Source organism: Lactuca saligna, chromosome 3, assembly GCF_052625555.1.
Source record: "Lactuca saligna cultivar CGN05327 chromosome 3, ASM5262555v1, whole genome shotgun sequence".
NCBI lineage: Eukaryota > Viridiplantae > Streptophyta > Magnoliopsida > Asterales > Asteraceae > Lactuca > Lactuca saligna.
The window spans coordinates 148,333,509-148,405,597 of NC_136419.1; the positions used below are offsets into that span (position 1 = coordinate 148,333,509).

The 72,089-nt window shown below is 36.8% G+C and overlaps 2 protein-coding genes and 4 long non-coding RNA genes across 8 annotated transcripts; 2 read left to right on the forward strand and 4 right to left on the reverse strand.

Moving 5' to 3' along the window:
• The first annotated feature begins 8,528 nt into the window (after nucleotides 1-8,528).
• LOC145037364 (ARM repeat superfamily protein) lies at nucleotides 8,529-14,920 on the forward strand. Its single transcript, XM_078986012.1, has 24 exons — nucleotides 8,529-8,970; nucleotides 9,497-9,595; nucleotides 9,705-9,926; nucleotides 10,008-10,127; nucleotides 10,213-10,296; nucleotides 10,377-10,436; nucleotides 10,523-10,648; nucleotides 10,752-10,813; nucleotides 10,933-10,989; nucleotides 11,109-11,232; nucleotides 11,367-11,498; nucleotides 11,585-11,665; nucleotides 11,730-11,843; nucleotides 11,947-12,026; nucleotides 12,131-12,266; nucleotides 12,345-12,494; nucleotides 12,563-12,648; nucleotides 12,899-13,086; nucleotides 13,163-13,255; nucleotides 13,319-13,506; nucleotides 13,636-13,747; nucleotides 13,959-14,104; nucleotides 14,255-14,371; nucleotides 14,456-14,920. The coding sequence occupies exons 1-24, from the start codon at nucleotides 8,755-8,757 to the stop codon at nucleotides 14,669-14,671; spliced, it is 3,009 nt and encodes a 1,002-aa protein (XP_078842138.1). The 5' UTR covers nucleotides 8,529-8,754; the 3' UTR covers nucleotides 14,672-14,920.
• Nucleotides 14,921-18,295: 3,375 nt separating this feature from the next.
• Nucleotides 18,296-21,368, reverse strand: LOC145033988 (peroxidase 11-like). Its single transcript, XM_078982437.1, has 4 exons — nucleotides 21,080-21,368; nucleotides 20,794-20,985; nucleotides 20,531-20,696; nucleotides 18,296-18,822 (listed from the first exon to the last, which is right to left on the reverse strand). Exons 1-4 carry the CDS (start codon nucleotides 21,320-21,322, stop codon nucleotides 18,398-18,400), a joined length of 1,026 nt encoding a protein of 341 aa, XP_078838563.1. The 5' UTR covers nucleotides 21,323-21,368; the 3' UTR covers nucleotides 18,296-18,397.
• A 1,664-nt stretch (nucleotides 21,369-23,032) lies between these two features.
• On the reverse strand, nucleotides 23,033-24,823 carry LOC145033989 (uncharacterized). Of its 2 annotated transcripts, none has more exons than XR_013677814.1 (2): nucleotides 24,469-24,823; nucleotides 23,033-23,311 (listed from the first exon to the last, which is right to left on the reverse strand). It is a non-coding gene; the product is annotated as an uncharacterized LOC145033989 (long non-coding RNA). The 2 variants fall into 2 exon arrangements; XR_013677815.1 differs by lacking the exon at nucleotides 24,469-24,823 and adding an exon at nucleotides 23,523-24,166.
• Nucleotides 24,824-38,889: 14,066 nt separating this feature from the next.
• On the reverse strand, nucleotides 38,890-40,534 carry LOC145037365 (uncharacterized). 2 transcript variants are annotated; one of them, XR_013678789.1, is made up of 4 exons: nucleotides 39,868-40,534; nucleotides 39,601-39,787; nucleotides 39,285-39,339; nucleotides 38,890-39,087 (listed from the first exon to the last, which is right to left on the reverse strand). It is a non-coding gene; the product is annotated as an uncharacterized LOC145037365 (long non-coding RNA). The 2 variants fall into 2 exon arrangements; XR_013678788.1 differs by having other exon boundaries at nucleotides 39,601-40,531.
• LOC145037366 (uncharacterized) lies at nucleotides 39,821-45,531 on the forward strand. Its single transcript, XR_013678790.1, has 5 exons — nucleotides 39,821-39,933; nucleotides 40,103-43,738; nucleotides 43,869-44,553; nucleotides 44,628-44,931; nucleotides 45,044-45,531. It is a non-coding gene; the product is annotated as an uncharacterized LOC145037366 (long non-coding RNA).
• A 5,820-nt stretch (nucleotides 45,532-51,351) lies between these two features.
• LOC145033990 (uncharacterized) lies at nucleotides 51,352-52,749 on the reverse strand. Its single transcript, XR_013677816.1, has 2 exons — nucleotides 52,149-52,749; nucleotides 51,352-51,669 (listed from the first exon to the last, which is right to left on the reverse strand). It is a non-coding gene; the product is annotated as an uncharacterized LOC145033990 (long non-coding RNA).
• Between the last annotated feature and the right edge of the window lie 19,340 nt (nucleotides 52,750-72,089).

Sequence of the window (72,089 nt, forward strand, 5' to 3'; positions counted from 1 at the left end):
TTCACTGTCCATAAAAGTCTACAACACATCTTCAATCAGAAGGACTTAAACATGAGGCAACGGCGATGGGTAGTGTTGCTCAGTGACTATGAGTGCGAAATCTGCGACCATCCCGACAAGGCCAATGTGGTAGCAAATGCCCTTAGTTGAAAGGAAAGCTCAAGCAACAAGGCGAAGACATTGACAAAGACCATCCATTCCCACTTATCCACACAGATCCGAGAAGCCCAGTTGAAAGCCCTAGAACCAGACAACGTGTTGAATGAAGCCTTGAGGGGAATGGATAAGAAACTTGAGATCATAAATGACGGAGTCTATTGTTTCATGGATCGAATCTGGACTCCAAAGTTCAGAGGTTTCAGAGAAGTTGTTATGAACGAAGCTCACAAGACCAAATACTCTGTTCACCCAGGTTCGGACAAGCTATACCTGGATCTCAAGAAACAATATTGGTGGCCAAACATAAAAGCCAAAATCGCAACCTTCGTGGGCAAGTGTCTGACTTGCACCAAGGTAAAAGTCGAGTATCAAAAGCCCTCGGGTCTGCTCCAGCAGCCTGAGATACCTGAGTGGAAATGGGAAATGATTACCATGGATTTCATCACCAAATTACCCAGATCTCCGAGTAGGTACGATACCATTTGGGTAATTGTCGATCGTCTGACAAAATCTGATCACTTCCTTCCGATCAAAGAATCATTCAAGATGGAAAGACTTACACGAACCTACATCCAAGAGATAGTCCGACTGCACGGTGTGCCTGTGTCCATTATCTACGATCGAGATAGCAAGTTTACCTCAAGGTTTTGGTAGTCCCTTCAAAAAGATCTTGGAACTAAGTTGGACATGAGTACAACTTACCATCCTCAGACTTACGGACAGAGTGAGAGAACTATCCAGACCCTAGAAGACATGCTGAGAGCATGTGTCATTGATTTTGGAAATTCATTGGACACCCATTTACCCTTGATCGAGTTCTCGTATAACAACAACTATCACGCCAGTATCAACGCTACCCCGTTCGAAGCCCTCTACGGTCGTAAGTGCAAATCCCCTCTGTGCTTGGCCGAGGTAGGGGACACGCAGCTAGCCAAGAGTCGAGTCCCCGACAGTGCTCTCACTGGTCCTGAAATCATCCACGAAACCACCGAGAAGATCATCCAAATCCGAGAGCGACTGAAAGCTTCACGAGACTGATAGAAGAGTTACGTTGATAAACGACGAAAACCCTTGGAATTCCAGGTTGGAGATCGTGTCCTATTGAAGGTCTTGCCCTGGAAAGGCATGATACACTTTGGAAAGCGTGGAAAACTTAACCTGAGGTACATAGGACCTTTCGAGATCCTCGCTAGGATCGGTCCCGTAGCCTACAAACTCTGACTACCTCAAGAACTTAGCAACATCCATCCAGTCTTCCACGTCTCAAATCTACAAAAGTGTCTATCCGATGAAACCCTCGTGATCCCTCTTAACGAGATAGAGATCAACGAAAACCTAAACTTTGTGGAAAAACCCATCGAAATCATTGATTGAAAGATCAAACGTACAAAACAAAGTCGCATCCCGATAGTGAAGATTCGCTGGAATGCCAAGCGGGGACCCGAATTCACTTGGGAGCGCGAAGACTGGATGAAACAAAAATATCTGCATCTCTTTTTAATTCCATGATTTGTATCTTAATTTCAAATTTCGGGATGAAATTTTCTCTAACGGGGGGGATAATGTGACAACCCGTAATTTATTCCGTCATTGCAACCCATTCCCGTTAATAAAACTGTTCGTATTCCAATTTTTCCGTTAACTTTTGGTTTAAATTAATTAAATTGGGACTTTTTATTTTGACGTCATAAGTGTCGAAACGCAATAAAAACACATGAAAACACCCCAAATTATTTTTTGGAAATTTTTTAGTTATGACTAAGTTGTAATTACGACAATTTAATCGGGTAAAATTTTAAACCCCGTTTAACGTCGGTATCAGGTAGATTTCCACCGGGTCTCAAGCCCAACCCTTATAGAAAGGTTGAGTGGTCATCTTTTGAAGACTTTTTACCCACCTCATAAACTTTCTCTCTCTACTCTCTCTCTCTCTAAAACTCGAATTTGAGCCAAAAACACCCCTTTCAAACTTCAATTTGGTAAGTAATCTATCCTAGCATGTTTCTAAGCTTGGTTATCATGCAAATCGATGTTTAAACTACCCAAAACCATCAAAAACTTGTGTTTACGGTTTGGGAACACCTCCCAAAACCGTAAACTCCCTTAAAGGGGTTTTGAAGCCCCAAAACCCTTCCAAATCCCTTCTAATGCTTAGATATGGCTTAAGGACTTGCATATACGAGATTTGAACACCAAAATCATGTTATTTGGGTAGTAAACATGATTTTACGGCTCAAGAACATTCTTGGACTGTAAACACATCTTCAAGGACCATAAACACCTTTTAAAGTGTTAAGTTGCCCCTTAAACACCTCCAAAGGCTTCCATGAGTGCCTAGAACCTTGTACTCCTTCGTATGATGCACCAAAACATACAAAAATGTGTCACACTTGAGTTTATGGTTTGGGAATGTCTCCCAAAACTGTAAACACCTTCAACGGGGTGTTTAAGTGCCCTTAACACCTTGTATGACTTAGAATTGGGTCTAGAACCTTGTATGCTTAACCAACAACCACCAAAAGACATAATTCATGGAAAAACATGAGTTTACGGCTGTAAACTCATGTGTTTATGGTAGTAAACTCCCCAAGTGCCATTCAAGAACCATAAAATCCTTTTCCAAGGTCAATTCAATACCTGATCACTTCCTAAGCCATGAAATCAACCCTAGAACCTTCCTTTGTGCATTGTAAGGCCTTTAAACATCCAAAAGCACACCACCCATGAGTTTATGGCTGTAAACTCACGGGGACATGGTCTTTGGACCGTAAACACCTCTACGGGCTTACTCTTGAAGAGTAAACTCCTTATCTAGGCCCTACACATCCTTACGTGCTACCCAGGTCACTCCTAACACTTGAAATAAAGTGTTTTTGCGTCTCGGAGTGTATTGTCTTACATATTTGGTAGTTCAAAGTCTAATTAGATACAATTATGTATCTCTTCGTATTACATAGGAACCTCACATGTATTCAAGCCCCGAACTGACACTTAGCATCCAATCGACACGTTTCTCGTCTGGTGAGTTCATACCCCTAAACTTTTCCATGTTTTCAATGTTTTCGGGGGGGGGGGGGATATAAGCAAAAGTACAAGAATATCTTGTACTCAACCTAATATTTCTTTTGAAATGTTTCATACTTCGTATACTTTTAACAACCGAAACCGTATTAACCAATTGTTTGATTTGCAGAGTTAGTTTTCCAACTGATTACAAATCTTATTATATTGTGTTAAATTATATATTTCACAAATGATTTTCCACTTCATTATTGTTAAAAGTCAATAAACTTAGAAATTTAGATACGTCCTCGGTAACACTCCACAGAGATACGCGAGTGGAGGACCCCATTTGTAACCAGAATCACAAACAGGAAATTCCGCATTATTACTTGTAAATTTGTTAATCTCAATAATTGGAGACACATCCTCTGAAACACTCCATAGAGATACGCGAGTGGAGGACCGCCCCCATAACTAGAATCTTCTGGACGGACAGCGTGACTTGAGTGTATAGATCTATATGGGGCTGACTACCCCGTACCTTGCTGCTAGCTACAGTGGGACCGGCAGGTCTACGGGTGATGAAAGTCTTAAAATGATACTAGACTTCTTATTGCCATATCTAGTCTATCGTATGGTTATGGAACTCGCAATTTAGATAACAGAGATTTACTTGTTAGTAATAATGGATCTAGTAAACTAATAACCTTAAGAATTAGTTTACTTCTCACACAATAGTTTTATATACATGTTAAAACTAACATACATTTCAAGGATAACCAGGTTTTTAGGAAACTTCACACAAACACTTTAAGTATGGTAGATACTTGTACATTACATTCAGAACTGATAACCAACTAAAAACTTTTAAGGAAAATAAGGGATTTTCCTGGGATAACTGAACTGTTCATAACCAAACTGTATAACAAGCGGATAACTAAACTTTACTTATAAGAAAATATGATATTTTCTTGGATAACACTTTTTTAGAAAACCAATGGAAACTTGTTCATTTTCAGAAAACAAACCGCTTATGAACTCACCAACTTTATGTTGATTTTCAAACTGCTTTTATTCTCAGGTCCACATTAGACAGGTACCCCGCGATCTTTTGGAGAAGACAGAGCATTTTAGCAGTCACGTCTCTACTTTTGTTCAAACTAATGTATAGATAAAACATGTATGTCTTTACTTTCAAACAAATGTAAATACTTCTATGTAATGTAATGTTTTGTGTTTACTATGCTTACTTTGTACATTAGTTGTGATACTTTACATGACGTCCTCCGCCCCGGAACGTTTTCGCCATCGGTTTCAGGGTGTGACAGTATACCAATCTAAGTGTTATTCGATTCGGGGACTACCTGGTCGTTCGTCTCTCTCGCACTTAGCAAGAGGTTCCCTGAGTCTTCAGGCATGTTTGATTGCCCTCTACAGGTAGAGATTGCTTACGACCGATCAGTAAGAGCAGCAAAGGCTTTTAGGAATTGTGTTTTTAGACTATATGAGGAGTGTTACCTAGTAGACTTGTTTCCTATTCCGTTGCGTGGGAACAAGGTTATTATAGGCATGGATTGGTTAAGCCCCAATGGGGCAGTGATCGACTGTGCGCAACAGTTGTTATAGGTTAGGACCCCAAGTGGAGAGAGCTGGTGATTAAGGGCAAGATGCCACAGCTTGGACCTACTTTATGTTCAGCAGCGAGGGCTAGACGTTACCCTTAGTAGGTGAAAGTTTCGGATTTTAGAAGTTGGAAGTGTGTTGTGCGAAAACGGGTGATATGGCACAATCTTGGCCCTTGCTTTCTCCCTAAGTCTTTCCACTAGATAGTGACATGTGGCACCAAGTTCAACCATTTTCACCCTATAAATAGAACCACTCCCAGCTTCATTTTCTTCAGACATTTCCCATTCTTTCTTCTCTTTAATCTCTTTATGGAACCTCTCTCTAGCCCCGAAACCCCCGAAAAGCCTAGGGAACCTCCCTAGCACGTGGCGGAAGCCCCGCAGTGCTCGACAGCTCCAAGAAGAAGAGTTTTTCGGCTCAGGAATGCTGCTCCAAGCAATGCCTGGTTTTCTATAAAATATGTTGTAAGTGAACTACGCCTATGCTATTTTTAATATAGTTTTTATTTAATTATAGTAACGTTATTAGGAACTTATAATAAGTACTTGGGCTATTATTATGGGTTATATAAGTATGGTTTAACGCTTATATAATAGTAATAATATCTAGACTATTAATTAGTCTCGAGAAATAATAGACTAAACTCTAGTGGTAATAATACTAGGTTTCGTCGAAGGAAATTATTTTTAGACAAGGGATTCATTATACCGAGTAGTTCTCCTTGGGGACCCCCGATCCTGTTTGTGAAGAAGAAGGATTGGTCGCATCGGATGTGTATAGATTACCAGGAGCTGAACAAGGTAACGGTGAAGAACCGTTACCCACTCCCGAGGATTGATGATCTCTTCGACCAGCTACAGGGGGCGTCATGGTTATCGATGATAGATTTACGCTTAGGCTACCATCAGACGAGGGTTAGATACGAGGACGTATAGAAGACTGCTTTTCGGACTCGCTATAACCACTATGAGTTTGTGTTGATGCCCTTCATGCTCACTAATGCTCCTGTCGCGTTCATGAATCTCATGAATTGCATATGCAGACCAATGCTAGATCGGTCTATGATAGTTTTCATTGATGACATCTTGGTTTATTCCAAGATGCGGTAGCAGCACGAGGCGCACTTGCGAGAGGTGTCGGATACCCTGAGGAGGGAGATTGTAACGCCCGTAGATTCGGACTAGTCAATTTAGAGATAATAGGGGTCGAAAACGACTTTTTGACAAAAGATTACTTAGAATAAATAATCTTAACGAAGTTTTATAATATGTCTCAAGGGTTCCGTACATATAAAGAACGCCGAAATCTGAGTTATAACGAAGAAGTTATGGTCCGTCGAAGTTTTACGGCAAAACCGGCACGGCACCTGGAGACGTAAATAGTGAATTTTTGATAAAGGACTTTTTAGCGTTATCGATCCAAATAAAAGTTGTAGTATATGTTAAACCGAGAACATACAAAAAAAGAATGCCGAAATCTGACTTCGTATGAGGAAGTTATGAATTTTCTAAGATTTGATATAGTAGTGCACGACCCGAAACTCGAATTTTAGTTCGAGCGGTTTATGGCCTATGCGACCTAAATGAGAATTCAAGATCTCATTAATAGGAACTCAACGGCAAAAATACAGATGAAAACAGAGTCCGTATGTAGAAGTTATGAATTTTACGCAGACATTTAATAGTATAATTTCCTCGTACTGTTAAATTTAATATCGGTCGAGAATTAGCCGACGAAGTCAAAATGAAAGTAGTAGATCTTATTTTTACCTATGCGTGGGTATAAATAACGTCAAAAAAAGAGGTCGTATGTGAAAGTTATGGATTTTAGAAGTCGGAAGTGTGCTGTGCGAAAACGGGTGATGTGGCACAATCTTGGCCCTTGCTTTCTCCCCAAGTCTTTCCACTAGATGGTGACATGTGGCACCAAGTTCAACCATTCTCACCCTATAAATAGAACCTCTCCCAGCTTCATTTTCTTCACACATTTCCCATTCTTTCTTCTCTTTAATCTCTCTCTAGAACCTCTCTCTAGCCCCGAAACCCCCCCCCCCCCCCCCCCGGAAAATCCTAGGGAACCCCCCTAGCACGTGGCGGAAGCCCCGCAGTGCTCGACGACTCCGAGAAGAAGAGCTTTTCGGCTCAGGAATGTTGCTCCAAGCAAAGCCCGGTTTTCTATAAAATTTGTTGTAAGTGAGCTACGCCTACGCTATTTTTAATATAGTTTTTATTTACTTATAGTAACGTTATTAGAAACTTATAATAAGTACTTGGGCTATTATTATGGGTTATATAAGTATTGTTTAACGCTTATATAATAGTAATAATAGCTAGACTATTAATTAGTCTCGACAAATAATAGACTAAACTCTAGTGGTAATAATACTAGGTTTCGTTGAAGGAAATTATTTTTAAGAAGCGAAGCGCTGTCTCAGTTCGGAATCACCACCTTTTCAAGTGAGTGCATAGTCCCTTTCATAAACATGATTTTAATACAAGTATCGATTGAATTATTAAATGTATGTTTATGTGCGAATTATTTGATGTTGCCTGAGATACTTGTTAAAGAACATACCTGATTACATATGCTGATTTAGGATAAAGAGTAAACCTAAATTAATTATGAGGAATATTGGGTTGTGTTTTCTTACGAGAACGAATGAATTATACTCAGAGAATAAAACCTTAGTATATGTCATTGATCCAGGAGCATGGATTAGACATAGCCATTGTCCCTAGTCCGAGAGTATGGATTAGGCATAATCATTCATCATTAATCTGAGAGTATGGATTAGTCATTCGTCCCTAGTTCGAGAGTATGGATTAGGTAAAGTCGTTCATTTCTGATCCGGGAGTATGGATTAGGTAAAATGGCTAATCTTAGGTCCGAGAGTATGGATAGTCTCGTTGTGAGGATTGACGGGGTGGGATAAGAGTTGTTTATATATATATGGTGAAATTGTATATTTTGTGAGTTTTAAACTATATATATGCTATAACATTGTGGGATTGAAATCCCTATGTACTCACCAGGTTTCCCAATATGACCCACTCAGTTTATTTATATAACAAGTGTTGATATGAAGTCACATTACACTGAGAGATTAAGGAAATACAAATCACTAGTGATAATGAATGTAACTTCTGTTTATGCTTATGTTTCTGTATTGACGATGACATCTCAAATGTTTTAAAATGAATAAAAATACTTTTCTTCGGAAGTGCTTTGATAACATATTTATCATGTTTTACTTGGAACAAATTCCGCAACATTTTTATTAAAAGAGGTACTCTGATTTTTATAAAGCATAAACAAAATTGGTCTTTTCTGGCCGTGAAAATGGGGATGTCACAGAGAGCTTGTACGCCAAGTTCTCCAAGTGCGAGTTCTGGTTACGCGAGGTGCAGTTTCTTGAGCACCTTGTCAATGGTATTTTGGTTGACCTGGCCGAAGTAGAGGTTGTGATGAGATGGGAGGTTCCGAAGTCTCAATCTGAGATTCGGAGTTTCTTGGGGTTGGCAGGCTACTATCGGAGATTCGTTCAGGACTTCTCCAAAATAACTATACCCCTCACCCGGTTGATGAAGAAAGTCGTAGTCTTTCGCGGGGGGCCTGAGCAGCAGGCAGCGTTCGAGACTTTGAGATAGAAACTAATTGTTGGCTCTTTAAGAGAAAAGTGTTTATTAGTGGACCTAAATAGTACGTTGGTATAAGTTACAGGTTAAAAACGTAAATTTCCATATCGTCTTCCTGCAAGTTAGGGTAACGACTACTCATGGATGAGAGATAGAGTTCAGCGACAAAAATCAGCACACAACAGTGAATCCCGTATAACACTTGTTTTGCTCCAGAAACCCAACTGCGATTATTATCAAAATAAGAAATGATTTCGACGGAGGACGGCAGGTGTCTATAAGAAAACCTGGTCACTTCAGGGCATCGCCTCCGGTGACGATGAGATTTTGAATGGAGTTACAAAACCAGGTGGCGCATGCGGTTCACGTCCTGAATCACGATGCTCAATCTTGCAATCGCGTCTCTGCTAATCAGTGGCTAGTTCAGTTCCAGCAGACAGATGCTGCTTGGGAGATCGCCACCTCAATTCTGACCTCTGACCATCCTAAGCCATACGTTTCCGACTTCGAAGTTGAGTTCTTCGCTGCTCAAGTTCTTAAGCGAAAGGTTAGGCTCTATTGGATATTTATTGAACAAATTACGTCCACTTGTGAACTGTGAAGTAAAGATTATTTTCTCATATTCACGACCACTATCTCCACCTTCAACGAAAATAGGGTTACCGGATTTTTATTAGGAACAATTAACTGCAATTACCTTGATTTAGGTTTGTCATTGGCCTGTAAATTGAAATGTGGTTACGACCTTCTAGAATGGAACATAATAGTTCTCCAAATCCTTATTTACTAACCTATCAAACGTTCTTTCGCACACTACTGCTATACTCAGTATCAAATAAGTCGATTTCCATCAAGTTGTAACATCCACGCATGATAACTTCTTGCATTCAGTATTTTCCTACATAGCATACTCCATGAACTTTTTACCTCACTGCTTCCTAACCTTTTCCAATATTTATCTTTTAGTCTTGTGAAATGTCCTCTTCCAAATTTCCATTCATATAGAAGATCTCTTATTCTACAAAAAAAATGCACGATATAATGAATCTTCCATGTATCCTGTCATTTTTTAGATCCAAAATGAAGGACATTGTCTACAACTGGAAGCAAAGGAGTCTCTTGTTAATGCTCTCCTTCTGGCTGCTAAAAGATTTAGTTTGGGCCCTCCCCAGGTAACATTCCTCTCATTCTTCATGCAATTTTTGTAGCATTTTGTGTAATAAAATGTAATTTTCTAACTTATTTTCTGTTTGTGTGTGTGTGTGTGTTATGTTGGTGTAGCTCTTAACACAAATTTGCCTGGCTCTATCCACTCTCATTCTTCATGCTGTAGAATACCACAAACCAATCGAGAAGCTATTTTATAGTCTTCAGAATCTTCAAGGTCAGAATGATGGCAATATTGCTGTTTTAGAAATGCTCACAGTCTTACCTGAAGTTGTTGAAGATGAATGTGCTACTTATAAGACCAAGTCTGGTCATAGAGTTGACTATGGTCCAGAGGTACTAGACCTTTGACCTTTCAATCATTTCCTTTTGCTCTAATTTTACTACTGTCTGTAGTAAGTAACATATATTTAGCAGCTACTCTCACATACATCATCAGTGCTTGAGTTTCTACTTCAGCAGTCAAAGGAAAGCTTTGATGGTGTGATTCAGTTACATGACAGAAGCAGAAAGATACTGCGTTGTTTGTTAAGTTGGGTAGGACAAATATATGGCATTTAAAGGCTTCTTTGTCTTATAAATCTTTACATATTTTATAAAAAACTATATTTTTTTTTTTCAGATTCGAGCAGGATGCTTCTCAGAAATCTTACCAGTCTCATTACTAGCCCATCCCCTTCTTAATTTTGTTTTCAACTCCGTGCAGGTGAAAACCCATTCCCATGTCCTTTTTGGTCATTTTATAAATGACATTTGGACTTACATTTCCCCCCTGATTGTTTGTAGGTTTTGTCCTCGTTTGATTTGGCAATTGAAGTTCTCATTGAGCTTGTTAGTCGACATGAGGTATGCATGGCATGTTTTTTTTTTTTTTTTTTTTTTTTTACTTGGTCAATGATGTTATATTTGACTTTCTTTTCTCCTTCCTACAGGGATTGCCACAAGTTCTTATATTGAAGGTAGGGTTTCTTAAAGATGTTCTCCTTCGAGCTTTTAGTAGTGGAGATGAGAAAGTAATTAGTGGTCTTGCATGCTTGATGTCAGAGATTGGTCAGGCTGTAAGTAATTTACTCATGTTATTGCTTTTTTTTTTTTATTATGTTTTTATAATAAAACCAACAAATATCGTATAGCAAAAACTTATAGTTTATTGATATCTAGGCTCCAAGCTTGATTATAGAAGCCAATTCCGAAGCACTTGTCCTGGTGGATGCACTTTTGAGGTAAGAACAGAAATTAATACTTTTTTTTTTTTTTTTTTTTTTTTTTTCTTTTTGCAGTTTTTCTTAAGCAACATAATATTAATTCCATGTTACATTTAAATCCATGTGGTTGCTGGCAGTTGTGTATCGTTTCCAAGTCAAGATTGGGAGATTGCAGACTCAACTTTGCAGTTTTGGTAACTTTTTTTCCCCCCAATTTAGTCAACATCAAGAAAGTTGTTAATTCTTCAGTTACACAAGAAATGAAAATAATTATTGTTTCAAATTGAGTTTGTTTGTTCTTTCTGGTTTTTAGGTGTAGTCTTGCTAGCAATATTGTCAGAATGGAAGATGAGCTCACAGAAAATGGTAAACATGTCAAAGGTGTTTTTTGTCCAGTATTTTTAGCATTGCTTGATGCACTTCTGAGTCGTTCTCAGGTATTTCCTTTTTAATTTTGTCATGACTATCATTATATCTATATGACATGTTCAGATGCATGCTAAATATTTTAGTTTCAGTTATGCATGCATTTCTTCATTAATAACATTAAAGTAGACATCAACTGTGGTAGGTGGATGACGCAACATATGGTGATACTGCAACAAGGGAGTTGCCAGATGGGCTTGCTCAGTTTAGATTAAATTTAGTTGAGCTTTTGGTGGACATTTGCCAGCTTTTGAAGTCTGCTGTGTTTTTGCAAAAGGTTCTTGTCTTAATGACTTAATCTCTTCCCAATAATTATGAATTATATTCTCATCTTTAAAATGATAAATAATTTTTGGGAATCAGATTTTTTTTGGTGGTTGGTTGTCTTCAAACGTGCAAATTCCATGGAAGGAGGTGGAAACCAGAATGTCTGCTCTTAATGTGGTCAGTTTCTTTTACTATTTTATTTTCCAAAATTGTATTATAAAATATGAATTTTCTTTTCCAGGTTGCTGATGTAGTACTACAAGAAGGTCAAACATTTGATCTCTCCATGGTTTTGCACTTGGTGACAATTTTATGTGACAGGGAATCATACGAACCAAAAGGCTTTATGTGCATTGTATGTCTTTTTTTTTTTTTTTTTTTTTTTTTTTTTTTTGTTCATAATGCAGAATTCAAGTATATAATTTAATCTATCTTTTCATGTGTACATTACATTTTAGGTACATAGATCACTTGTAGATGTTATTGGTTCCTATTCAAAGTGGATGTCTTCTTATGTAACTAATGCCAGGCCATTACTGTAAGGATTCTCTTCTTTAAAATTTCATAAAATAGAGTTCAAATACATTGGCTTTCAATTTCATTTAATATATGATATATCTACCTCTGATCTTCTGTTTTCAGTTTATTTTTTGCAGCTGGTATGTCAGAACCTTTATGCTCACATGCTTGTGCAACTGCCTTTAGAAAATTCTGTGAAGATGCTACTGCAGTTATGCACAAACCTTCAAGTTTAGAAATGTTAATGTGGATTGGAGAGGTTAGTTAGTTGCCTTATTTGTCACAGGCACGGCTATATTGAATGATGAGGGCGTTTACGTCTTTTACCTTATTTCAGGGATTGGAAAAGAGACACTTACCTTTAGAAGATGAGGAAGATGTTATTGGTGCTGTTACTTTAATACTTGCTCACCTTCCCAACACGGAATTAAGGAACAATTTGTTGCTTAAGTTGCTTTCTCCTAGCTTCGAATCTATTGGAAAACTTGTAAGAATTTTATCTTTACTAAAAAAGAATTAAAAACTTTTCTGAATCCATGACTTGATTTGGTTCAGATTGATGTGGATCATGTCCTCACTTTGAGGCAACTACCAGCTGCTTATACTCATCTTGTCAACTCTTCAGTGAGGGGGTTTTACAGGTTTTTCTCTTGAAATGGTTACCTTTTTTTTTAATCAGTTAGAGTTAAAACTATACATTGTATTTGCTATAATTGAAAAGATTCATTCCATTCCTATAGACCAAGTGACAAAACCAAACATGATAATGGAATGTAATGACTCATTCCATTACCTGTTTCATTCTTTTCATTTATGATTCCATTCCATCCAACGAAACAAGTTCCTGAATTTATCCAGTCTTTTGATTTAAGTTTTAACAAATGGTTTCAGGATAGGAACGGTGTTTGGTCATGTTGTAACACCTCTCTCTACATCTCCTGACATCGACAATTCCATAATTGCCCTTCTCGAGACCTTTTGGCCTATGCTTGAAAAATTCTTTCAGTCGGAGCACATTGAGAACACAAGCCTATCCATGGCAGCATGCAGGGCTCTCTCACAGGCAATCAAATCCGCAGGTAATCAAGATTCAATATTTTAGTTTTAAAATTTAAACAATCCAAAATAATCCCATTTCGTTTGTTTACATTACAGGTCATCACTTTGTGACACTGTTGCCCAAAATCTTGGATTACCTATCAACAAATTTTGCAGCATTTCAAACTCATGACTGCTACATTAAAACAGGTAAGTTAGATTTTTCCTTTGGGTTTCTTATTATTTATTTATTAGTTGTTACTGTGTCTACAGCTTGTATTGTGATTGAAGAATTCGGTAACAAGGAGGAATATGGAGGTTTATTTATGAGTACGCTTGAAAGATTTACACATGCATCATCTGTAATGGCGATAAATTCTTCTTATGTGTGTGATCAAGAGCCTGATCTTGTGGAGGCTTATTGTAGTTTCACATCAATCTTTCTTTGCAGCTGTCCAAAGGTTAAATTCACTATCTCTTTAGGTTTAGGATCTGTTTGTTAAACTGACTCTCTCTCTCTCTCTCTCTGTGTGTGCAAAAGACGTGAATGCCCTTATCATTATGGGGTTTTGATGCATTACAATTTACAGGAAGTAGTAGCTTCTTCTGGTCCTCTTCTTGAAGTTTCACTTCAGAAAGCAGCCATATGCTGTACAGCTATGCATCGTGGAGCAGCACTTGCAGCAATGTCGTATATGTCTTGTGAGCATCATTCACCTACAACTACTTTTAACAAAATTTATCCGAAAAAGACTAGATTACAACAATCTCTTAATTTAGCAGTTTTAATCTAAGTATTGCAGTTTTTAGTATGTATAGGTTTGGGGGTATTTGTTTGTGTTGTTATTTGAAGGTGATGGATGGATGGATGTGAAATGTTGAAATTTGAACTAGTCCTTGTTGTGTTTTGTAGGTTTTCTTGAGTTTGGGGTGACTTCATTGCTGGAATCAGTGACATCCAACTCTGCATCCATGGTGGTTCAAGTAATATCTCATAGCGGGGAAGGGATTGTATCAAATGTTGTGTATGCCTTACTTGGCGTTTCCGCAATGTCAAGGGTAAACAATAATAATAATAATAATAATCCATTAATTTAATTAAACACAGGAAGGATCCGATTAAATGCAAGAAATAGCAACAAACTATCTCATTGATTTGTTTATTTTGTAAATTGAAAAATATTTCTTTTTGGTTTTTCGTCCTTGTAGGTTCACAAATCTGCAACTATCTTGCAACAGTTGGCGGCCGTATGCAGTTTTAGTGAAAAAACAAAATGGAATTCTCTTCTCTCTTGGGATTCTTTACGTGGATGGCTACATTCTGCGGTCAGATTGCGTCTTTTCCCTGATACTGATAACTGATACTGATACTGATACTGATATTGATACTGATACGGATGTTTGTTGTAGGTGCGGAGTCTACCGGGTGAGTATTTAAGGCATGGGGAAGCGGAATCTTTGGCACCTGTATGGCTAAAGGCTCTGGGTGATGCAGCATTTGATTATGTGGAAAGCAGAACCAGTGATGGAGAGAAGAATCATAAACATATGAGGGGAAAGGGTGGAAGGATTCTCAAGTCTTTATTTCGTGAATTTGTTGATAGTCATCGAAACATTGGAACATGATATTTTTGCTGCAACTACTGGCACTGCAATTCGATCTTGCATTTGCATTTGGACATTCTCATATTCTTGTATCAGTGATTTACAATCAAATAATCTGTAACTTTGTATCCAAATTTTGTATTTCTAATTCATATATTTTTGCTTTGGCGTCTGTCTACCTTGTTGACAAGGTGATGAACTAAACAATGTAATGATTGGCATGTATAATTTTCTTGCTTAAACTTCAATAAATTTCATGTAATATCCTTATGGTTTGGGGTAATTTGTATGTTTGGTCTCAACTTATTTTTTTAACTCGGAAGGTCCTTACAGTTTGTTTTTGTTGCGCACTTGGTTCCTGTCTTATCTAAGAAAACCAAGATTGTTTTGCGTTTTGGGGTAATTTGTATGCTAACTTTATTTTAGTATTTTGGTGTGTTTTTAGATTATGCGTTTTGACTTGTTTTAATGTGTAAGGTGCTATTGGTACGTTGAAGTGTTCTCCTTTGTGTTATGAACTATGATCTTATTTTGAGTTTCCTATTTTTCCAAGCGTTTTAGTCTATCAGCCACCAAACCCAAGTTTACTTGTGTATCGGTCTTACCATAATTAAATATATGTGACTAGTCTACGTTTAGTTGTGGTTCAACCCATGTACAATAACTTAGCTAAGGTATTTTGACCTAAAACATTGCGTTGTATTCTCATCGAGGGTTCGAGTTTGAAGAAAAATTATCCCCCACACGACGCTTCATCAAATGTCGTAAATGTTTAGACAATTATCATCCAGCGAGATTCTTCCAACCACCGGTGGGGGTGTCAACCCGTATAGATCTAAACATAACTTTCTCGCTCACTTAAGATTTAACGATTACAAGGTTTTAGCTAAGTATTTTGCAAAATATGATAAATGTATCTCATTAACCATTGCTTAAAAACCTTAATCGTTGTAGTCTTAACCTTGTAAGTTCAAGTTTCTAGACTAATTGTTATGTTGTATAATTATATTAATATATAATTATAGCGTTTAATTATCCTTAAAAATTAAACGGTTAGAGTAACGCCATAATATTATAATTATCCATTTTAAACGATTACCAAACTCTTTTTGAGTAAAAATTCAAGTCTATTCGTTCCAGATTAGGGTATAATTTTCTCTCAGGGTACTACTCGTGACCCAACGAAATATACCCTTCGCCAATGCTATTGTGCTAGTGAAAGTACTTATCATGGGTGATTTGATTATTTGAAAGTGTCTTGGACATAATACGGGAAGTTTAGACCAGTTAAACTTATTTTTGCAATGAATTGTGTATGTCATGCCCTATAACAAAAGACTGGATTTTGCTCAACTCTTCTTCGATCAATTCGTTGAATGCACTACGTTCCATATCCTCGTTGGCTTGCATTAATTATGGATTGTACTAGATGGAGTTACAATGTCAACCATGGAGTCTCTATACCCCTTCCAGTTCTCTTATCTAAGGTGCTGTTTGATTTTCTGAAGCAAAAATTCATGAAGTCTGCGGACCACCTCTGCAACCCTCTGCAGTAGAAGAGGTGGACCAAACGACTGCAGATTATAATAAGAAACGTGTTTGTTTTTTTAACATCTGCATACTGCTGCAGATATTAAAAAGTTAAAATAAACTAATTTTAGAAACCAAAAGTAACTTTTTAATACGTAAAATTTAATAATGTATAACATTTCGGTAAAAATTAATGATATTTCAGTAAAAAAAAATGATATTTCAACAAAAAATAAAGATATTTTAGTAAAAAATAATGATATTTCATCAAGAAATTATCATTATTGAATATAAAAAAATGAAAAATAAATTCAATAAGAATAAACGAAAAAAAAATGTGAAATAAAATTTTAATAACATATAATCAAAATTTCAGCAATAAAAAAAGAAGAAGAAGATGTTGGAAGAGGTTAGAAGAGGCAGTACAAGTGCTGCGCCAAATAGAGCTTGCGCAGAGGTTTTTGGCTCAGAAGACTTCTAAAAAACAAACAACTGCAATATGAAAAGTGCTGCCCGTGTGCTGCACCGCGCAGCAGTAAGAGGTTTGAAGAGGTTTTTTTCAAAAAACAAACAACACCTAAGAAAACAACGCTGCATTCTTGATATCATCCCAAATCAATACAAGAACTCAGGGATTGAAGATTTTGTTAACTACATCAGAAGCTACCCCTTCGCTATGCATTTGGAGATTTTCTTGAGCCATTATACCCTAAGCATGTATGTGAGTTCTATTATTCTTGCACTATTGACTCCAATGCTCAAACCATTACCGAAACAATTGGAGACGAACATTCTAGGGTTGTTATCAATGCAACATCTTTTAGACTTGCCCTACGTCTTCCCCAATCAGAAAATGACTCTGAGACTCCTTCTGAGGAAAAATGTAAGCCTATCTGATCCATATTAGGGTATAATTTTCTCTCCTCAGGGTACAAATCATGACACAACAAAATATACCCTTCGTCAATGCTATTATGCCAGGTGGAAGTACTTGTCATGGGTGATTAGAGAGTGACTTGGACATAAAATGGGAAGTTTAGACCAGTTAAACTTATTTGAGCAATGAATTATGTATGTCATAACCTGCAACAAAAGACTGGATCTTGCTTGTAATTTTGAAGTTTACATTCCTATGTAGTAACATAGGCTTGTCCTAAATAACCAACTTTAACTACTTTCTGAATAATAAATTTGGAGTTCAGATTCTTGTCTCATTTTTTTTACTTTTACCAAAGGTTAATTATGTCCCTTTTCAGCTAATTGATTGCTAATAAATTAAATAGCTCAATTTGTTTCATTCTTTGATGTTTCTAACTCACTACCAATGGTACAAACTCAATTTCTACATATTTCCTGTTAGGAGGATATTAAGCTCGAGCAATAAATTATTTTCAATACTTTCAATGCTTTACACATTCGATACATTAGTTTCAAAAGACCTATTTCAAAGTAAAACATCTATATTTCAAAACATTTCAAACATGTTATCAAAACATTCATTCTTCCAAAACATTATTAGCTTTCAAAACGTTTTGCTTTCAAGACATTCTTTGAAAACATTCATTTCAAAAGTATTTAACACCTTCATTTCGATAATGTTTCATAAATTAAAACACTAGTATTTCATTATCATAATATCATTTAGCTATGTACCGCCAAAGTGGGAAAATGTCAACACATGCTCACCTTAGTCACACCTTGGTTAGCTAGTCTTCTTGTAGTTTGTTTCCTTAGAACAACACTATTCAAACACTACCTATACAAAATATTGAAATAAGTCATATGAATGACCAAAATACCCCTTATAGGTTCTATTACTAAATTTTATTGCTTCAAACCATTCTTGATTTCTTATCATTATTTCCATTACTAAAGTCGATAGAATAAAGACAAAATTTTGATTTTGAACTTGCATTCACCATTATGGATTGCTTTTAATTTATCCTCCCCTTCACTATTTGATCTTAGATTCTATCTGCCTAGGATCAGTAGGATGCATAGGTTACACACATTACACATATAAGCTAGATTCCAATAAGTTCAAAACAAATAAATCTAATATACCTAAACATTTTTGGGTGGATGTCAAATATATACGAAGAAGAGAGCTTTGCATTTATGGGTTTAACTCATACTCTTCTTTTATTATTCACACTCTTCACTTGGTACACATTCTTATTAATACAAATCACAAGATACAAGAAGACACAACCAGTTTTATTCATTGATGAACCTACAATTCTTTCTGACCTCACCATCGATATAAGTTTCGTGATTTGTAATGTTTCCCATCTTCACCATTGACTCTGAAAATTGTTCAAAAAATGCAATTGGATCTAATGCATATTTCATCACAAGTTTCCTTGTCTCCACACCAAGAACACTCGAGTACAGTTCTTGATCCGAGTTAAGAAGGCCTTCTCCTCTCAATAGTAAATGGTAATATGAGTTGTCGAAGAGATTAGGTGAAACGTAGTCCAATGCAGTTACATGATTGTCCCCTCCTCCAACTTCTGGGCATGTTGACTTTAAGTTCTTCAGGTTTGACTCAGCGATCGGGTTCATTAGGGATGTTATTTGATAGTCTCCATAGATTCTCCCTCGATAATTTGTACACCTAGCCATGCCAATTGTGTGAACACCTGCCATATTAATTACATGGTAACTAACATACATGAGCGCCATTTTCAGTCATAATAAACTCTTTATAAAATTTCATCCATTTGTATAGGACGATACGTCGATAAGGTTATAGTATTCTCTTATATTGGTTTATGTTGGTCGTGTGACATATTACCATTTTAATTTACGGACCAAAAGCCCAGGAAACTACATAATAGGTTTTTTGATGTGTTCTATAATATATGTATGCACAGGCTTATTTTTTGTGGCCCAAAAAGAATAGCTTCTTTTGCTTGTATATTTCTTAAGGTAATTATGTTTTTCTTTTAACTAAAACGCATTAAAAAATTGGCTTAAAAATTACAAATAACATATATACAAGTGGATTATTAAATGAATTATAATTTTTGTAATTATATATATTTAAAAAATTGAAAAGGTTAATTGACTAGCTACTTCACTCGGTTTGATATGTTCTGAAATTTTATCACTTTTAATTAATTGATCTAAAAATTGATAATTTGTATTTATATTATGCTTTATTGTTAACAATCCTATAAATAGAAAGAAAAATTAAAGTTTTAAAAAAGAAACAACTTGAAAAGGTAAAACTTGTAAATTAAAATTTGAGAAAATTATAAAATTAGCTTAATCATTTAATTACTTTGTGGAAAAAAACTCAAATTACAAAAATACCCATTTAGTTCATCTATGATTTCACTTGTCCATCTATAAACGTACAAGTCGCTAAAACATATATGTGCTTTAGGTACTTGTACATTCATAGATAGATTCAATTCATCTGTGATTTTGCATCCATTTATGATTTCCCATTTTCCAAGGGTATAAAAATATAATTTTTTTTTCTTTCATTTTTCAAACTTCTTTTTTGGAGAACTTTCTCTGAAAGCACTATAGACGATTTTATTTTTCAAAGTTTTTGTTGGAGAATTTGTTTTATTAGAGATGTTTTAAACAAATATTCCAAAGAAATAAGAACTAAATTGATAGTTTTTTTGCAAAACTTTATATATAATAAGGTAGTTTCGTAGTTAAACTATATCAATTTTGTAGTCGAAATTTAAAAAAAAAATTAAAACGAAAAAACACAAAATCGTAAGTCGGATGAGAGGAAGTCACATATGAACTTAGTTCATCTGCAATTTTAGTCAGAAATGAGGGTATTTATACGGAAAAAAAAACAAAAAAAAAACACCTGCGAACGTAATGTCGCTAAGCACGACTGTGTTTTAGAGACTTGTACATTCGCAAATGAAATGCTAAAATCGCAGACGGACTTAATCCATGTGCGATTTTAATGACTATATTTGTAATTTAAGTTTTTTTTTTTTTTTTTTTTTTTCATAAAGTAATTAAGGAATTTGGCTATATCTTCAATTTTCTCTTAAAATTTACTCGCTCATAATAACTTATAATTTCTTTATATAAAAACCTTAAATCACATTTTCGGTAACTATATATTTCTTTATATAATAACTTATAATTAAGGAATTTGGGTCTGCAATTTTCTTTTAAAATTTACTCGCTGCATAATAACTTATAATTTCTTTATATAAAAACCTTAAATCACATTTTCTGTAACTATATATTTGTATATGTGAATTATCAACCTACATGGAAGAGAATTAGAAAAAAGTGTCGATCCAACCCAACCCCACCCGACCCACCCATTTAATTACTTACGTATATCAATTGAGGTTTGCTTACCAGAAAGCGCTACCATATCAGTGACAGATAGACCTTGGTATATGAACTTAGCGATGATCGATAGCAGCCCAATGTTGGCACCTGGTATATTTGTTTCAACCTCAGCAAAGCTAGCTGTTTTCGAGTCTTTCCTCCCAACTGGGACATCCCAATAAGGTCCACCAACCTGAACTCGCAAGCCAAAAGCATTTAAAACAAACAAAAATCACAAACTACTTATATATCAGAAATTCATTAAATTCTTGATGTTGGTGTTCATGTACCAGTACAGTAGCATCTCTTGCAGCGATAGCAAGAGCATCAGCACAAGAAACAGTCTCAGGACACTCGGATTCAAGCTTTTCTTTGATCCTATCTATGATGTCAAAGCCTTTCAGCGATTTTAAATTCGTGGGAGCGTTCTTCTCTCCTTGAAACGTGACTGTGTCTTCTAGCAACACTGACCCATCACATCCCTGCATACAGCGCCAATAAAACAAGAAATATCTAAATGCAAACCTCATATATTAATCAAAAGAAGATTAAAACATATTTTAGTAGTTGATGAACCTGTACAAAACAGTCGTGGAAATGTAAACGTAAGATGAAGGCAGCGTTTCGGGGTTCGGTTAAGACAGCACATTCCATTTCTTTCCTGATTATGGCTTCTGCGTTTGGGCAAGTCGTCTTGTAGTACTCCATGGATAAGGGAGGATCAGTTGCATGTAATATGGTGAAATGACAGAAACTCATAAGTAAAAGATGATTGAGGATGGATCGAAAGGACATGCATGTTGATGGTCTGGTTTTCATGGTGCTTAATTAATGTGCGTGACAGAGATGGTATGGAGTTGAGACTGAGGCTATATAATTATATATCATAGTAATTTACGTGCGAATGCTGAGAACTATGGAAGGTCTGTGTGAATTTGTGTTGTTAGTCAATAGAGGATGCAACCACTATTGGTTTGATTGGTGGGTACTCTAAGACCAAATTCACAAGGATCCTTATATATATATATATATATATATATATATATATATATATATATATATATATATATATATATATATATATATATATATATATATATATATATATATATATATATATATATAGGTTCATTTGAGACCACTTATATTTTGTGAGACCGTGAGATGCATTTTTTTATTTTTTTTTAATTTTTTTTTAATTTTTTTTTAGTTAATTCATGTTCCGAAAATAATATTTAAAAAAAGAATTTTTTGATTTTTCCATTTATTTTGCATTTTAAAATTATTTTTAGAATATGTACAGTGTAATATTTTATTTAGAATATTTCACGTATTTTTCAAAAAAAATAGAATTTTTTTTATTTATTTTTATTTTTTTTAGTTAATTTAAGTTCCGAAAATAATATTTAAAAAAAGAATTTTTAGATTTTTCCATTTATTTTGCATTTTAAAATTATTTTTTAGAATATGTCAGTGTAATATTCTATTTAGAATATTTCACGTATTTTTCAAAAAAAAAAAACAGAATTTTTTTTATTTTTATTTTTTTTAGTTAATTCAAGTTCCGAAAATAATATTTAAAAAAAGAATTTTTGGATTTTTCCATTTATTTTGCATTTTAAAATTATTTTTAGATTTGGTCTCACGGTCTCACAAAATTAGAATGGTCTCAAATGAACCTGAACCTATATATATATATATATATATATATATATATATATATATATATATATATATATATATATATATATATACACACACACACACACACTAGGTTACAACCTGTGAGAATCACGGATAAAAATTAATAAATTTTATTAAACGGGATAACTTAAAACAACTTTAAAGCCTTACCAATAATAATACATTTGCAAACATTAATTTATTTCGAAAGTTAGATGACTGTAATTATAAAAATGTTAATTTTAATTGTATTGATACTACTTTAGATAGATTTGTTTCTTTTTACTTCCACTTATATATATTTTTTACTTTGTGTTCTAAGTAGTTGTATTTTATCTTAATTTTTATCATTTATTTTTAAAAATATAAGCTAAAATATTTAATCCATGTTGTAAATAAAAGAATTTCAATATAAATGACCAAACATGTCTACTGTTTCATATTTCAAAGTTCAAATTTAAAGTAAAATATTTTCTAATTGATTTTGGTTACTTTTATAATATTTTCTTTCCACAAATGTTAAAAAGTTTAAAAGATATGTCTAATGACAAGAATGTGTTGTTTAAGGAAAAATAAAAGCATTTGTAAATATACAATTTTGACTGTAAAAATAATAATTTTCTTCAAAAATATACAAAAAAAATGTTTTCAAAAACCTCAAATAAGAACAAAAATTGCAACAGAAAACCTTATGGGATTAAAATTGCAAAAATAGGCCTACCAAAGGGCCAAAAATGTAATTTTCTCTAGATTTTATAATAAAAGATATTCAACTTATTTATTTGAGTAAAGCACATGAGCATTACTAATACACTCATAATGGGATCGATATATTCTGCCAAAAGCTGAAACAACATTGTCATAACTCATGTTATTACATTATTTACATATAATGCACCCATCCATCTTATCACAACATCCATTACAGCTTGTGCAGAAATAACAACCTACTTTAATTGATTTGTTTATTACTTATAGCATCCTACATTTATTTGTCTTTACTATAGCATTCAACTTTGAAAGTATGTTGCTATAATCAGTTATCTCTACCACTAACAAAAGGTTTAAATGTATCTCCCCCAAACTTCACACATACACCAACAGTCCAACACCATTAATCTTTGCCTGAAAAGTACCAAATATATTTAGAAATTAGAAATAGATAAAAAAAAAACCCCTGCTAAATTTTAATTACGCATACACAAAGGACACGTGTGATTGTATCACGGCATGCCTCTAATACCAATGGTACAAAAAGTATCATAACATTTGTAATAAATAAAATATAATTTTAAAAAAATAATACTAAAGTAATAAAAGAATGAAAAATACTTACTTTATAGATGTCTCCATAATACTCTACCTTATCATAAAAAAAACATTAATAATAGAGTCATAATCAGCTTCAGTTGCATTTGTGCAACTCCCGCAGGGGAAAAACAACCAAGGTCATAATGTTATATCCTATTCAATTATGTCTAACTTAAAAAATCCATGTTTACCAATCATTACTTTAACCTGAAACATAAATTTAACACAGTTTGAAGGTATAATACAAAAAAGCACTACAAAATCCATTTCATTGATAAAATAATGACAATCTGCCATCATCCACAAGAAAAAAAAAGATAACTAACCACAAACTAAGTAATAATGGTATGTGCATTGGTTGGGGGTTCCAGAAAATTGGAAATCATTCAAGAAGAATGTGGACACTATAATAAACAAATAAGCAAAAAATACAATGTAATAGGACAAAATTAAAGTATGCTTTCTCATTTCAAACGTTAAGTGTAAAAGGTTGGAATTTCAAGACTTTTTTTCTTATTTATTACGGTATTAAACATTTTACTTTTATAAGTTGTTTGTCTTTGTGAAGAACATATGATATAATACTATCGTTTAAAAAGAGGGAATTTGAGTAACTTCAAATCTACAACTTATAACCGAATGAAAAAAGTTTTTATTTAAAACACTACAAAAGTGATAAAAATTGTAGACACCTTTCCAAACTTATTGGTTTGTGGATTATCAACACAAATCAAATCTCAACTCTCACATAATAGGTTTAGTACAAAGAAATGTCAAAAAAATTTATTGAAAGGAAGAAGAGAAGAATATCATAGATGGATCAGGAAATACCTTACACTACCTGATCCTAAAACTACCGATTTAAGAAGATTAGGAAGGAAGAAAGGGTAAATTGATAGAGCATATATATAACTGGAGAAACAGAGACATATACATATGAATCAAAGAAAACGAAAGATACATATACTAACTTCAAATATTGAAATCGAAAATGCTTGATAAAAAGAAACACAAGTTGTCGATAATACACATTTAGAACTCATAGGCATATATGCATATATCATATTATAAATAAGAGATGACTGGTTGCTGATTTTTCATCATAATGGAATAAATTCCTTCCATGTAGCAAAAAATTTCAAATAGTTTGTTCAACAATGACTTTTAGAGATGGGTGGTCGAATTACAATCGAATAACCTCAAAACAGATATATAAAATGGAAGTAATTTCCTTTTTCGATTCTTTGAAAACTTAGGATGGTGGCGGTGGTGGTTTAGGGTTTCACGAGATAGAAGACGGAGATGAAGGAAGAGAATACAAACTTTGAGAAGTGAATGGAAAGAAATTTATGGGATTCGTATTCACGATCTTTCTAAACATAAATTCAAAAAGTCAAATGGATTTTTAAAAATTGATTTAAGATAAAGGGTATGCAATAGAGGAATACGAAATGTAAAATAAGTGAGGGTGTTAAAGTAATTTAACAATCAATGAAAAATGAATTGTGTGAATGACATGTCATCAAAACGTTTCTTTTATTAAGATAGAATATATATATATATATATATATATATATATATATATATATATATATATACTAGTCGTATGCCCGCGCAAAGCGGCAGCGACGAATAGTTTTTTTAACAATTAATTCATTTGAAAATGTTATATTCAATGAACACAAGACATATAAATGTTGTTATCAACATTTTGTGGATATTTCTTTTCGCCATTCATCATTGGACACATATTGTTGTATAAGGAATGAACATAAATAGTTTCTTTTGAAAACATGTCACCATTTTACAATAAAATATATGATTTTTGGAGTGATATCATATATAATTCATATATACTATGTTTATTTAAACATTTGTTGGATTTAGGTAAAAAACAATTTTTTCTCTTGAAATATCTAAAATGTTCATCAAATTTGATATATGTTTTTCAAATTCTGGATTTTTTTTTTCCAAAATTCGGAATGTTGATCCAAAATCAGGATTGTTGATCCATTATTATGGAATATATGGTCCGAAATGTTTATTTATTTTTTTATTTTTTTATTGTTAGAAGATGTCTCATCTTTCTTGACCCATTTTTAATTAAGTGGTAACTTTGCAAAAAACATTTTTTTTATGTTATTTTCTTAGAATCTATATTCAACTGTGGTTAGCTTAGTTAACTTTCCTTAGAAAAATGTAGCCAAAAAATATGCAATGGTGCATTTGTTGTTTTTAAAAAATAATGGTTGTTTTGACTTTTTGATTTGGCCCAAAAAATTTAAGCCAAAACATTAATAAACCACTAATTCCAAAAAAATAATAAAAAAAAAATGAAACACATATTACATGGAGATCACCGAAGGTTTTTCTTTAACTACTTGTGGGTTGAAATATTCAATTTTGAGTTAACTATCTTTTTCAATCATGTTTTATTAAAAATGATCAATTTCAGTTAACCTTGTTTTTTGTACATTGCTATTTCTTTACTATTATTTATTTCTTAATAAAAAAAATCATTTTCATTAAGAACAATAAAGTACGCAAAATGCAACCAAACACTTTTTAGTTTATAACCCCTTAGACTAAGTGGGGAAGTAGCTTTTACCGCACATAATATTAAAAAGGCATAATAGATATTCATTCACTTTGTCCTGCCCTTATACCATGGGTTCGAACAACCATTTATTTAATAATTTACAAAGGTTAATAAGATAAGAGGAAGAAAGGAAGACATGAAAGATATGGTATGATAATCACGCTTATATTTTTTTAGAGCATCGGGTGCAGACAACAAAGTGCAACACCAAGTTGTGTCACCTCACATGCCACATAAGTAAATGGTGTTATAACACCAAGTAGAGAAATGGGCAACAAGATGCAACACCAAAGGAAAAAACAAAACAAAAAAGAAAAAAAAAGTTGGTGTTCCCCCGTAAAAAATTCCCGTTTCAATTCGTCACAACGCCAACGAGGTTCGCCATGACGATATGCAACGAGTTGGGGGACGGTGTTGTGACAACCTGAAATTTATTCCGTCACTGTAACCCATTTCCGCTAATAAAATAATAATTATTATTATTTTCGTTAACATTTGGGTTAGGCAAATAAATTAATGTTTTTATTTTTTTTCATAAGTGTTGAAACGAAATAAAAACACGTGTAACACCCTCAAAATTATTTGGGAAAAATTTTAGTTTACGACTAAGCCGAGTTACGACCATCTAATCGGGTAAAATTTTAAACTCCGTTTAACGTCAGTATGGGGTGGATCCCCACCTGGCCGCCAACTCAAGCTCTATATAAGGGTTGAGTGGCTTTCAATTGAACATTTTCTCATTCCTAGAAGATTTCTCTCTCTACTCTCTCTCTACAAATGGGTTTTGGCCAAGAAACACCTCATTTAAGCTCCAAAACCGTAAGTAATCCTTCCTAGCTTGTTGTTTAGCTTTGTATCCATGCAAATTCGGGACTTAGTCACCCAAATACCTCAATAACTAGAGTTTACGGTTGGGGAACACCTCCAAAAACCATGAACTCCTATAAGGGGGTTTTTGAAGCCCCAAAATCCCTCCAAAACCCTTCTAATGCTCATCTTTGACTTAGAAACTTGCATGCATGAAATTAGAAACCCAAAATCGTGCCTTTAGGGGAGTAAACATGAGTTTACGGTCCATGAACATTCATGAACCGTAAACACCAAAACCGTAAACATCTTAAAGGTGTTTTAGTGTCCCTAACTCCTTCCATAGCATGTTTAATGGACTAGAAAATTGTACGAATGAGCCTAGGACCACAAAATACAAAGGAAATATTGTGCCCAAGGGTTTACGGCCGTAATCCCTAGTGTTTACGACCGTAAACTCCCAAGGAGTGGTCTAAGGACCGCAAACTCCAAGGGGGTACCCTTTTGAACCCTAATCATTTCCCAAGACCTTTTTTTTTTTTTTTTTTTTTTACCTTAGAGCCTTCCTAGTGATGCAAGAGACCTTTAAACACACAAATTCACTATTCCCATGAGTTTACGACCGTAAACTCATGGGGAGGTGGTCTCTTAACCGCAAACTCATGTTAGGATATTCACTTGAAGTGTAAACTACATAGTGAGGCCATACACTCTTTAGAAGCAACCCTTAACACTCCTTGCACTTGTAGCAAAGTGTTTTCATGCACTAATGGGCCTTTACTTACTAAATTGGTGATAAAATAACTTATAAGACACCATCATATTCCACTATATGTTACATAGGATCCGTGGGCATGTTCAAGTCCTCACTTGACACCTAGCATCCTACCCGGCATTCCATCCACTCTTCTCGCTGCAGGTGAGTTCATACCCCTTAGTTAATCTTTCAAATGTTTATAAATGTTTTATTGGGGGGGGGGGGGGGTGTGGAATACATGTTGAGAACAACAAGTTATAGTATCAATCACATATGATTTATAACTTGCAACCAAAAAGGATTTTCTATACTCTTAGCTACTTGTCAGCAAAATTGTTTTAAATAATTATCAAACACATTTTCTATGTTAAATTGTTATTAAACTATTTTCAAACTGTTTTTTTAACTTCTTTTCTTTTAAACTATATCTACACCAATATATTTATATAAGTAAGACTTGAAGGACTTAGGACTGATAGCTCGACTTACTTCCTGTTCTTGTTTGATTGTGGTCTTACGGTATACTGTTATCTGTCCGATTATCGTTGAATTCTTAGTTATATATCATATATATTTGTGTTAGATATGAAAATCTTCACTTAATTCAATACCTTTGTAAATCAAAGGCATGCAATCCCACACTTTATTTAACTATAATAGGTATAGTTAAGACTACTACTCATTACCCTTATCACTATGATGCTCACTATAATTACTACTATTACGAGTTAATACATGTTAAAGAGAACACTCTATACACCATACTAAAAAGTTCATTATACTATAATACAAGAGAAAACACTAATCCAGAATGTGACACACTATTCCTCTATACGACACTCTCCTGTGCGAACACTATCTAATCAGAGCTTCCCGGAAGAAAGCAAACACTATATGTATAGATCTATACAGGACGAACACTATTACATCCCGACTGCTAACTACAGTCCGAGCCGACTAGGCCCAGGGGTGACAAAACATCGCTACACTACGTATGACCGGGAAGGTCATCAGACACTCTATTATCACTCAGTTTGGTTACATAAAAGATCACATTCATACCCAAATTAACACACTAAGAATTAAAGGCTAAACTAACTTCCTGAAGTGAATATATATATATATATATATATATTACTAACTGAAGTTTGCAAAACTATTATATCCAACCGACAATAAAACTGCTGAAATAAGATATTATCTTTCCTCGTCTACTTTACATGAATGAAATCTGTAACCTTATTTTCATAATTGAGAGTCTCAATGGGAAAACTTTTACACACTCAAAGGATCAAACTTACAAATATTCAAATCTGGAAAATATAGGATTTTATAGGGATTTTACTATTTTCAAACATTAATCACAACTTTTATATTACATGATTGTAAGCACTTTTATACAAGCAACAACACTAAATTCTTATGAACTCACCAGCTTTATGCTGATACTCGTTTTCAAAATAACTTGTATTCTCAGGTAAAAAATAGACAGGTAATGATGCAACTTTTGAGAAGATGGAGCATATACAAGACCCATCTTTTATTTTTGTTTATACTTTTGGTGTCTATCAAACTGTACATAACACGCTTGTATTTACAATTACTATATTAATGCAATGGTTGTTGTCGCTTGTTTTAACTATTATGAAATTGTTATGATACTGTACATGACGTCCTCCACCCCAGAACGTATTCTACCGTTCTCGGTTTTGGGGTGTGACAGATTGGTATCAGAACATTGTTTATAATGAATCAAGTATATCAACCCATAAAAGATATACGAACTATAAACACTTCGGGACTGAAACACTCTGACCAAGAATACATACTTTTAAATACTAAAATATTTAACTAAGTATATATATATACACATCCATTAATACAAAGGATCAGTATCATACTAGAAAAAGAACAAAGGTATTAAGATTTTTGGACAGCAAAATCAGGCTTAGAGACATATAGTCACATATGGGTGGATGTAGCCTGATCAGCTACACTTTCCTAGGAGTGACTAGCATGTGCCTAAGAGTGATTGTGATGTTGCAACAAGTATAAAAACTTACCAAGACTACCACAAGAACGTTAGAACAAGAATACTATAGGAGTATTCTGCATTCTATTAACTACATATGTGATAACTAAAAGGGTCGTTACTAGTAGGGCAATAGTTGCTAAGTGGATACACCACGGTTACATGTGACTAAGGCGCTATAGACTTAGAATTTGTGACCTTTGCTTCATTTCCTGTTCTTGTTTGATTGTGGATTTAGAGTTAGGGTCACTTATTCGAAGGTCTATCTTGCTTCGGTTACATGTAATTGGTATGCACTATGCATGTATTGGGTCAACTAATAACGATCATCTTATAAGTATCCTAGATTGGTACGTCTATTATCCTTTCTTTACCCATTCTCGCGTAGATAGCATGGCTGGTTTCCACCTTCCCGGCGATCCGTACTATCCAAACCAAGGCAATGGGGGATGGCTCGATGAGGAGCCAAATAAGGATCACCCGATACCTTTGGATGATCACCGTGCTGAAGGCTTTTCGGAAAGCTTCGACTCCGAACCAGAAGTCAATAACCTGCCCCCAATAGCTCCAAACCCTAATCCCTGTCCAACATTTCAAGGTCCCACCCCCATGTGGGCAATAACCTTGAACTGATGGAGCAATGATCAGGGTCAGCCTTTACCTTTCAATGGAGACCGAAGCTTCTACAACATAAGCGAAGGAGGATCAGCGGACCGAGTGTTACCCATCATGGTCCGTAGAATTGACAGGAACACCGAACAAGGTCAAGCGGCCATTGGCAGAGTCGTGGAAATTGATGCCAACTCCAACCTTAACACTTTCCGTATCCGCCAACTGGAGGAAGCCATGGATAGGACTAGGAGGACCAATGAGGCTCTGCAGCAACAACTAGCTGCATCCCGAGCCGAAGTTAGGGAACTCCGAGTACGTCAGAGGGTTCAGGAAAGACATCTTCAGGAAGTTGTACGCCAACTGGCTGATCTTAGGATTCGCCCAATGGGTACCCATCGCCAGTAGAAGATATCTACTTATCTTTCCCTTTTGTTTAAGGAATAGCCTTTTCTCTTTCTATGCTCGGTAGAGCACTTGTCTGTAAACGTTCTTAAATTTGAAAGTATTCTAATTAGACCTCTAGGCTGCCAACATTTTCCCTTATGGTTTGATGTAAGACCTACTGTTAGGTCGTTTTTCCCGAATTCATTTTACATCATTAATACTAGTAATATCGGCAGTTACCCACCTTGTAAGAAAGTTTGTAGTTTGTTTTTTCCTACTTTGTTGCTATGATTCTATCTGATAATTGAACTATGTCAGCTTGGTCTGTGAAACTCTCGCAACTTATTTACAATCGATTCTTACTATTATCTTTATCTTTATAAATTTCCAGTAAAAGATGCCCCCCCGCAAGCGTCCAAACATAGGCAGACCTGCAACTCAAACTCCACCTCCACCACCTCCTCATCCACAGTTCGATCCTGTGATGTTTCAAATAGCTGTAACTGCAGCTGTAACAGCATCTATGGCTCAAATGAATTCCGGTGATGCTAGTGGAGCTGGAATGGGCATCAACTCCAGACATGGTGAAATCCACCCACGTGCACAGGGGTGTACTTATAAGGATTTCATGAACTGCAAAGCGACATTTTTCAATGGGACCGAAGGGATCCTTGCTTTGTCCCAATGGATCGAAAGGACTGAAGCTGTCTTCGAAATATGCTCATGCCCCGAAGAAAGCAAAATAAAGTTTGCTGCTGCCACTTTCACTAAGAGGGCCTTGATATGGTGGAATGGCCATGTCAAATCACTCTCCTTGGTAACAGCCAACGCCATGGTAGCTTATACTAGATAAGAGAGTACTGCCCTAGGGGCGAAGTTCAAAAACTCGAAGAAGAACTTTGGAACCTCAAGATGAATGGGACCGACATAGTAGCTTATACTGCCAGATTCTGCGACCTAGTAGTTATGTGTCCTAACATGATCCTTAATGAAAGCAAGAAGATAGAACGATACATCTGGGGTTTAGTGCCCCCGTATCGAGGGAACGTTTTAGCATCACGCCCTACGACCTTTGACATCGCCAAGGAATTGGCCCAAAGGTTGATTGATCATGAAACTCCCTCCACCCCATCAACAACCACGACGATTGCCACCGCACCAACCAAATAAACCGACAACAAGAGGAAGCGTTGGGACAAGAAGACAGGCAAGAAAACTCAATCCTCTTCCAAAAACCAACAGATGGTGGCCGTCCATTCTGCCACCACTCCTGCTACCCCTGTGCCAGCCAAATCCTATGCTGGAAACCTACCCAAGTGCCCCTTCCATCATAATGGCCCCTGCTGTGAATTGCACTATACTAACTGCGACCGGAAGGGCCATACCGTCCGGTTTTGCAGATCCCAACCCAAACCTATCTCTCAAGTCCCCAGCTCAGGAGTGAGCCAGGCCTGCTATGGCTGCGGTGAGGTAGCTCATTTCAAGAAAAACTGTCCGAAAACCAGGAATACGGGAGGAACGGGAAGACTACTTGCTATTGGCCACAATGAAGCAGTAACGGACCCAACAGTAGTCACGGGTACGTTCCTTCTCGACAACTCTTATGCTTGTGTCTTATTCGATAGTGGAGAAGAAAGAAGCTTCATAAACCAAAACTTTAAACACTTACTTAAGCAATCCCCACAACCACTAAAAGAAACATTCATCGTAGAAATGGCTAATGGAAAGATAGAGAGTTCTAACGAAATATACATAGGTTGCACCCTCACGCTAGATGATCATTCATTCCCAATCGACCTCATACCAGTATCGATTAAGAGTTTCGATGTCATTGTGGGCATGGACTGGTTGAGTCTCCATCGTGCTGATATCTTGTGGTTCGACAAAGCAATCCGTCTAAACCTATCGAATAATGAAACCCTGTTAATCTACGAAGACAAACACAGTATGAGCCTTCGCATCATCTCGAGTATTCAAGCCCAGATGTACTTGCATAAGGAATATCGTGCATTCCTTGCACACGTTGTTGACACGAGCCAGAAAATGAAAGATCTAAGAGACATTCCCGTCGTATGCGATTTCCCCGACGTCTTCCCAGAGGAGCTACCAGGTTTACCTCCCAAACGTCAGGTTGAGTTCAGAATCGACCTAATTCCAGGAGCTACCCCTGTAGCTAAATCGCCCTATCGTCTAGCGCCTGCTGAGATGCAAGAGCTGTCCGGTCAACTTAACGAGCTGCTCAGTAAGGGCTTTATAAGACCAAGCTTCTCACCGTGGGGAGCACCAGTCTTGTTCGTAAAGAAGAAGGAGGGATCGTTCCGTATGTGCATCGATTACGGAGAACTCAACAAACTGACGGTCAAAAATCGCTACCCTCTTCCCGTATAGAAGACCTATTCGACCAACTGCAATGGGCGGGTTACTTTTCCAAGATTGACCTTAGGTCCAGGTATCACCAGTTATGAGTGCTTGAGGAGGATGTACCAAAGACAGCCTTCCGAACTCGTTACGGACGCTACGAGTTCGTAGTAATGCCGTTCGAACTGACCAACGCACCTTCAGTATTCATGGATTTAATTAATAGGGTGTGCCGTCCTTACTTGGATCAGTTCGTCATCGTCTTCATTGATGACATACTCATCTACTCTCGAAGTAAGGAGGAGCATAGCGATCACGTACGACAAGTCCTAGAAACCCTACGATCAGAGAAGCTATATGAGAAGTTCTCGAAGTGTGAATTCTGGATCTGAAGAGTCGAATTCTTAGGACACGTGGTTAGCGAAGAGGGAATCCATGTGGACCCATCCAAGATCAAAGCTATTGAAAACTGGTCAACACCAAAGATGCCTACATTCTAGGCCTCGTTGGCTACTACCGCAGATTCATTCAGAACTTCTCTCGGATTGCGAAACCCCTTTCCACATTGACCCAGAAAGGCGTGACATTTGACTGGGGAGAGAAGAAGGAGAAGGCATTCCAAAATCTGAAATGAGCCCTATGCACCGCACCGATATTATCCCTTCCCGAAGGGACAAAAGATTTCATGGTATACTGCAATGCATCAAATCAGGGGCTTGGTTGTGTTATGATGCAACGAGGTAAGGTCATCGCCTATGCCTCAAGACAACTGAAGACACACGAGGTCAACTACACCACACACGACCTCGAATTAGGAGCGGTTGTGTTCGCCCTAAAGATCTGGAGACACTACCTGTACGGTATGAGGAGCACGATAGACACCGACCACAAAAGTCTACAACACATATTCAACCAGAAGGAGCTCAATATGAGACAACGACAGTGGGTCGAGCTACTCAATGATTACGAATGCGAAATTCATTATCATCTGGGTAAAGCCAATGTAGTAGCAGACACCCTAAGCCGGAAAGAACATTATGGTCGAAGAGTCAAGTCATTAACAATGACTATCCATTTTTATCTCTCCGCACAGATTAAGGAAACTTAGCTCGAAGCGTTGAAGCTTGAAAATGTGGCGGGAGAATCCCCGCGAAGAATGGATAAGAACTTGGAAGTCAAGGGTGACGGAGCCTTATATCTCATGGACTGAATCTGGACACCGCGACACGGTGGCTTCAGAGACTTGGTCATGAAGGAAGCATACAACAACCGATATTCCATTCACCCATGTCCAGATAAGATGTATCCGGACCTCAAGAAGTCATATTGGTGGCCTAACATGATAGCAGAGATTGCTACCTTCGTGAGCAAATGCCTTACTTGCGCTAAGGTCAAAGTCGAATACTAGAAGCCATCAGGTCTACTATAGCAACCGGAGATACCTGAATGGAAGTGGGAGCGGATCACTATGGATTTCATAACTAGGCTACCCAAGACAATGAGTGGGCTTGATACCATATGGGTCATCATTGACAGATTGACCAAGTCTGCACACTTTCTGTCCATCAAGGAGACATACAAGATGGAGAAACACACAAGAATATACATTAAGGAGATCGTACAGCTGCATGGTGTCCCTATATCTATCATATCCGATAGAGATAGTAGGTTTATTTCAAGATTTTGGCAATCACTACAAAACGCATTAGGGACGAGGCTGGACATGAGTACATCCTACCATCTGCAGACCGATGGACAAAGTGAGAGGACTATCCAAACCCTGGAAGATATGTTGCGAGCCTGTGTGATCGACTTTGGTAAGGCATGGGATACCCACTTACCCCTTGTTGAGTTTTCCTACAACAACAGCTATCACACGAGCATCAAAGCAGCTCCATTCGAAGCCCTCTACGGCCGAAAGTGCAGATCCCCTCTATGCTGTGCTGAGGTGGGTGACACTCAGTTAGCTAAAGGATGAGTTCCTGACAGCGCTCTCACGGGTCCAAAAATCATTCGAGAAACAACCGAGAAGATTGTACAGATTCGCAAACGATTAAAAGCCGCTTGGGATCGTCAGAAAAGCTACGTAGACAAACGAAGAAAACCTTTGGAATTCTAGGTAGTAGACCAAGTCCTTTTGAAAGTCTCACACTGGAAGGGCACGATATGCTTTGGAAAGCGTGGAAAGCTGAATCCAAGGTACATAGGGTCTTTCGAGATTCTCACTAGAATCGGCCTCGTAGCTTATAAACTTAACCTACCACATGAACTCAGTAACATACACCCTACCTTCCACATATCGAACTTGAAGAAGTGCCTATCAGATGAGACTCTAGTAATTGCGCTAGATGAGATCGAGATCAACGAGAGCCTCAACTTCGTGGAGGAACCTATGGAGATCATGGACCGAGAGGTCAAACGAACGAAACAAAGTCACATCCCAATTGTGAACTGGAACGTCAAGCGAGGACCGGAGTTCACTTGGGAGCACGAGGATCAAATGAAACTCAAATATCCTCATGTCTTTGCTTAGTTATATTTTAATAACATAGCTACTTGAATTCTAAATTTTCGGACGAATTTTCCTCTAACGGGGGGATGATGTGACAACCTGAAATTTATTCCGTCACTGTAACCCATTTCCGCTAATAAAATACATTTTATTATTATTTTCGTTAACATTTGGGTTAGGCAAATAAATTAATGTTTTTATTTTATTTCATAAGTGTTGAAACGAAATAAAAACACGTGTAACACCGTCACAATTATTTGGGAAAATTTTTAGTTTACGACTAAGCCGAGTTACGACCATCTAATCGGGTAAAATTTTAAACTCCGTTTAACGTCGGTATGGGGTGGATCCCCACATGGCCGCCAACTCAAGCCCTATATAAGGGTTGAGTGGCTTTCAATTGAACCTTTTCTCATTCCTAGAAGCTTTCTCTCTCTACTCTCTCTCTCTACAAGTGGGTTTTGGCAAAGAAACACCTCATTCAAGCTCCAAAACCGTAAGTAATCCTTCCTAGTTTGTTGTTTAGCTTTTTATCCATGAAAATTCGGGATTTAGTCACCCAAATACCTCAAACACTAAAGTTTACGGTTGGGGAAAACCTCCCAAAACCGTGAACTCCAATAAGGGGGTTTTTGAAGCCCTAAAATCCCTCCAAAACCCTTCTAATGCTCATCTTTGACTTAGAAACTTGCATGCATGAAATTAGAAACCCAAAATCGTGCCTTTAGAGGAGTAAACATGAGTTTATGGTCCATGAACATTCATGAACCGTAAACACAAAAACCGTAAACACCATAAAGGGTGTTTTGTTGTCCCTAACTCCTTCCTTAGCATGTTTAATGGACTAGAAAATTGTACGAATGAGCCTAGGACCACAAAATACAAAGAAAATGTTGTGCCCAAGGTTTTTGGCCATAAACCCTAGTGTTTATGACCGTAAACTCCCAAGGAGTGGTCTAAGGACCGCAAACTCCAAGGGGGTACTCTTTTGAACCATAATCACTTCCTAAGACCTTTGTTTTGACCTTAGAGCCTTCCTAGTGATGCAAGAGACCTTTAAACACACAAATTCACTATGCCCATGAGTTTACGACTGTGAACTCATGGGGAGGTGGTCTCTTAACCACAAACTCATGTTAGGATAGTCACTTGAAGTGTAAACTCCATAGTGAGGCCATACACTCTTTAGAAGCAACCCCTAGCACTCCTTGCACTTGTAGCAAAGTGTTTTAATGCACTAAAGGGCCTTTACTTACTAAATTGGTGATAAAAATAACTTATTAGACACCATCATATTCTACTATATGTTACATAGGATCCGTGGGCGTGTTCAAGTCTTCACTTGACACTTAGCATCCTACCCAACATTCCATCCACTCCACTCGCTACATGTGAGTTCATACCCCTTAATTAACCTTTCAAATGTTTTTAAGTGTTTTATTGGGGGGGGGGGGGGGGGTGGGGTACAAGTTGAATACAACAAGTTATAGTATCAATCACATATGATTTATAACTTGCAACCAAAAAGGATTTTCTATACTCTTAGCTACTTGTCAACAAAACTGTTTTAAATAATTATCAAACACATTTTCTATGTTAAATTTTTATTAAAATATTTTCAAACCGTTTTTTTAACTTGTTTTCTTTTAAACTATATCTACACCAATACATTTATATAAGTAAGACTTGAAGGACTTAGGACTGATAGCTCGACATACTTCCTGTTCTTGTTTGATTGTGGTCTTAGGATATACTGTTATCTGTCCGATTGTCGTTGAATTCTTAGTTATATATCATATATATTTGTGTTAGATATGAAAGTCTTCACTTAATTCAATACATTTGAAAATCAAAGGCATGCAATCCCACACTCTATTTAACTATAATAGGTATAGTTAAGACTACTAGTCATTACCCTTATCACTATGATGCTCACTATAATTACTACTATTACGAGTTAATACATGTTAAAGAGAACACTCTATAAACTATACTAAAAAGTTCATTATACTATAATACAAAAGAAAACACTAATCCAAAATGTGACACACTATTCCTCTATACGACACTCTACTGTGCGAACACTCTGTAACCAGAGCTTCCCGGAAGGAAAGCAAACACTACTTGTATAGATCTATACAGGACGAACACTATTACATCCTGATTGCTAACTACAGTCTGAGCCGACTAGGCCCAAGGGTGACAAAACATCGCTACACTACGTATAACCGGGAAGGTCATCGAACACTCTATTATCACTAAGTTTGGTTACATGAGAGATCACATTCATACCCAAATTAACACACTAAGAATTAAAGGCTAAAATAACTTCCCGAAGTGAATATATATATATATATATATATATATATATATATATATATATATATATATATATATATATATATATATATGTATATATATTACTAATTGAAGTTTGCAAAACTACTATATCCAGCCGACAGTAAAACTGGCTAAATAAGATATTATCTTTCCTCATCTACTTTACATGAATGGAATCTATAGCCTTATTTTCGTAATTGAGAGTCTCAATGGGAAAACTTTTATACACTCAAAGGATCAAACTTACAAATATTTAGATCTGGAAATTATAGGATTTTCTAAGGATTTTACTATTTTCAAACATTAATCACAGCTTCTATATTACATGATTGTAAACACTTTTATACAAGCAACGACACTAAATTCTTATGAACTCACCAGCTTTATGCTGATACTCGTTTTCAAAATAACTTGTATTCTCAGGTCAAAAATAGACAAGTACTGATGCAGTTTTTGAGAAGATGGAGCATATACAAGACCCATCTTTGATTTTTGTTATACTTTTGGTGTCTATCAAACTATACAGAACACGCTTGTATTTACAATTACTATATTAATGCAATGGTTGTTGTCACTTGTTTTTACTATTATGCAATTGTTATGATACTGTACATGACGTGCTCCACCCCAGAACGTATTCCGCCGTTCTCGGTTTTAGGGTGTGACAGTTGTTCCCCTGGTTATGACGGCGTTGTGGGCATCCATGTCAGCATCTTCCTTTCTCGTTATGACCCATAGCGTGTGGTCTTATACATGGAATTTGGACTATTACCTATTGGTTTCCATGTCATCATCTAAGGGAGTTGCTGCCATGACAGTCCTAATACTTTCCCATAATTAAACTTGCACTCTTCAATTCCCACTCCCTATTCCCATTTTTATCCTATTATTTCCCAATTTAATGATACAATGTTCTGCCCTCACATGTCTCATCCATGGTTTCTAAAGTTCTACCTAGTAACAATGCTCATAAAGAAGTGACATAAGAAAATGGAAAGAATCAACTTACATAGCAAATCAGGTCAACACCTTGGTTATAGTTTCTCATCCAATCCCGTACAATAAAAAGAAATCAAATAAAGAATGGAATAAAGAGATGATAGTGTCAGAAAGAAAGATAAGATGTTCAAAACATGCTCAAAATCGCTAAATCATTATGCCTCAAAGCAAGCTTCAAAACCTGTAACAACTAAATTAAAATGAGAATCAAAAGATGTTAAAAAATCATAAACTGATGTATGGATTAAACAATAAAGGTTGAAGAGATAAATAAAAATGAATTACCAAAAAATACAAACGAATTAGTGCAACTTTTTTCAATAGAATCATTTTATCTACGTTGTAGATTTTTTTGTCAAAATGAGTTGTAATTAGCAAAAAGTCTACCTTATGGGTGACCATCCCTTCAGATATGAGATCCTTCAATTTGTTACTTTATCTTCTGAAAGCAAATCAACATTGTAGATTTTTTGTCAAATTTCTCACTTCTTAGTCAAACGAATTCTAAAGTAGATTTTTATAGGGTGTAATCATTTGACTACTGTCAGTCAAGCCTTTATACATAATATTAAGAGCATCCTAAAGTTCTATATGTTAAATTGAAAAAAAAAACATCATAGATTAAACTTCTGATTAAAGAAATGAAATATAGAAGTTAGTTGTTGCTTTAAAAAAAAGGATAAACAGTTGTGCAGAAACTTACAACATCTAACTTTGTTTGACTTGTTTGGGCCTGCAAATGAAACAATGAACATGCAAATGAAAACAATCAGAGAAACACAATACGAGCATGTAAAAGTGAAGAAACAAACTGTGAAAGGGAGGGGGAGGGGGTCGAATTTGATGTGTGGTTGAGAATGTTGCGTGTGCACATAAAACCATCACAAATCCTACAAATAAAGTCCAACGAACAAGAAATTAAAAAAAACCCTTTAATCACACAGAATAACAAAATAGTTGTAAACTTAACAGGATATGGAATTCGATGTGTTGTTGAGAGGACCGATCTGCAATTCATGTACAAGAAAAGAATAAGGTGAGGCTTTCCATTAAAGTTATTATCGCACGTGTATACAGAATAGGACCGAGCAACACTAAATTTTAATATTTCACTGGTTAAAGTCATAGATCTTAGATAATCCTTGAAAGTTAAGAATCATCTCAGGTGAGGAACATTGATACTGAAAAATAAGTATATAACACAGGGATTAAACATGCCAAAGACCAGTAGAGATACAAAATTGATGGAGATATACGGGTAGGGTTTTGGAAGAAAAGGAAAATGGAGGGACTCGGTAGAGTGCTGAAGAATTGAAGAGCCCGAACTCATGGAAGCAAACCCAAAGTCATAGTTTTCTTCACAAATTAAGAGAAAAGTGGTGTTGGTTCTAGAGAGAGAAAAAGCAATATCAATGGCCAGAATGGAGAGATGTTTACTGAAAGGAAGATCTAGCACTGATGGAAGAGGTGCGGTGATTTTTACAGTAAGGAGAACAAATGGACACACTTGCGACAAGAAGGTGTTGGTTTTGACAGGCTCTTCACAGGTTCCTGCAGAAGAGAAGTAACAGGGGACAAAAGAAAGTTTTTCAGAGGGGTAGTTTAGGCAAAGGTTTTGTAATGTATTATTTCAACTGGAAGAGATGATTATAACGTACACAATGCCTAGGTATTTAAACCAATGGAAATGCAGAAAAATAGGGAATACTAACTACTAGCTAGAGACCAGGTAAGACATTCTAACGTGGCCTTGATTTATTCTTCCTAAACAAAAAAAACGTGCTTAACAACTTCTGAATTACTTCAACATTCTCCCCTTAATTCTGAATTGGCTTCATTCCAATTAGTTCTCGCATTTCTTCATGTTTTACTCTTGACATTGACTTTGTGAGGATATCTGCCTTCTGCCTCGTGCCACACACATGACTTACTACAATCTCCCCTGTTTCAACACACTCTCTAATAAAGTGGTACCTCACATTAATGTGCTTACTACGCCCATGGAAGACTGGGTTTTTCATCAGGTCAAGGGCTGATCTATTGTCAACAAGTAATGTTACTGGTGGCACCTTTTGCCCGGTTATTTCTGTGAGCAACCGACGAAGCCAAATTCCTTGACAAGCTGCCATAGTGGCAGCCATGAATTCAGCTTCACATGATGACAGGGCTACGCTTCTTTGCTTCTGTGAGGTCCAAGTTACCAGATTCCCATTCATGTAGAATGCTATCCCCCCTGTGCTCTTCCCATCTTCGAAATCCTTACCAAAGTCACTATCAGAATACCCTGTGAGGTTGACTTTATAATCTCCTTTTGCATATGACAGGCCATAGTTTAGAGTACCCTTTATGTATCTGAGTATCCCCTTCACTGCTTGAAGATGTTTCACAGTTGGTTTCTCCATATAACGACTGACAGCACCAACTGCGTATGAGAGATCAGGGCGTGTGTGTGTAAGGTACCTGAGTGATCCAACGATACTCCTGTATTCAGTGGGGTCCACGGGTTCTCCATCTTCATCTTTTGTCAGCCTTAGTTTGTGTTCCATTGGGCTTCTTGTGGCATTGCAATTCATCATACGTGTCTTGTTTAGGATGTTCTTGGCATACGATTCTTGTTTTAGAGTTATTCCAGTATCTTGTTGGCTGACTTCGATTCCCAAATAGTAAGTTAGCAGACCAAGATCACTCATTTCGAACTTGGCTTTCATCTCCATCTTGAAATCGCTTACATCCTTTGGACAATTACCAGTGACCAACAGGTCATCGACATAGACACCTACTATTAGGATTCTTCCTTCTTTCTTTCTTGTGTACACAGAATATTCGTGATGACATCTCGCGAATCCCAAACTCTTTAGGTATTTGTCAAGACACGTGTTCCAGGCCCTGGGTGCCTGCTTCAATCCATACAGGGCCTTGGATAGTTTGTAGACCTTCCCAGCTGCGTTTTGCTTCTCGAATCCTTCGGGTTGTGAGACGTATACTTCCTCTTCCAGTCTTCCATTCAGAAAGGCTGTTTTTACATCAAGATGGTGCACCCTCCATCCACTTGACCCTGCAAGAGCTAGAATTACCCGAACGGTTTCAATCCTTGCCACCGGAGCGAAAACTTCCTCATAGTCGATCCCTTGTTTTTGCACGTACCCTTTCGCCACAACTCTTGCTTTATATTTTGAGATTCCTCCATCTGGACCCCTCTTTACCTTGTAAACCCATTTTAACCCAATTGCTTTCCGGCCTTTTGGGAGTTCAACTAGGGTCCAGGTCTTATTCTTCTCGATTGATGACATTTCTTCCTTCATCGCATTGATCCATTCGATTTTGTTTTTCGCTTCCTGGTACGTACTGGGCTCATCTTCATTCTGAATCATCATAAGCTCTTCCATGGGAATATGAATTTAATCTGTATTATCATACAGATCTGTGAGGAGACGATATCGTCGTGGTGCACCGCCACCTGTGGAGCTAGAGGCGGTGGTGGGAGATGCGGTCGTTGAATCGAGTGTGATTGGTGAAATGGGTGAGCTTTGCGTATCCGACTGGCTTATGGGAGTTGGGCTATGTGGGCTTCCTTGGGAACCCAATGGGGAACTTGTGGGCTCATCGTCATTAGCCCAATTACTATCAATATTTGACCCGTGATCATATTGTAGAGAATATGGATCTAGGTCGGCTTCTCCTCCTTGAACATCATCCAAATCAAAGCCTTCTACCGTGAAACTCATTCCGGGAATTGCTATTATTTTGGTTGTCTTCTCACAATCCCAGGCTTGATCTTCCTCAAATACCACATCTCTACTTACATACAACATTCCTGTGTTAGGATCCAGCAATCTATGAGCTTTCGTTCCTCTTTCGGTTCCGAGATACACGACTTTTTTGCTTCTATCATCTAGCTTCTTTAGGTGGCTCTTAGCGATTTTCATGTGGGCAGTGCACCCAAATACCTTCAAATGGCCAACATGTGGCTTTCTTCCAGTCCATACTTCATATGGTGTAGAATCCTTTATGTCTTTTGTGCTTACCCTGTTGAGTATGTAGACAGCATGACTCACAGCTTCTCCCCACAACGCATCTGGCACCCCCCATTGCTTTTAAGTTGCTCCTGACCATCTCCAGTACCGACCGATTTCTCCTTTCTACCACCCCGTTCTGTTATGGAGAATAGGGTGATGTGTAGTGTCGATCGAGCCCGGTCTCGTTACAATACATAGTAAATTCATTTGAGAGGAACTCCCCTCCTCTATCTGTTCTAAGTATCTTCATCTTCTCACCCGTCTCTATTTCGACTTTGGTTCTGAAATTCTTGAAGGTCTGCAATGCTTCATCTTTTGTTTTTAACAGGTACACCCACATTACTCTACTAAAATCGTCTACAAGCAACATGAAATACTTGTTCCCGGCTGGTGTTGGTGGTGAAATGGGCCCACACAGATCGCCATGAATGAGCTCTAATCTTTTCTTTGCCCTGAAACTTGTACTTGCTGGAAATGGGAGTCGAGTTTGCTTCCCACTGAGACACCCTTCACACGGTCTTGCTGGGATTACCACCTTGGGAATTCCTTCGATCAAACTCTTTTCGGACATCACTTTTAGTGAGGCAAAGTTCACATGACCTAACCTCATGTGCCATAGCCACGTTGGATCTCTAGTTTCAGCAACCAAGCAATTTTGAGTTACTTCTTCAAGTTCTATTTTGTAGAGGTGATTTTGGGACTTCTTGACCTTCATAAGCAATCTACCAGTTCTGTCATGTATCCACAAAAATGGCTCCTTTATCTTGATCTCGTCTCCACTCTCTGATAGTTGACCAAGGCTGATGATGTTACTGCACAAGTCAGGTATGTAGTACACTTCTTGGAGTTTTCTATGCTCTCCATTCTTACACTGAAAAGTTATTGATCCTTTGCCCTCGATTCTGACTTTGGATTCATTACCGAACTTGACATACCCTTGTATTTTCTTATTCAGATCACAGAACTTCTCTACATCACCGGTCATGTGATTGCTTGCACCTGTGTCGAGATACCATAGCCTTGACCGATTTGAGTCCTCACCTTTAGTTTTCAGCTTTGGGTTTACCTTCTCTTCATTTAGGAATACTTCACCAACTTCTTGTTTGTTTTCCAGGGACACTAATAACAAGGCTGGCTCGTTATCTTCTTGGATCAGATTGTTCTCAACGTTTCGTTCTTTCCGTGGGTTTGTACATTCAGCCGCATAGTGACCGTATTCCTGACAATTGTAGCATTGAATGCCACTCTTGTCTTGACTACCATTGTTACCTTCTCGTTGACGGTGTGAGCCACCTCTTCCACGGCCTCCACGACCACCATTACTCCTCCCTCTACCTCTTCCTCGTCCACGTGAGTTCCCAAAACCTCCTCTTTGCGATTTGGATTTGGAATCACTTCCTCCTTTTTTCTTGTTTCTTTCGGACCACTCTTGATGAGTCAAGAGAAGTTTTCTATCATCACCCTCACTGTGACCTTTTAGCCGTTCTTCATGAGCCTTCAATCTCCCTATCACTTCTTCAACTGACATCGCGTCAAGGTCACCAAACTGCTCCAGAGTGGACGCAAGTTGGATGAATTTTGGAGGAACAGCCCTAAGCAACTTCTTCACTACACAGGCCTCTTCGATCTTCTCACCTAAGGTACGTATGGTGCTGACTATGTTGGTTACTTTCCCAGTAAACTCATCAACATTTTCTGATTCCTTCATTGTTAGGGCTTCAAACTCTGCCTTTAAAGTTTGGATTCTCGCTGTCTTCACACGATCTGCCCCAATAAACATGATCTTCAATGCTTCCCATGCCTCCTTTGCTGTTTTCTTTTCAGCCAACACCATCAGCAGATCTTCGGGAATACCCTGATAAATGGCCGCCAATGCCATGTTATCTTTCTTTGCTTCAACTAGGGTATTCGCTGTTCTGGGCTCCACCGCGTCCCAGACGCCTTGTGCTAACATGAAGACCCTCATCTTGATTGCCCACGCACCATAATTGGTCCTGGACAGCATCGGATAGTGCAGAGTAACATTTCCTTCCTTTTCACCGTTTCCGTTATTTCCTGTCATCTCTTCACGAGATTGTATTTTCATAAAACACCCAGATTCGCTCTGATACCACTTGTTGGTTTTGACAGGCTCTTCACAGGTTCCTGCAGAAGAGAAGTAACAGGGGACAAAAGAAAGTTTTTCAGAGGGGTAGTTTAGGCAAAGGTTTTGTAATGTATTATTTCAACTGGAAGAGATTATTACAACGTACACAATGCCTAGGTATTTAAACCAATGGAAATGCAGAAAAATAGGGAATACTAACTACTAGCTAGAGACCAGGTAAGACATTCTAACGTGGCCTTGATTTATTCTTCCTAAACAAAAAAAACGTGCTTAACAACTTCTGAATTACTTCAACAGAAGGAACGAAGGGTTGGTATTTGGTAACATGCAGAGATTTTAGAATGTATGACTTCAAATTTTGAAAATTGAAAGTGAGATTCAAAGATATATGCCGAGTCAAAGGGAGAAAAAGATAAACCATACATTTAATAAACTTGATTTCAAACGATTAGTTGATTAGGTTAAAATTTTAATATTCTTTTATTGTTGGATAGTTGTACTATTAGCTTAATGGTTTGGACATCTTAAAAAAATAATATTATTATATTCAGTCTATTTATAGAAATAGTAAAATTTCTTTTATAAGATAGTAAAGATATATATATATATATATATATATATATATATATATATATATATATATATATATATATATAGAGAGAGAGAGAGAGAGAGAGAGAGAGAGAGAGGTTCATTTTTTAAAACTAATTATTATGTTATTGTATACATAAATGTGGGCCAATCAAAATTAAATAATTAAATAAATAAATAAGGGTAGTATAGTAATTTGCTTAGTAACTACCAAAAATAATCCCTATAATCATGGATCCACTTAAATGATTAGGGCTTTTATACCCTTGTTCCTGTTGATCGGGCAAATATGGACGAAAGCAATCGTTTGGGGCTGTTGTCGAATAGTGGAAGCCGAGGTTGTGTTTTCGGTATTGGTAATTGATGAGACAAGAACTTCGAAGTTCTTTGATTAATAGGAACATAAGAGAAAGGAGAGTGAGGGCAAAGGAGGTCGCCGGTACTTGGCCGATTGCGAATGGGAGACGGAGGCTGTGAAGTTCGACGGGAAGAAGAAGCAAATTGTAGCTCTGATTTATAACATGTTTTTATTCTTCTTATTTTGACTGTTCGTCTGTTGAATCCTTCAAGTCTGTGATTTGAAAGTTCATCTGGATGTATGCACTCTGTCTTCATCCTTTTCCAGAATCAAAATCCCATGTTCTTTCTCCAACCAATCGCCATTGTGATTCAGATACCAGTTCTATACTCTTGACATACATTCTTTAGGCTTGCTTTCCGGATTGGCAAGTGTTTCTTAGGATATTGATTCTGTTGACCTTTAAAATGGTCTAAAGGAATGACTTACGTCTTTAGATCTCATAAAGTTGGCTTTGATAAGCAAACTACGAATTTGTACTGCACTAACATCCTGTGGACAATGATCAAGAATATAAAGTGCTATGAACCCATGTCCATTAACGATGTTTCCAACTACTCTAACACTTGGTTTTTGAAGCAGGTAATTAAGAGTATGCACATATAATCATAAATGCATATATATATATATCATATAAAAACCTTTGTTTTTACTGTATATTGTTTGTAGAAGCCCTGGAAAATTGAAAGAACCACAATCCCAAATCTTCAAGCTCTTACTCATTTCGGGACTACCACAATCACAGCTAGAAATATTCATGAAGTGGAAGCATCATATAGCTTAACGGTATTCTAGGAAGCATTTTTTTTATGATTTGTCTAACTTAATACTAATAATTGTATGTTTTTACTCTTTCATTCTTTGCAGTTTGATTGTTCGATATGTATCATCCGGATGGAGGTATAATAAGCCATTTGATTTGTTATATGAAACGAAATATTGGTAAAGTAAATGATTTTTGTTTTATGCAGGAACAATTTTTCATTTTGAAGCCAAAACAATTTTTCATTTTGATTTTATACAGGTAGCAAGAACAACTGTGTTTTTTCAAATTCAACCTTGGTTATGAATTGATTCATATTTCAATTTATGTTTTTTTTTTTCCTGATTTAACACTTCATTTATGTGGAGAGTGCAAGATATTAACATGGTTGAATTCTGAAAAGGTATCAAATATGTTTATGTAGATGATTCATGGATGATATTGGTGAGATGGAATGACAAATTCCAATTCTGTTAAAATGGAATGATGAATTCCAATTTTGTTGGAATCAAAGAAGTTGATGCTTGAAGAACGGACCACATTATTCTTTTAGAATGTATTAGTCTTTGTTAGATTTTGATTTTTTCTTCCCCGTTTTGATTGTTTTTTTTAATTTTATTCTTTAACAATAAATGTAATTCCTAACAATTGTTACCCGTATTCTATAAGAAATAATGTATTTTTTGTTTTTACTCTTCAATTGATTCTTCAAGATTCTATTATTCTACAAGAAGTTGTTATTCTTCAAGAAGTTTTTAAAGTTATCATCAAGAAATAGGTTAAAGAATATTTTTATTATTTATGGATCAAGATTAATTTTATTTTTGAATGTACTCATAAACATATTCTATCAGAATGTCCGAATTAAAAGAATTATAATTCGTAAAATCGGATTTTAAAATTAACAGAATCTATGATCCCTCAAAAATGCAATTTTCCTTTATTAAATCTATATTAATTGACCAAATTACCCTTGTAATTAATTAAGATGATTTTTCAATTATATTTAATTCAATAATATATATTAATCACTTTCTTAAAATAAGTAAATTTGATTGGCCCACATTTATGTATACAATAACACAATAGATACTTTAAACAAAATAACCTAAGCCTATATATATATATATATATATATATATATATATATATATATATATATAGGGAAAAGTGAATATACATTACAGCCCCACCTAAGCTTAGGTACAAAACCTCATTAAAACACACTGTTTTACTATATAAAGATTGCGGTTAAGGGATTCACGATTAACACTTGATGATGTAGATTCAAGATAGACGAAATAGTTTTCATAAGGAAACAAGAATATTGATTATCTTCGATATTCGTGATAGTGGAAAAAAGTAATGTTTACTGGGATGAAGTAATAAACGATAATTAAGGAAAAAAACGAGGATGGTAAAACGATAACAGAGGAATGAAATGTTATCAAGTATGATATATTTACCAAGTGAAAACCAAATCGGGTATATTTATTAAGTTTAAACGACATATTTTATAGATTTAGTATCTAAGCTTAGGTGAGGCTGTAATGTATATTCTCTATCCACACACACACACACATATATATATATATATATATATATATATATATATATATATATATATATATTGGGAAAAGAGAATATATCCTGAAGGATATATAAGGTTAGGTACCCAATTTACAAAACTACATAGTTTTGATTATTGGATTGATTTTCTGAAGAAAAAAAATACAATTTCTATAAATGATTTGTTACGTTCCTAATTAGACTCGACTACTGATAACATAAAATCACGTCTTCCTTGATCGCTTGATGATCGACTGGTTTTCACACAAAAAAAAAATCAGAGAAATCGAATTCAAAGACAAAAAATATTGAATTAAAAGAATCTCCATTCAAAGGAAGAACAATTCTAAAGAAATCGATTCCAAAAAAAAGAAAACAAAAACAACCTAGTGATTTCGAAATTCACTAATAACAATTTCATTCAAATTGGAATTCAATTCAGGGAGTTCTCAGAAATCACAACTCATAAGAAATTGGGTTTGATCAAACCTTCAAAAACTACAAATCGCAACATACTTGTTTTTTCTTTCAATAGCACTTCCAAGTAAGTCATTGATCTCATGTTTTATAGCCTATGTTATGTGTATCTGATTAGTAAATACCAACAATGTGAACTATTTGTGAAGTTTAAAAGTTTGATTTTTTATTGTCAATTGGAATAGGTTGTAATCTATTTTAATAACTAATTTTTTTAAAGAATTGTTTGAACATTGGATGAGCTCTTTTACACCTGCATCAAATCTGATGAAAATGTATTACTTTTCCAGTGTATTTAACTTTTGAAGTTCTTTATTCTCAGTTCTCATTTGTATTTAAAATTGAAAATTGGCTGCCATTATGTGATTTAAACGGAAGTATGATGCTACAAAAACTACAAATCCCCTGTGTTTTGGTTAAGAGTACTTCCAAGTAGTTTTTCAAAAACTGACATTGATATGATAATTAAAGTTTTTCAGAATTTAATATTCGAGATTATTGTTTACAGTGTTCTTTATTACCTGATGAATATTTATTTGTTCATGGATTTTAGAAGTGACATTGTTGTTTTTAGAGATTGTTATTGGGTCATTATGCTACTAGTTGTTCAAAAAGAAATGTAAGTATAGTAATAATTTAACTTTCATGATTAAGAACTCTAATAATTATATTAACAATTTTTTTATCTTTTTCACGTATCACATGGATGAATGGTTGCAAGAGACATATTGATGAGATGTGTTGTTTATGTGAGCAAAAGAAAAACTAGATGCTTCATGATATTTTTTGGTTAACTGCACATTTTTCATGTTTTAGAGACAATTGATGTGTGAATAATCTAGAAGTGGTTGATGCTTCTTACCAATTTTTAAATTTATTGAATGAATTTGTTGATTGTTTAAAGATTTGTGTTTATAAGTGAAATTTGGCTGCCCCTATGTGTTTCGAATGAAAGTATTATGACACTTTGGGTTAAAAATGCAACTTTTCTGTAATTATAGGTTAGAAATAAAAGTAGGCTATCATTTTTGGTAATTGCAAATTTTTTGCAATTATACGTTTAAAATGAAAGTTGGTTGTAATTTAGGGTTAAAAATATAATTTCTTCTGAAATTTTAGTTAAAAATTCAAATCATATGTTATTATAGGTTAAAAATTAAAGTTGGCTATCATTTTGGGTTAAAAATGCAATTTTTCTATAATTATTCGTTAAAAATGAAAGTTGTTTATAATTTAGGGTTGATAATGCAACTTTTTTGCAAATTGGGTTGAAAATGCAACTTTTCTGTTATTATAGGTTAAAAAATAAAATTGGCTGTCATTTTGGGTTAAAATGCACTTTTTCTTTAATTATTCGTTAAAAATGAAAGTTGTTTGTAATTTTGGGTTGAAAATGCAACTTTTTCTGCAAAGTGGGTTAAAAATGCAACTTTTCTGTTATTATAGGTTAAAAATAAAATTAGCTATCATTTTGGGTCAAAATGCAATTTTTCTTTAATTATTCGTTGAAAATGAAAGTTGGTTTGTAATTTAGGGTTGAAAATGCAACGTTTTCTGCAATTTGGGTTAAAAATGCAACTTTTCTGTTATTATAGGTTAAAAATTAAAGTTGGTTGTCAATTTGGGTAAAGAATGTAATTTTTCTACAATTATTCGTTGAAAATGACCTTGTGTTACCCAATGCTTGTAGTCTAAAATCTAAATCATCATGTGTAAACCTCAAATGGTAGCATATGATTAGGGCCTCAAAATAATCTAATTCTTGCATAACAATATCCCTTTCACAAATATGAAATTCATTAATGTCTAATAAACTAATAAAACATAGTTGACCATCTACATACTTAGTGCTTGGGAATCTTGTGAACTTATCATCGTGATAGAGTTCAATTGAAAGAATGGTGGGATGAGCATTCATACAAAGTAAACAAAAAATTACAAAGATGTATTATTCACGATGCATAGTACCATTGATAACAAACCACATATATCAATGTAGTTACAAAAAACAGAGTAACTAAGTGTAGATAAAATTGACGTCAAAATGATAGTTCAAAGTTCTAATCGTCTACAATGTAAGTACCATTTTCCTTATATTAAGAAACGAACATTTTACCATGATTGTAAATCTGTAATCTGTAATATAAAATAGAAGAGAGAAAATATTGAAAAGATAAAAATACCCTCATATGAGGAGGGTACATGTTTTAATTACTAGAAGAAATCATACATGATTTGAATGTACAAACTAAAATCATAATGAAGCCATTCCCAAATGGTGTTTTTTAAAACAAAAAACCTGCAGAAAATGTGAAGAATCTCAATTGCAACTTTTCTATAATTTTTGGGTTAAAAATGAAAGTAGGCTGTCATTTTGGGTTAAAAATGCAACTTTTCTGCAATTTTTGGTTTAAAAATGTAAGTTGTACATGTCCATGATTTTGTTAAGTTTTGTGTTAATCTAAACACAAGTTTTATGGGTTTTCACTTTGTTGGATGGATTTGCCCCTATCCCAAAGATAGTATGTAATCCTCAAGAACTTAAGATTATAAACAATATGACCAAATGCAAAGAATCTGAATTGCCAATTTTGATTAAAAATTATAAGTACATAACTATATCGGATAAATATGAAAAGTGGGTTGCTATTTCAGCTTACTCCAAAAAAAAAAACTTTTATTCTATACATTTTCTCTCAACATATACATGGTCCATTCACTATACAACACCCCAAGATTTTTCTATACTTCCTACAATTTTTCCATTGCTTCAAGTATTCCCATTAATTCTCCAACAAAGATTCTCAATAACAATCAGTACTGATAAAGCACACAGATTTTGCTTTTGAGCATCTTTATAGCACTATGTATTCCCATCAAGTGAGTAGCCACTACACAAAATGAATATCAATATTAAAATGTTAATTTAAGATATTAATATTACCTAATTTAAAGTATAATTTGACATCAATAGAAACAGGTGTGATTATATGTTATTTCATACCATTTTCTCAATTCTCTATTGTAGGCCCCATTAATTTCATATATCTTGGTCCATCATATGACAATAGTATTTAACGGATCATGCAAAACTAATCAATAATAGGGTATTTCTAGGCATTCTTGACAATCTTGGATAGAGCAGTTTGGACAAGATCAAGGCCACAAACATCTACAAGCTGAACCAGATACAACAAACATCAGAGATTTCTTGGGCTGTGGTACTGATCCTAGTTCCCCTACCAGCCATCAATCCATTAGAATCACTAAACATCTAATCATTTTCATGTAATATACTTGCTAAAATGGTTAAAACATATTTAAGATAATTGAATACATATGATATCGATTGGAAGTTTTAACTAATTACCAAAGCTAAAAAGAGATTTCTTGGGTTGTGGTACTGATCCAAGTTCCTTACTTTAGCAAACTCGGCAAGCCTAGCTCTGAGTTCATCCAGTGAAGAATCCTTGAGCTTTCTTCAAAGCTTCTGGAGATTCTCCATATTCAAAGCTCCTGTGTGTATTATATGCTACTTCTACGCTTCTATTTACAGGCAAACTCAACATGTTAGCATGTGAGAGAAAGAAAGGGGCGCAGCTTAAAACAGAATTAACAATAAGGAGCAGTTTCGGTTATATCTTTAGAAATATAAAGTTCAAAATTCACTTCCTACAATTGGGGGCTAAAATAGTCTATGATTCCACTAAAGCATTTAATCGAACATGTGGCGGGTGTTCTGTGAAGATATTTCATTTTGTGTAGTTTGGAAAGTGGGATTGGAAGTGGAATCAATAGTAAATAACTTTCAACTACGAACCAGAAACAATCGTATAATGGTTAGTAGATAAGAAATAAACAGAATTTAAGGAAGCAGTCAAAGTACGAAGTCGAAGCAGGAGCGAGCAGGAAGCAAATCTTTTTAAGAAAATTGCATTTATTTAAAGGAATCGGTAATGAAAAAACAAAATGATGTAGTTTTTTATTTTTGGGTACCTAACCTATAAGAGTCTTAAGGGTATATTCATTTTTCCCATATATATATATATATATATATATATATATATATATATATATATATATATATATATATATATATATATATATATATATATATATGACATCCCAAATTTCGGGCACAAAAATGTCGTTTGTAATTAAGTAATTTATAAAATCGTTTACTGAAAACAATGTCAATATCATATCAATCCATAAACCATCATGAACATGTCTCAACATCAAAACATCGAACAATAGTATAAATCAGAGTACCATCCCAGAAAACTCATTGTGGAAATCATGTCTGTGTGATGTGCTACTACGCCGCCGGCTCCTTCCCCTTGGATGAAGAGGTACCTGAAACCAAAACTGAAACTGTAAGCACAAAGGTTAGTGAGTTCCCCTATCATACCACATACCATACAATCATATATGCTGCCAAGAAATTCTAGGGAGCCCAACCTACCCATGTCAAGCCATTCTGGGGTGCTGACTACTCGTGTCAAGCCATTCTGGGGTGTTGACTACCCATGTCAGGCCATTCTTGGGTGCCTGCCTACCCTCCAGTCTATCTCACCCGATCACAGGGACTATTTCACCCCCTACTACTATCACATAATAACATATCATAAACATGCTGTCAGACATATCTGGGGTGTCCGAACTACCCTTCGGTCATAACAACCGAGCGAGGGACTATTCCCCTCCTACTACCACTATCACATAACACATAATACATTGGCACATAGAACACATCAAGTAATAGAAAACAAGAAAATTATCACAAAGAAAATCATCTCGACTGTAATCAACTAATAGTGGGCCAGCCTTGGTGCCTTAGACCCACTTCTACTGGAAGGTAACTCACATCAATGTCGTGTAGTGTCTGAACTGACCCCGTCGTGGAAATCGACTTTCCTCGACTCCTCAATCTTTACACGAAAACTCTATTATGTAATCAATTCGTACTCACAAACCCCATAAGGGTTAACCCAAATTCTGGTCAAAGTCAACTTTGGTCAAAGTCAACCTCCAGTTCAGTTGACTCGCTGAGTTGGTCTACCAACTCGTCGAGTCCCTATTCCTCCAAAATGATCCAACTCCTGACTCTACTCGTCGAGTCTGGCAATAACTCAGCAGGTCCTCCTTCAACCATAATATCGGGACCATCTTCAACCGACTCGCCGAGTTCCCCTTGAACTCATCGAGCTCATCTCCCTCATTAGAATGTGTTCATATCTATGAATCACCAAGTTGTATGAACAATTCATCGAGTCTATCTTCATGGTTTGGGAGATTACCTTAGACTCTCCGAGTTTGTTCATACACTCGTCGAGTCCCATGATTTCCAGGTGTATAATCTCGTCCAACTTTGTTGAGTCCTTTTCTAGACTCAACCAAACCCCCAAAACCACAAAGGTTGGGGAACCACTACCTGACTCGCTGAGTCCTAAGAATAACTCTCTGATTCCACTAAGGTCCATGTCCATAAACTCGATTTCTGCTAAGCTAATCTCATCCAAAGGGTAGATCTGACCTCCTAGGGTCAATATAACACATAAAGTCACGAACTTTACGTCCATACATGGGTCTTTAATCTCAAAAGGACCAAAAATGAGACCTACATGATGCATGGGGCTCTCATAGCCATAGAGTTGGCACCTTTATGCCATGAGACCCCTCCAAAGACCAAGATCTGAAGCCATAACTCCATATTAAACTCCACAACCCGAACATGGCTTAGAATGCCCTAAATATACCAAAATCCAAGCCCTAAAGGTGATTAAACACTTGGAAGATCAAGAGAGAAGCTTTTTACCTAAAATAAGCTGGAAATGGAACACAATCTCTGGATCTTCTAGCTTCAACTTGAACTCCCAAGCTCCTTTCCTATTCTTAAGCTTCATAATCCACCAAAATGCACAAAACTGGCCTTAGAACACTCAAACAAGGCTAGGGTTTCAGGCTAATGTCTTCTGGAAGTATAAGGGACGATGAAGGATGAGATGGGGAGAGATAAGTTGTTTAAATAGGGTGCAAACCCTGAAATTTAGGGTTTCACTCAAACAACATCTACTCGCTGAGTCGGTCTCCCGACTCATTGAGTAGATCACTTAAACTTCCTGCGGATCATGAGTCTACTCAACGAGTTGGGCCCCGAACTCGTCGAGTCCCAAAGAAAAATATAAGAATTACTTGAATTAAATGCATAACAGGAATCAGGTGTTACAATATATATATATATATATATATATATATATATATATATATACACACACACACACACACACACACACATAGACATAGAGGGAGAAAAAACAGAGAAATTAAAAAAAGGTTGAGAACAAAAAAAAAAAAAGAATCTGAGGCATTCATTTCGAATTTATCGTTTAAACATTCCAACGCACCGACTGAACAGAACTGATCAGATTCATATATGAATAAGACGGGTGGGTATGGGCAATGCCCTTATGGCGTAATCTAATGTTGCATCGCCATAACAGGCGAACACCGCCCCATCCTCCCATTATTAAGTGTAATGTTATCATTCATTATTGTGGTAAAGGGTAGTAACGTATATAATCCGAACGTTGCAAACTTTTTAAACGGTACAATATTCAAAATTAAACCGTTTAAAAACGGTAACTTCAATAATAATAAAAAGTTTACTAATTATATTTTTAACATTACATAATATATATATATATATATATATATATATATATATATATATATATATATATATATATATATATATATATATATATATATATATATATATATATAAACACGCCCCATTCTTTTTACCTACACATCTATTTCTCTATATTTATTTGTATTTCTCTTAATCACTCAAAACACAAACACAAAAATCAACCAACTATGGATCAAAACCCAAATACTCCTATAACACCTAGTTCCGGATTGCTTCGTTGTTGGGAGCTGTGACCTAGTCATCAGCTGACATAAGGGTTAGGAGCTTTGGGCAAGGATGGATTTAGCCCATATCGGATGTAGTTGCCAGGGTCTAAGTGATCCATGTATTCGATTATGTCTTTGGAAGCCAAGGGTATGACTTTAAATTGATATCTCGGTCTTTTAATGGTTTTGGGTTTTAATCGGAAGGCTTTAAGGCTCGATTGTATTGCTAGGAGCGTAGGGCTTCTTGCTACCTTGTCGTGGATATAAGGTTCGTGGGAAACAAACCTTGAATGAGGGAGTTTAGATATTTTGAAGGATTTGATAGTTTTGGTCCATGGATGGAAAAGCTTACATTTCAGCACATACATGCAAGATGGCAGTGCGTGAGTACGCCCATCGTAAGCTAGGGTACGTTTAGTGTAGTGACTGGATAAATGGGACGTGGGATAGGAGACGTATGCCCAACATATGTCCAAGATTTTCAAACCCTAATTTTCAAGTGATGGCTCACTATTTAAAGCACCTTAAGTCCAATGAGGTGTGCCTCTCTTTCATTCTCAGAGCCTTAAACCCTAATTTCGAGTAGTGGTTTCATCTAAGAGTGTTGCGAGCTTTGTGGGTGCACTTTGGTGGTTTTTGGTGCATTTTAAGAAGTGGAAGCTCATTACAAGGTGGGGGTTTAAGGGAGGACTTGTGGATCTGGACTTCTTGCTACATTTTCAGCTCAAAGAAGGTAAAAAGTTCTTAGCTTGATCAATAGAAGTTGTGTTTATGAATATGTGGGTTTTTGGTCCCTTTTTGGCCTCATGAGAAAGATCTAGTGGTTAGACACCACTTAATAAGCTTTGAGCTTCTACTCTTAGCATTTTAGAGGTTTTTAGTGTTGGATTAGGTGTCTAAGTCCATAACTATAATAGGTATATACCTAACCTGATAGTAGCATGATCCTTTAGGGTTGCCTTCACCAGAACAATCTGATAGGATGGATATTTGAGAAAGAGGTTATTTGTGATTTATTAATATATTATAAGTATAATATATTAATGGAGAAATCATATTATTTATTAGTATTAGTTAAGAAATAATTTAGTGATCAAAAGAGACTACTTAAATTAACAGGGACTAATTTTATAAATTAGTGATACATATAGTTTGGGCTATTGATCCATGATGGACTAAGTTTATGTGAGAGTCCATGAAGAGTTAGTTCATATGAGTTATGGATCATAAGCCTAAGTGTAAGAATTAGGGTTACATATGACTCTTGGAATTCCACACTATATATATATATATATATATATATATATATATATATATATATATATATATATATATATATATGTATATATGTAACCCCTTGGCCAAAAATCGGTACATACAAACATTCTAGCAAGAGTATAGCCGAGTTTAGGTGCCTAGAAGCTCTCTCTCATTATCCTCCAATTTTTGGTGGTGTTTGTGACTTATTAGAGGCATCACACTTGAGGTGCTAAGCTCTTGAAAGTCCAAATTCAACAAGCTACAACAAGAGGTAATCTTCTAACTAGTTTTTATGGTCCATACATCAAGTTGTATGCTAGATGGCGTCATGCTTTGGAAAAATGAAAATGAATGTATAACTAGAGAAAATTTAGATCGAAAGCATTAGGTTTGTATGTGCACCATAGGGATGTTATAGTGCTCAAAACCCATCAGTAGTATTTGAGGATATGGTGGTTTTCTGTTATATTGATGCATGTTTTTTTTTTTTTTTTTTTTTTTTTTTTTTTTTTAAAAAAAAGTCTCATTTCTGGCCTCTGACTGATGGACTCGACGAGTCCAATGATCTTACTCGATGAGTTCACTCACAGACTGGCAACTCGACGAGTCCAATTCATGCATTCGACGAGTAAAAAATTATGCTTGCAGATTTTTGAGCCTTTTGGCCAGAATTGGATTAGGATCATTACTACAAACTGTTTTGTATCATAAAATTCATTTTTTCTGATATGGTGATGATTATCCTCATCTAATTAAAGGACAATTATCAAATTTTAAGATAATAAGTTGATTATTTGTATACTTGGATTTGAATTACCTTGCTATGTGAATTAGATTAGATCAACTTGGTAAATAATAACTTATATGATAACTTAATTAGTTATATTTGATATAAATTCTTCTTGAAGAGTGTTCTAGAACTTGCCCTCAAGTTATGAAATATGAAAAGTCTCATTCATGAACATTAAACTCATAAGTTACGGAAATCAAAAGTTTTGTAGAGTTACAAAACTTGCACTAAAGTTTTGGAATTTGTGAAGTCTCTGTTATGAAACATTTAATTCCAAAACTTAGAATTTTAATTGTTTAAAATTCAACCCTTATACTATTATAATATTAAAAGTTAATACTTATATATATATATATATATATATATATATATATATATATATATATATATATATATATATATATATATATGTATGTATAAGACAAGTCAGTCTTACCATTAGTAGGCCTCATTCACGCAGGCAGTCTATAAGGGGGTATAAGGAAATTGCCTATAAAATAGTGATTGAATGGGTGTCCACTCTCACCCACCGCTTCTTTGACTGGAGGAGGATCGTTAGCCGAACGGTAGGATAGTACATTAATTCTCATTAAAAGTATAATGATAATTATAAAGTAACTAAATGTTTTTATAAAATTCTCAATCTTAGTTACTTTACGAAAAATGTGAAAATGATGCTATTCCATGAAATTGTACTTTGCACCTTGACATTTCATTAGTCGAGTGTGTGTGGTTAACCGACACACTAACTTGGACTAACAAGGGTGGCAAAGGTTAGCTTGATGTTTTTCATAGATCAATGTAGTGTGTTCGGTTAACCGGTACATTAATTAGGTGATAAATAACATCGAGAGTACCAAGCACATTTGCATGGTTATTCACACCTTGTTTATGATCCTCAGTTTCCCAATCACAAAGTTGAAGGGCTTAATTGAGATTTAAACATGTCATTGAAAAGTTCAATGAATCTCAAAAGAATCTAGGAATTTCAATTCATTTAAAACTTAATATTTAATTTCGTTTTTCATGGTGGGAATTGGTAAATCGTCATTTACCTACCTTCAAATATTTTGCAATTGGATTACGGCATCCCTCTTCCGAATTGTAAAAAATATTGTATTGGGTCCTAGCCTTAATATTTCTTTTGGGTGTTATATTGAGGATTTTTATCTAATCTGAACTTTGTCTTTCTTTTTCAAATGTCTTCCAACACCGCTTCTGGCTCAACCCTTCTGGCCCTTTCTCCCTCATGAACTTGTGTGGGAGGGTCATCTTTGATGGTTCGAATTTCAAATGATTGGATTCGAAACATTAGGATGGTCACTCGTTACAAGGACAAGGAATATGTCCTCGATAAAGAGCTTAAGGAGATTGATGAAGAAACTGCTACTCTTGAAGAAGAAACTGCTACTCTTCAAGTTGATGAATATAGAACTTATGATAAGGATGCCACAAAGGTGTCATGTATCATGTTAGCCACTATGACAACTGAACTTCAAAAGTCTTATGAGGACTATTAACCTTTCGAGATGCACCAAGACTTTATGGAAAGATACCATCAAAGTGCTCGACAAGAAAGGTATGAAATCATTGCCTCTATGATTACAACAAAAATGAAGGATGGAGAGTCCATCACGGCCCACTCGCAAAAGATGCAAAGGTTTGTGGACCGTTTGCTGAAGTTGAATGTCAACTTCGATGAAGAGTTGGCCATTGATATTACTCTACACTCATGGCCTCCTTTTATGATCAATTTCGTATGACTTATCATATGAACAAAGAGGAGGTCACTCTATGTAAGCTTTAAGGCCTTCTGAGAACTACTGAAAGTAGCTTAAAAGGCAAACCTATTGCTCCTACTCCTACTACTACTACTACTACCCTTGTTCTGGCAATTGGACATGGGAAAGGGAAGAAGATGAAGGCTACTGCTAAGAGCCATAAGGGAAATCCCCATGATGAATCCTCTTCTAGTGGAACTAAAGGTGGTTCTGCTACTCCTTCTTCCAACCAAAAGGAAGCAGAGTGCTTCTACTATCATGACAAAGGGCACTGGAAGAGAAGTTGCCACAAATACTTGCAAGACATCAAGGATGGGAAGATAAAGTCCACCCATGCAAGTATTTACACTATGCTATCTAATAGCTTATCATATTCTAATTCTTGGGTCCTTGATACAGGTTGTGGTTTTCAAATTTGTTCTAATTTGCAGTGATTAAAAAGAAGTAAGGATGTGGAGCACAGGAAGATAAACTTAATCATGGGGAATAGGAACGTGTTGCCTATCACCAAGATTAGAGTTTATTCTTTATTTCTTAGTAGTGGGTTAGAATTAGATTTGAATAATTGTTGCCACTAATCGGATATGGCAAGAAACATTATTTCCTTTCATGGTAAGTATAAACAAGGTTTAAGATTTTCATTTGATAATGAAACTGGTTCTATTAGTGTTTTTTATAATGGTATATTTTATTTTAAATCATTTCCTTGTAATGGTATATATGAATCTCTGATGGTTGTAGATAACCTAGGAAATAATGTATGGCACATCGATTAGTCCAATGGTTTCGACAAGGTATTCTTGTGGCATTGTCTTCTTGGACATGTAACATGAAGCGCATAGCACAACTCCAAAAGGATGGAGTTTTGGAGTCATTCGACTTAAAGTCGAATGATACTTGCGAATCCTGTTTGCTTGGAAAGCTTACCAAGTCATCCTTCACTGGTACTTGTGAAAGGGGTGAGGGTCTGTTGGATCTCATACACACCAGTGTGTGTGGGCCCTTCAAATCCGCCACAAGGGATGCTAACCACTTCTATGTGACTTTTACTGATGATTACATCTGATATGGCTGTATCTACTTAATCAAGCATATGTTAGAAACCTATGAAATGTTCAAAGAGATTAAACAAGAAGTGGAGAATCAGTTGAGCAGGAAGATAAAGATGCTCCAACCAGATCGGTATGGTGAGTATCTTAGTATCGAGTTCCACGACTATCTTAAGGAATGTGGAATTGTTTCACAATTGACGCCACCTAGGACACCACAGTTTAATGGTGTGGGTGAGAGGTACAATTGAACCTTGTTGGACATGGTTCGTTCCATGATGAGTCAAGCTTCATTACCTATCTCATCCTGGGGGTATGCCTTATAGATTGCCACCTATATCCTTAATTTAGTCCTAACTAAGAAGGTTACCAAAACACCTCACGAGATGTGGACAGGGAAGCTTCCCTCGTTAGCACATATCAAGGTTTGGGGTTGCAAGGCTTTTGTAAGATGGGAGACTCATGACAAGCTCGAACCTCATAGTGAGCAATGTATTTTCATCGGATACCCACAGAATCCTTTGGATATCTCTTCTATAGACCGAGTGACAATGTTTTGTTTGTTGCGAGGAGAGGGGTCTTCTGTGAAAGAGAACTCATATGATAAGAGGACAGTGGGTGGAAAATTGACTTTGACGAGCTTCAAGATTTATGTGATGAAGGAACCTCAAACACTAACAATCAACCCGAGGAGGAAACTGCTGTTGAACCAATTGACGAGTCCTTACCTCTAAGACGTTCTGGTAGAGTTAGTGTTCCACCTGGGGTAAATGGTTTTCATATAACAACTGAAGGTGATACGTTTATCAGTGATAGTACATTGATAAATTTGGATGAACCTAATAACTACAAGGAAGCCATGGTAGGCCCTGAATTTGCAAAATGGAAAGAGGCTATGGTCAGTGAGATTCAGCCCATGTATGACAATCACATTTGGAACTTCATTGACAATGTACCAGGTCATAAGACGGCCGGGTGCAAATGGATCTTCAAGAAGAAGACCGATATGGATGGGAAAGTACACACATATAAGGCGTGACTGGTTGCGAAAGGATTTACTCAAACTCATGGAGTTGACTATGATGAGACTTTCTCACCAGTAGCGAAGATTAAATCTATAAGGGTTATGCTAGCCATAGGTGCATTTCATGATGATGTAATATGGAAAATGGATATCAAAACTGCTTACCTTAATTGGAAGTTGACTGAAGATGTTTACATGAGTCAGCCAGAGGGTTTCATCAATGAAAGTACACTACTAGAGTGTGTAAGCTTGAGAAATCCTATTATGGATTGAAACAAGCATCTCACAGATGGAATCTTTGTTTCAATGAGAAAGTCAAAGAGTTTGAACTTTCGAGAAGCAAGGATGAGTCTTGTGTATATGTCAAAGCTAATGGGAGTATAGTTAGCTTTCTGGTGTTGTATGTGGACGACATACTTCTTATAGGAAATGACATTGCAACCTTGCAGGAGGTTAATTCCTAGCTTGGAAAGTGTTTCGCTATGAAGGACCTCGGGGAAGCTTCTTATATTCTAAGGATAAGGATTTTGAGAAACAGGAGTAAAAGACTAATAGGACATAGTTAAAGTACCTACTTGGAGAATTCCAAGAAAGTTGACTTACCTATCCAAAGCAATACCAAACAGAGTAAGTCTCAGAGTCCGAGTACAGAGACCGAGATAGCAGAGATGAGTCGAATACCCAATGCTTCCGCAGTTGGCTCGATCATGTTTTCTATGACTTGTACTCACCCTTATGTGGCCTTTGCTTTGAGCATGGTCAGCAGATATCAAGGGAATCCTAGTAAAGCTCACTAGACTGCAGTAAAGAACATTCTTAAGTACATGCAGAGGACTAAGGACTGGGTCCTTACCCTCGGTGGGAATAATGACTTAAGAGTGACAGGATATAGTGACACCAGCTTTCAGACCGATAGAGATAATTTCTGCTCTCAATCGGGTTGGGTATTTACCATTAATGGAGGAGCAATAACTTAGAAAAGTTCCAAACAAGAGTCTATAGCTGATTCAACGTGTGAATCGGAGTTCATAGCAGCAAGCGAACCGTTGAAGGAGGCGATATGGCTAAAGAACTTCATGGGAGACCTTGGAGTTGTACCACTTGTAAAGGAGCCTATGGATATTTTCTGTGACAACGAGGGTACGATCACCTTAACAAAGGAACCAAGGGATCATGGCAGATCCAGGCACATCGACAAAAAATATCACTTCATAAGATACTAGAAGAAGGACTCCTCGTAGTAAAGAAGGTATCATCAGAGGAGAACCCAACAGATCCCCTTACGTAGGGACTGAGTAGGGTTAAGCACTTGCAGCATGCGAGGAGCATTGAGCTGAATGACGATATTAGTTTTAATGACTAGATAGCTATTTAGAAACTTGTAATAGATAAAATGTGATTAAGATTTGATGATTAAATAAAACGAGTTTTATTTATGATTAAAGTTACTATCTTGTGTCAATTGTTTACTATTGTTTCATTTTGCATGTTTTGACTTCCAGAATAGTAAGATTATTCAAACTATCCATAGTCGATCCTGTTGGGTTATGAGCAAAACATCAATCCTATGGTCCACATTCAAACCGTAAAGCTTTGGATCTAGGTTTTTCTAATCGTACATTCAATAATCATCCAAAGCTTGTAAACCCTAAAAGTAGCATACCAAAATCGAAAAACACATCTACTAATAAAGTTAGAATGTTACCTCTGATTGTAGCTTGATAAACTTGAGTGTTTGAGAACCTAGCTCCTCAAATGTGATTCCTCTAATGAATCACAAACACCAAAGAAATTGGAGAATCTTAGAGAGAGAGAGAGAGAGGAGGCTAAAAAGTCGGATATCTATCCTTATTAGGGTTCATGTTCCGAAAATTAGATGCCCAAGGGGTCTTTATATAGCTGAGCAGTTAGGGTTTTAGTCAAAACCCTAATCCAGTTGCTTAGTCCTTAAGCAGCCCAAATGATCCTTCTAGAAGGCCCTTTGGACGATTTCTATGTGGACTCCCACATAGAATTCGTCCATTGCTTCCTTATGGATCCTAAACCAAACTTTGTAACTATCTTATAATTACAATATCAGTACCCTTGATTTAATTAATCTCTTTTGACCACAAAATTAATTCTAAATTAATTCTGGACCAATACTACTTAAACAATATGATTTCTCCTTTAATATATTATTAATAAACTATAATAACCTATTTCTCCATTATTCATCTACTCAAGTTGTAACACCCGGATTTCCAGGGATAATATTTTGATTATTGATTTTGAGATATGAGGAGTGACTCAACGAGTTGGTGCCTTAACTCGTCGAGTAGGGTCGCATTTTGGTGACGTGTTTAATGAATGGACTCGACGAGTCGGGTATCTGACTCGCCGAGTCAGTGTTGCTGAGGAAAACCCTAATTGTCCGGGTTTGTGACCTATTTAAAGACCCTTATGGCCATTAATTGCGGCCACACTTCCCTTGAGAGACCTTGAGCATAGAGAGAAAGAGGGAGCTAATTTTCATCATTTTGGGTGCATTCTTGTAAGGAAGAAGGAGATTGTTCAAGCTAAATTTTTGGAGGGGCTCAGATCTACTTCGGTTCCATTCAAAGCTGTTGGGTAAGATATAATCTCTACCTATTTTCGTATGGTTAGTAGATCTCATGAATTTAGGGATTCTTTACCCTCTTTTGAATTGAGTTGTGATGAAAGTGAAGTCCTCTTGAGGCATAGACATCAGATATGGACCTTGAGGGGTCCAAAGAGTCCCATGATCCCAGCTTTATGCAGTCACATAGGAGTATTGCACCTAAGACACCATTATAAGGGTTATTTCATCAAATAGAGCAAAATGTGTGGTGCATGGACATAAAGATTAAACCTTTACATGACTTTTGGGTGCTAGAAGGCCAGATATATAAGTTAGAGAAACAGATCTAACCTCAGAAGGTAAAATGAGTATTGCCATTGAGGAAACTCGCCGAGTCCATGAGAGGACTCGACGAGTCGGACCAGGTTGCCCCGCAATTCGTGACCAGTGGTAACCCGTCGTGTGAAAGTTTCACTCGACGAGTCGATTGAGGCCTTAGGAGGATTCAGAGGACACGCATGGACTCGCCGAGTCACCCGAGTGCACTCAATGAGTCTGGTCAAAGTTGGACTGATTCAAGAGAGGCCATGGAAGGGTAGAATGGTCTTCTATCCATTCTTAAGAGATGAGAACTTAAACAGAGTATTGATTAGAGATATTATCATTTGGATAGGAGGAGGCTAGATCGGGGATATCGAGAATGAGAGTATACTAGACATCATACGAGCTGAGTCTTCTCACTATACATTACCTTGAGTGGTATCTATATGCAGACCGAAGGTTATTATGTGTATATGTATGTTTTAAATTTATGTGCATTGCGTTATATATATGCTATGTGTTATATAGACCGGACCGGAGGGTCGAACGTTATAGACCGGATCGGAGGGTCCAACAATATAGACCGGATTGGAGGGTCACCCGAGCTACGGGACTGGAGGGTCCTGCTGATACACATTGACCGGAGGGTGATACTGAGTTATAGCCTCGAGTGGCTTATGTGTTGTATGTGGTATTTTGGGGAACTCACTAAGCATTTATGGTTAGCGTGTTATGTGATATGTGTTTCAGGTACTAGTGAGGATCACGGGAAGGCGCCGACATGGTTTGTACACACTGGCAGAAGATTATGTTTTGAGATTCTGAGATATGGTTATTGTGTTGAATTTGCTAACATGAGATTTATGAATATTATATGAGTTCAATTGTGATGGAAAATGAAAAATTGTTTGAAAAATTACGTCGTTACAAGTTGGTATCAGAGCCTTGGTTCGAGGGATTCGGATGCACCTTCGGGCGTATCCGAACTCAAACTGAGCATTTGAGAAAAAATTTCATAAAAGAAACAATTTTTCCTAAAAGAGTAAAAGATTTTTGAGAAAAGTAGAACGAAGCAGTGTGTACGATCAACCAGCACCCGAACGGTGATTTCCCAAAATACCCTTACATTATGTGTTATGCGATATTATGAGATATTATGCATGCTAGAGTAGGCTAGGTATTCATATTTAGGACTAGAGTGGCTTGATTTGTGATGCCATGGCCCAGGAGTGTTGCTATCTGTGATGCGATTTCGAGTAGGTGCTGAGTGAGAGTATCCAACAAGAATCCTTTAGAGAGGGATATGAGTAGAGGAGTAATCTAGGAGAGATACCTAGATGAGCATTTATGGAGCCTATTAAGAGAGTAGTCAGATACTCGCGAGGGGTAGAGTTGCAGAGTTCGGTGATATATTTTTGAGTATGAATAGAGCAAGTGGAGTTATCACCTAGAGTGGGTTTTACGTGTTTATTTGATGTCCAAATGCTGCTTGCTTCATGCTTTGTGGACTTTCTGATGATGGGAGTCAACTACCAAGTGAATGTGACGATATTCACGAAGTGGATGACTAGCATCATAAGGAGTTTCTTAGCAGCTGATGGCGGAGAAGTGTGAGAACCTAGGAAGAGCCTAGGAAGTGACCTTAGTCAGATGAGTACGTTGTCAGAGTAGAGCATTTCGCTAGGGAGCGAGCTTCCATGTTGGGATTGGTGATTGAGGAAGATGAGCAGCTACTTAGGGAATTTGGGATGGTCCGTGTAGAGAGTATGGGTAGATGTGGCAGGTAGTATGGGCCCGTATTACTGAAAGTAGAGGACCCATACTTGATACAGGGAGTATTCCGGAGGATCTAAGTAGCTGATCTAGAGGTGATGGTTCGAGTACCATGATAAGTAGCAGATTGAGAGGTCATGTCATGGTTTGAGTACCACGAAATGTGGTGGTTAGTGCTTCTAGTTTCATCGATTATTCTGTGGTGATTGTTTGGGCTGAAAACATATGTGAAAGAGTATGGCGCCTGAGGCATATGATGAACGAGTTTTATTGGAGTATCGCTTGAGAGGGAAATTGAGTTAACTTCGAGGGATTTTTGGTGAGATACCAGGTGGATTCGCAAGACTCAAGGATGAGTAGGGATGGTGCGTTATGGAAGAGTTCTGTCTGGGCTGGGCGACCGGCCGATAGTGGCGGTGTCACTTTCCGTTACCAGAGTGGTGCTAATTTCGTTCCTATGGGAGGCGTAAAAGGTGTTGAGATTTTGGTTTCTGAGTTTGGGGGGTGAGCCCTGTAGGATTGCACTGATGGTGATCTTCAATCGGAGTATACAGCAGTAGGTCTACCATGAGGTAAAGATATAGCTTGATCAGGTCGTCAGTGGGGACTGAGTTGGTCAAGGACCAGGATACACCATATTTAAGTATAGTAGGGCATGTGTTAGCTGCAGGGTCAGACGATCAAGATGGGTCTATCAGGGCGGTGGCGCTTATTGCTTTTGATGGGTATCGAGAGCGGTAATGTGAGTTCTGCTCTTATCATAAGTGACGTGATGGAGCGTTAGTTGAGGAGTCAAGAATGAGGAAAATTATAGTTCGTTATTTCCAGACCAAGAGTTAGGGTTGATACTAGACAATTGGGAGGTTCGGTGATGGAATGGTGTGAGATTCTGAGTAACTGGAGGCAGTCATGATGGGGAATTCTGAGGATTTCATCTAAAATTTGGGATAATGGGAGCTGCTTGATCTCTGTCGGGGAGATCATCGAGCATTGCGTAGCACCTTCCAAGAGTAGGTGCGATGTTTATAGTGGAAACAGTCTATGGGATAGATTGTTGGTGTGCCAATTGGTGAAGGTTCGAACCCTAAGTGGGGGAGAATCGGGTATTTTATTGAGGGACTCAAAGATTTGTTCGGGAACGGTTAAAGATCTGGATATAGAGACATGCGGTGCGGATTCATGAGTCCAGGGTTATTGGTGATCGAGGCTAGGTGCAGAGCAAGATAACGCATGTGGTATATGTTTGAGAAAGGATAGGCGAATTGGGAGATTCTTTGTGGCTTGTGCTTTTCGGGGTTAGCATATGTAGAGTTCGAGTGCGACTAGGTTACTGGATTGAGGATATAATAGTCATGATTTGCAAGTGAAGGTATAGATTGTAATCTATACCCCTGGAAGGGCAACCGCTGATTTGTCAACCAATTTCAGGATCGATATGAGTAGCTCCGTGTGAGTAATTATGAGTAGAGAGGGAGTTTCGGATGTTCGACATCATGTTCTGAGCCATTAACGATGCCTCTGTGTTTTCAATTGGGAGATGGAATACTCTAAGATTTGAATGTGCGAGACGAAGATGGGTTGTGAGATTCTAAAAGAGCAATGTGGTATCCGAGTATGGTGCCGTAGGTATGAGATCTGTGGTTTGGGTAAAACATCATGAGATTCTGTGATAGTGTACCGAGGTAGCCGGTTATGATGTCCTTAATTCTAGATTATTTTGAGTTCTGAGTTAAGAGATGGCAAGCAGTGTACCAAGTGTCTATGGTTCCAGCGGGAGCTCTTCGACTGATTGATGTCAAAAGAGATTATTTAAGAATGAGAATTGCAGTGAGAAAATGAGTTTGGTCATGACGATTGCCATCAAGAGTAGCGCCACTTACTTTTGGATGGTGTGTGCATCTATCTATGTTTGGTCGTGGAGTGTGGGTTAATAGATGCAGTGAGTGGGGTCGACTAGAGGATGAGACCGTGGGATGGTAAGAGAAAGTATTGTAAGGCTACAAGGAGCTGCATCATCCATGAGTTGGTATGACTGGGTTTTGTGATGCTACGGGGAGCCGTAGTACTCACTAGTCAGTGAGAGGGTGTTGTGATGCTACAGGGAGCCGTAGTACTCACTAGTTAGCAACAGGGTGTTGTGATGCTACGGGGAGCCGTAGTACTCATTAGTCAGTGACAGGCTGTTGTGATGCTACGGGGAGCCATAATACTCACTAGTCAGCGAAAGGGTGTTAGGATGCTACGGGGAGCCGTAGTACTCACTAGTCAGAGAGAGGGTGTTGTGATTCTATGGAGAGCTGTAGTACTCACTAGTCAGAGAGAGGTTTTTGTGATGCTACGAGGAGCCGTAATACTCACTAGTCAGCGAGAGGGTGTTGTGATGCTACAGGGAGCCGTAGTACAACATGGTGTTGTGATGCTACGGGGAGCCGTAGTACTCACTAGTTAGTGACATGGTGTTGTGATGCTACATGGAGCCATAGTACTTACTAGTTGAGGAGAGGGTGTTGTGATGCTACGGGGAGTCGTAGTACTCACTAGTCAGAGAGAAGGTGTTGTAATCCAGCGGGGAGCCGTAGTACTCACTAGTCAGAGAGAGGGTGTTGTGATGCTGCAGGGAGCTGTAGTACTCACTAGTCAGCAAGAGGGTGTTGTGATGTTACGGGGAGCCGTATTACTCACTAGTCAGCGAACGAGTGTTGTGAGGTTTCGGGGAGCCGTGGTATTCTCTAAGTCAAAGTATAGTGCAGGGGAGTTCTTAGGATATGGTAGCCTTACCGTTTGATTCTTCGGGAGCCTGGTTGCCGAACCAAGAGCGAGACGGGGGTCTCCATGTCAGTTGGGAACTGATATAGCCCAGGTTGAGTGGGGATTGTCATGATCGGAAGGAATTGGGGAGAAGGTGCGTGCTTAAATTCGCAAATCTTGGGTCATGAGTTAAGTACCAGATTGGAATTGAGTAGTTCCAAGCCTCTTATTGAATGAGACTCTTGAGCTTGAGTCTGGATTCGTTCGTGTGTTGAGTAGGCGAGATGAGATTTCGGTTTTGTATCTAGGTCTCATTTTGAGGGATTTTGATCTTCATCTGATTTATTTGACCGGAGTGGGTCAGTTTCGTGGGTATGAGAATACTCGCAAGGCACATGTAACTAATGAGTAGTAGACGACAAAGGTCAAGGGTGAGACGAATACCGTATTCGCTTGGGGTAAAGTGAGTTTCGTGTCTGGTGTGTGACAATGGGCCGAGATAGTTGTTATGAGAAGGAAGTCAGTGAGACGCTTCGGGGCATATGATTTTAGTTGTCCAAGGACACTTTTGAGCGAGCTTGATTATTTTCTTGTGTCTGAGGACAGGGTGTTGAGGGTTCGATGTTCGGACGGATTCTGATAGTAGTCCAGTAGATGGGTCTCTGGTAGCATGTGACCCTTTTGTCTATGAAAGAGTGTTTAGGATCGTTTGGTATGCCTAACATGGGTGATCGGTAGCCGATTGTTGGGCTTATCTATGACAATCAGAGGGGCAATGAGTTATCGGGGTCTGTTATTTGAGGAGCGAATAACATGATGATATCTTGAGTGGATGGTCTGGCAGCGGACCAGACCACTGGAGTTTGAGATTTGGAAAGTCAGAAGGGGTATATTAGCGGCAGAGGGGTCGGTTTTGTTTCGAATTTAGGAGTTCCTATTTGGGTTCAGGTATCCATGGAATAAGATATCGTTTTGGTGTGAGACCCTTTCAGTGGTGTTTTTCCGGTGTTTGGTTTCTATCTAAGTGGTTGAAGAGCGATTTCGAGGGTGAAATCTAATTTAAGTGGGGGAGAATTGTAACACCCAGATTTCCAAGGATAATATTTTGAGTATTCATTTCGAGATATGAGGAGTGACTCGATGAGTTGATGCCTTAACTCGTCGAGTAGGGTCGCGTTTTGGTGATGTGTTTAAAGAATGGACTCGACGAGTCGGGTATCTGACTCGCTGAATTAGCGCTGCTGAGGAAAACCCTAATTTTCTGGGTTTGTGATCTATTTAAAGGCCCTTATGGCCATCAATTGCGGCCACATTACCCTTGAGAGACCCTAATTGATCTAGAGAACAGAGAGAGAAAGAGGGAGCCAATTTTCATCATTTTTGGGTGCATTCTTGCAAGGAAGAAGGAGATTGTTCAAGCTAAATTGTTGGAGGGGCTCAGATCTACTACGTGTCTATTCAAAGCTGCTGGGTAAGGTATTATCTGTTCCTATTTTCGTATTGTTAGTAGATCTCATGAATTTAGGGTTTCTTTACCCTCTTTTGAGTTGAGTTATGATGAAAGTGAAGTCTTCTTGAGGCATAGACATCAGATCTGGACCTTGAGGGGTCCAAAGAGTCCCATTATCCCAGCTTTATGCAGTCACATAAGAGTGTTAAGCCTAAGACACCATTATAAGAGTTATTTCATCAAATAGATCTAAATGTGTGGTGCATGGACATAAAGATTGAACCTTTACGTGACTTTTGGGTGCTAGAAGGCCAAATATATAAGTTAGAGAAATAGATCTGACCTAAGAAGGTCAAATGAGTATTGCTATGGATGAAACTCGCCGAGTCCATGAGAGGACTCGACGAGTCGGATCGGGTTGCCCCGCGATTCATGACCAGTTGTAACCCGTCGTTTGAAAGGTTAACTCAACGAGTCGAGTGAAGCCTTACGAGGATTCAGAGGACACGCATGGACTCACCGAGTCAACCGAGTGCACTCGATGAGTCTGGTCAAAGTTAGACTGTTGATTAGAGTTGACTTCCATTGACCTTAGGGTTTTGGGTCAAACTAATTCAAGAGAGTCCATGGAAGGGTAGAATGGTCTTCTACCTATTCTTAAGAGATGAGAACATAAAGAGCATATTGATTAGAGATATTATCATTTTGATAGGAGGAGGCTAGATCGGGGATATTGAGAATGAGAGTTTACTGGACATCATACGAGGTGAGTCTTCTCACTATACATTACCTTGAGTGGTATCTATGTGCAGACCGAAGGGTCTTATGTGTATATGTATGTTTGAAATTTATGTGCATTGCATTATATATATGGTATGTGTTATATAGACCGGACTGGAGGGTCCAACGATAGAGACCGTACCGGAGGGTCCAACGATATAGACCGGACCAGAGGGTCCAATGATACAGACCAGACCAGAGGGTCACCCGAGCTATGGGATTGGAGGGTCCCGCTGAGACACATTGACTGGAGGGTCATACCGAGTTATATCCTCGAGTGGATTATGTGTTGTATGTGGTATTTTGGGTAACTCACTAAGCATTTATGGTTACCGTGTTATGTGATATGTGTTTCAGGTACTAGTGAGGATCGCGGGAAGGCACCGCCATGGTTTGTACACACTGGCAGAAGATTATGTTTTGAGATTCTGGGATATGTTTATTGGGTTGACATTGATAACATGAGATTTGAGAATATTATATGAGTTCTATTTGTGATGGAAAATGAAAAATTGTTTTAAAAATTCACATCGTTACACAAGTTGCTTTGGTGAAGGAAACCCAAAAGGACCATGCTAAAACCGGGTCAAGTACATACCAAATATAGTTATGGGCTTAAACACCTAATCCAACAGTCTCCCATTTGGATAAGTCTAATAGCTATAAATGCAAGTACAACTTCAAAATCCAATTAGCAATCGTAGCTCTCAAAAACCTTTCTCAAACTCTAACATGTCCCTTAGATAAGGGATCGTATAGTCCTCCGTTCTCAAGACATCGTGTGGACAATTACATGGAACATAGTCATACTTATTGTCCAGCAGTTTGTTTCT

Excerpts from the sequence above, each read along its gene's own strand:
- LOC145037364 (XM_078986012.1), top strand. The coding sequence starts at position 8,755 with ATGGAGTTACAAAACCAGGTGGCGCATGCGGTTCACGTCCTGAATCAC. Across the intron at positions 13,256-13,318 it reads TGACTGCTACATTAAAACAG|CTTGTATTGTGATTGAAGAA; the intron begins GTAAGTTAGATT and ends CTGTGTCTACAG. Across the intron at positions 14,372-14,455 it reads GTGGATGGCTACATTCTGCG|GTGCGGAGTCTACCGGGTGA; the intron begins GTCAGATTGCGT and ends TGTTTGTTGTAG.
- LOC145033988 (XM_078982437.1), bottom strand. The coding sequence starts at position 21,322 with ATGAAAACCAGACCATCAACATGCATGTCCTTTCGATCCATCCTCAAT. Across the intron at positions 20,986-21,079 it reads TCCACGACTGTTTTGTACAG|GGATGTGATGGGTCAGTGTT; the intron begins GTTCATCAACTA and ends CGCTGTATGCAG. Across the intron at positions 20,697-20,793 it reads CAAGAGATGCTACTGTACTG|GTTGGTGGACCTTATTGGGA; the intron begins GTACATGAACAC and ends TTGCGAGTTCAG.